This window comes from Drosophila virilis, chromosome 2 (genome assembly GCF_030788295.1).
Source record: "Drosophila virilis strain 15010-1051.87 chromosome 2, Dvir_AGI_RSII-ME, whole genome shotgun sequence".
Taxonomy (NCBI): domain Eukaryota; kingdom Metazoa; phylum Arthropoda; class Insecta; order Diptera; family Drosophilidae; genus Drosophila; species Drosophila virilis.
In genome coordinates this window covers 27,994,109-28,057,894 of record NC_091544.1, presented here as the reverse complement: position 1 = coordinate 28,057,894, position 63,786 = coordinate 27,994,109, and the positions used below count along the sequence as shown (strand labels likewise).

The window sequence follows — 63,786 nt, the reverse complement described above, 5'->3', positions numbered from 1 at the left end:
GAAATTGAAAAGCTTATGAAAATCGAAAAAGTTTGTCATTAAAATTGATGGGCAATAACACTACTCTTAATACTCCTTCGGCGTTGAAACTGGGACTCTATGCGCTGTCCATTTCGTGCAGTTTTGACGTGACACGGTGCCATCTCTGACCAAGTCCATTAAACTACATGAGCTTGTCACAAACATGCCAGTATACAGTGCAATTGCAAGTAAACAGCTATTTGAAATGGCTTCAAGTTTCGCCCCTGGCAGGGGCTTCATGTGGGCTTGGGCTGAGGCATGTGGCGGATTGGGGGATTTAATCTTTGGAGCTTGCAAACAGCTGTCTGCGGTTCAGGTAATGCTCGCTTTGCTTATGTTTCATTTGCCAAAAACTACATGTCGGTGCCGGGGCCAAGTACCTGTGCATGTTTTCATTTAATTTGAAACATTTTCTTTGCTTAAATTACAGAATCACATAACTCGTGGATTGTGGGTGTTGTTTCGTTGGGTGGCAGCTATGTCTGCTGCCTATATAAGACGCATAGCTCGTGTCACTCGCTCGGCTTATCTTTTATCGGGCCAAATGTCTTTGTTGCCTTCACTTTTCGAGCTCTTGCCGGCGGCCAAAATTGGTTGCAAAAACGTTTTATACCTGGTCAAAAAAAAAATATAAAACAGAAACGAGCGCACGCCGAAGACTAAATGCCCCTGTAAACGTATAGATTCTAGCTCGTAGGCTCTTATATTCAAGATTTTCTTACAGGCGACGTATGATATGGTAAACTGATATGATTTGCAAATTTGTTTGGTCAAGGGTAAAGATATGCCCGAAGAAGAACAGAGTTTTATTATACTGTCCCGTTACGTATTTGATACAAGGACCTAATTTCAGACTGATTTTTCGTGTGGAAGCTATATGACAGTGCTTCAATCTGGCTGCCTCCGACGCATGTTCGAACTGCAACAGAAAGAAATGAATGAACAAATGGATACACTGGCACAGCTGAATCAACTCGTGATCAAGAACAAACATCTTTTAAATCTCCTTCTGCGCGTTACACATTTCACGACAGAACTATAATATCCTTCGAAAGGGTATTCAAATTTAACAAAAACAATGCCAGACACACGGAGCGACAGTTTGTTTCACACGGGAGCTCCGAGCTAGCACTTGGTGGCGGAACTCGGACCAAGACCCGGCACCAGAGCCGCACCCGGAACGGGAGCAGGCAATTTACAGCTACGCGGCCATGTGACTTACTAAATCAACTTGGGTTGTCGCTCGCCGGCTGCTTGAAGCTGAAGTTCGTTTGTGGCAACAAAAACAAACGCTTCTAATTCTCGGCCAACGTCGACGCCGACGTCGCAAATGTCAGCTTGACAAATCGCGTGCAGAAATCTGCGAAATCTTTATACCCTGAACACATTGTAAATAGGTAATGGGGGTAAATTGGCTATGTGCAAATGTATGTAACAAGCAGAAGGGGCTTTCTCTGACCCTATTGAGTATTTAAAATCCGTCGACAATATAAGAGAGATTTGGTCCTGCTTGTGAACAACAACTTGCCTCAAAGGAGACACAACAATTTTAATGGGGACTTGTATAAAATATACACAGATCCAAATCATTTTATTATGCGAATACTCGCCTGTTTCCTAGATATTTCGCAGCTAGTACTTAGGGGCTTGGTGAATTTGTGCTTTTATGATAGTTTTTATATATGTCTGTAAGGAAGGAAGCTAAAAACAGTTAACAATAGCAGCTTTTTCCTGGCTTCAGGGTATCTTCTAGTCGAGCAGCCCTGACTAGAGCAATGTGACTTCTTTTTTTTATATGCTTTTGCTGCTCACTTTTGAATGCTTCTGAAAGCGTTGGATTTGACGTCTCCAAAGCTGCCACAAGCCGCAGCTAACAATCGGATGGGGGATGTAGCTGACGTGCCTCATGTGTCGTTGTTGTGTGCCTGTGTGTGTGGGTGTGTGTGTGTGTGTTGGCGCCTCTGCCGCAAATGCCACACGGCATGCCGACGGCGCCTCTTTGGGTAATTTGTTGTGTTTGTCTTGCCGCCGCCTTTTTCACTTCGCTGCCCCTTCCAAAACGTGGCCGTGGCAAATTTTTTGATTAATCAAAGGACATTTTCGTTTATTTTTTTTTTTTGTTTGGGTACTTTTATTTTTTTTTTTTGTTGATGCGTTAAAGAAGCCCGAATTAATGCAAAAATGATGAGTGGAAATTTGTCAAGCTTATTTACTTCCGTCATTTAATGGCCCGGCGGCACATTGACAGCAGCGACTGGACTCCAGCACAGACAGCGGAATTTATCTTTGTTTGCCTTTTGGTTGGTCTTATTTTTTGTCCTACCCAAAGCCATTTTATGCATAATTTTCGGGCCAACTCCCTGCATGACGTCCATCGTAGCTGGCTGGCTTTTATTGTCCGCCATTTTTACCTGCGGCCATTGGCCCTTGCATATTTTAGACGGATTTGTCATAATGCGTTGAATATTTTTCTCGGAAAGGCCCAAAGCTTGCACATGGCCGGCAAAGTGTTTGGGTGTTTTTTTGACGATGTTAAATCGAATTTTTCGGCTGGCGTTTTTATTTTTATTTTTTTGGGCCTTATTTTTATCAATCATAAGCAGGGTAAACGAATTAGTTGGGTAGCTCGGAAATCTATGGCATAGGCTCTTTGGTTGGGTGTTATTGGGGGTTAGGTGCATGTTTGTAAATCAACTGAAAAGAAGAATATATAATTTTGTTATCGGTTTAAAATGTGTACACAATTATTATACGCTAGATTATATTCGGAATTGATAGTATATTTTGTGAACCTATCGAAATAAGATAAAAGGGGTTTAATTTAACAGGCAGAAGGAAGCATCTCAGACCCTCACCCGAGTCGATCTAACCATGACCGTCTGTCTGTCCGTCATTGCATCCGTATGTATGAACGCAATAATCTCAGAACTTATAAGAGCTAGGCTCGCGCCACGAGCTCGTTTGCTTTGGCAGTAATACAAACAAGTAATAGGTTCTAGTCGGGAGCTCCCGACTAGGGGATACCCTGACCCTTCTTCTTTCAACATCAAATGAATATATATATTTTATTTTTGAAGCTATATGTCAAGTTTGGTGACTCTGGCTCTTATTATTTACCAAAAAACAGGATATCGATATCGATTTTTATCGATTGCTTGGAAACGGAGTAAGTTATCGATTATCGGAACAAACTTGATCTGCGCAGGCACTAGGAGCACCTACATCTAAAAGTCTCTAGCTCTTATAGGTTCTGAGATCCTTGCGTTCATACATACGGACGGACGGACGGACAGACAGATCGACTGACATGGCTAGATCGACTCGGCTATTGGTGCTGATCAAGAATATATACACTTTATGGGGTCGGAGATGCTTCCTTCTACCTGTTACATACATTTGGATTTTGCACTAATACAATATACCCTTATACCCATTTTTAATGGGTTCAGGGTATAAAAAATACTTGTTATATTAGTATATGCTATTCTAGAAGCTACATGTCAAGTTTGTTAGCTCTAGCTCTTAATACATACGAGATTTGCTCAAAAAACAGGATTCCGATATCGATTATATGGAAACGGGACAAGTTATTGATTACCGGAAACAAACTCGTACTGCGTGGGCACTAGGAGAAACTACGTTCCAAATTTTCCAAGATCTCATAGGTTGTGAGATCTTTGCGTTCATCCATAAGGGCGGACGTACAGACAGACGGCTATGAAGCTTAGGACTTAATACGAGCGAGGTTGGTTGCATGGCAAATATAAATATAAGAAAACATATTCATTTGTATCAAAATGTCACATCATATCAAATCAAATAAAAAAAAAAATATGCATAGTTAATCGGATATTGCATATTTAATCGGATATGGCAAATTAAATTCGATTAAAAAAAAGACCAAAATAAATGTTAAATATTGTGCCCGTCTTAGACAAACATTGGCTTATTAAATGTAATTCCATGTTGGCATCTATAAAAATTAAAGTTAAAACGATACAAGTTTTGCTTTGAAATTTATTTTTTATATTTCAAGTACATCATTTAATACAAATACATTAACACTTCACATTTATTAATTATGTTTACTTTTATTTGCCATTGATTGTGTTTCATTTGATTCTTTATGTTTGATTTTTTTTTGTTCTTATTTTTTTCGTGCAAATACATATACATATATATTTATTTATGCTGTACGTATGTGCAAATTGTTATTAATTAGTTATTATAATTTGTATTTTGAATAGATGTACATATGTGATTCATGACTCGTACATGATTTTTCTTCCTCAACTATATCAAATTTTATTTGTTATTCTTTTGGTTTTTTTTTTTTAAATATATATATTTTTTGTGCTTACACACATTTTGGTATTACATAAAGAAAAATCGCTAGAGCCGGGTCGAAGAACTGTTTAAGCTGATTCGATTGGGACTCTGCAATTACTTTATAGTTAATATATATATTTATATATGTGTATATGTAAATATATATACAAATTCAACAGTTGCCTTGTTAACTTTAAATTTTTCTTTCATTGGCGTAGTTGGGCGCTAAAAACATCCCATCGAATTGTCGCCTTGACTGGACTTAAAATGCTTATGTAAAATTAGGCTAAAAGTAGGGCGGCCAAAAGGGTCAGCTACTAACTTAGAGTGCAGTGCCAGCGCATCAAGGACGTCAGGCACAGCAACCAGGCGGCAAATGTGGCTGCAAAAAATAAACAAAAATATATTTTGTCCATCTGCGTAAATATTCGAATAAATAAAAGAGTGGTATGGATTCAGATAAGCCCGTTTTGAAAATATGATCAGACCGGTCGCAGTTTACTTATTTTTACTTTTTTCAGTGTTTAGAATATATCTGAAATTGGGTACGAATTATACTTGATTCTTGACTAGCACTCAATATTTTAAGAAAACTGTTTGATTTTTCTCTTCGTGCAATTTAATAACGGAAAGCTAAAAGCAACATTTCGATAATAATACACATAATAATAAATATTTAATCTATACATTAAAAATAAAGAAGTATAAATAAAATAGTTATATTAAATTAATATTAATTAAAATAAATAAAACACAAGAGGCTTAAAGAGGACGCATTAGTTAAAAGTTAAAAAAGAGATTTCTTTTAGCAAAGGTTTGACTATTGTTTGAGCAAAAAAATCAAATTGCATTTCAATTAGATCCTAAGATCATATTACGCGTATGACTTCCCACAGTAAAAGGCAAATGCAATTTAAGGGATCTACTCGCCACGTGAAAGTTAACGAGTGCAAGAAGCGTTCCCTGTCTATTATTCCCACGATTATAAGTTTTAATTATGTAAGAAAAACAAGGAGAAATAAATAGAATAAGTGCGTCATAAAGGGATGAATAAAATAGTTATATAAAGAATAAAAAAGGTAAAAAGATGTAGAATAAAAAGTTAAAGAAAGAAGAGTTATAAAGGGGAACAAAGAATAATTAATGTAATTATAAATATTGTGTATAGATGAAAAATCACTGTTTATAAATGAGAGTCTGGACGACATACCTGCTCGAGCACTGGCACAGGTGCCATTCTCAATTAGCCGCTGATTGTAGCCGCTGTCCTTAAGCGCCAGTACGGTGGTGCGCATGGAGCTCTCACGGCGCACGGCGGGCAGGCCCATGATATCCGCAACGCAGCGCAGCTCCAGCATTTCGCTCTTGCCGATGAAGCGCTTGTCGTCGAGATGGAGGCGCAGCTGCAGATTGCTGGCATATAGCGGAAAGCCTTCGACGTTGCGTGTGACTTCATTGATTTGCGGTTGCAGCTGCATCTGTGGTGCCTGCCACAAAAGAAAACCGAAACATTAACAGTCTTTAGAAGCAAACCTCGCGCAATCAGTGTCAATGCGCGCATTGGAAATTCCGGGCCACATACTGAAAGTAATTTTGCGATTTGCATTGCACATACAATCAGTAAAGACCACGGCCACAGTTATCTAATGTGACGAGAGTGCAACGGTGCGTATGTGCAACGTGCCCCAAATCTACTTACAGTTTTGTTGTTGATGTACCACGTAAGCCTCGCCGCTGGATTTGACCATTCGGAGCTGCAGTTGGCCAACAGCGTATCACGGTATTTATAGGCATGCCGCATCCCAGTGATGAATGGATCGAATTTTGGCAGCACTGTGAAGCAGAGTTAAGCCAGTTATTACAGTTTCTAAAATCGGTTTTTGCCAAAATCATAGCAAGATTTCCATTACGATGAGTTGCTGAGTTCAGAACATTTTTTTGAGAACTCGAAAATTTATTTAAATAAATATGAAGAAAAATCTGTCCCTCATATTCTTGTCATCTTCTCTGTATAGAAGGTATTATGATTTTGTCAAGAACGTGAAATTCATAGAAAGACACATCTCTGATCAAACTCAGCATTTTTATATATATCAGCAAACATATCTGTTAATGTATGTCTACACTGGTATTAAATCTTCGGCGTGCCGAAGACATCCTTTCATTCTCGTTTTGATTTCTGAATATCATAGAGCACTTATTGATAATTCTAAATAAAACATGATAAGATTTAATTTAACATAGAGTAATCATAGACTAATAAATACATAATATGTTAAAAGAAGTTATTTTTGACTAGAAACTAGTTAAGTTAAGAAAAAAAATTCCCAATAAGCCAAATCTTTTAACGGTGACAAGACGTTTGCAACTCTTGCAACTTGATAGAAAAGTCTGGAACCTTCCGGTTTCATTATCAAACCGGAAGGCTTTAAAAAAAACTTAAAGACATAGGCTACGAACCGGCCAGGTTAAGATTATCATTAAAAAGCCATTAATATCAAATTAGAGCAATATAAGAAATATACTCAATATTATCGACTATTTGCTACCAAAAAAGCAATTGCAGTTTACTGTCAAACATTTTGCAACACTTATGCAATACGATTTCATAGTTTTGGTATCTATAACGCTAATAAGAGTATTCATTCCATTGGTACCTAAGGCTTTTGTTAGTTCTGGGGCTAATTGGGATCTAACACAAACGCTGCAACTGAAACGTGAAAATGATTTGGTTGTTGGTTCAGCAGGTGTTGTTTGCAGCACCAAACCAGTTGGGTAATTATCAGGCCGCTAGCAATCTAAATATTTGTTCAAAGTGTTAATTAATCTTTACAAATAATTTCCCAGGACAAACTTTTTTGATGAAAGCAAGAATAATTTGGTTTATTGCGACGAAACACACAGACACAAGTACACACACATTTAGGAAGAAAACAAAGTATCCGTCACCAGCAACCAGAAACAACAACGACAACAACAACAACAACAACAACAACGACCAACTCGAGAACGACCACAAAACACTGGGCACAGCAACAACAACAAAAGCTGGGGAGAAAATTTAGCTTGAGCCACAGTTAAATGAATGCCGACTGGCGCAGTTGTTGCTGTTGAAAATTTGTTAAATATGCTAAGGAGCCGCTGGCGGAGGCGGCAGCGTGGGCGGAGGCGTGGCTATTCTCTGGGAATACGAGTGGGTGAGCGTACGGGGCCATCAAAAGTCAGGCAGTCAGCAGTACTATAAACTTTTTAATTGACTTAATACAAACCACTTTGGTGAAAAGTTTTCTGACCTGTTTTCACCAAGTAAAATTTGCCATGGCGTTGCCAGACTGTTTACCAGTGCTGATGATTGCGGCCATGTTGTGCCCCTTTTGAAGGGGGACGCATTTGATGGACAGGTCAATGTTGCTGGTGTGCGGGACGGTGTATGTTCAAGGTGTACCCATTGTAATGCCGTACCGGTGGGCCTTGTGGCAAACAGAGCTGTGACTGTGCAACAACACGCAGCATGCGGCAAATACGAAAATTGTACGAAAACAAAGCAATCAACTCGGATAAATAAACCAAAAATACCAAAGTACCAGTAAAACACAAAACAACAGCAGCAGAAGGAACTCAATATAAACAAAAAAACAACAAGAAAACAAATAGCAAGAGTTATCGTTGTGTTGTCGACCATTGAATACCCTTACTTATCTAAACAGAATGTCTGATATATATCTGTGCAAGGTCAGCTATACAATCAAAATTCTCAAAACAATATTCGACAGGATTTGGGTATGTATATGTGGGTATACATATACATATGTGGTATAAATATATTTCAATTAATATTATAATTATTTTCCTATTAGAGATCATAGAGGTCATTATAGTAGAGGCGATAATAATTTAAAAAAATATCACAATATAATAAGAAAATCACAATAAAATAATAATTTTAATAATAAGTAAGTATAACAAAAATAATAAGAAAAAATTATTGGAATGGTAACTTAATATTAACAAATACTTAAAATTCTGTTGATTTAACAACGCAAATTTATTTACCACATTTTGAATTCTTAAAATATTTATTTCAATGAAATATATTGAACTTGTTTGATTTTGAACTTAGTTAATATGTAATGCATTTTAAAATATTTGTTGTTGATTGGCTCAATATTGTTTAGTAGCATTTAGTTAATATGTTAATATTAAAAGCACAGACAATTCCTATGCGATGACAAATATAAAAAAATGCCGGCGATCGAATATTTTTCTTTGGAAATTATACGCAATTTTGATAGTAGTGTTTAAACAAGAAAAAAAGAACAGCTTTGCAATGTTATTTTCAAATAACTTTTTAATCGAATGACTTAGTGTATAGAAAGAGACAATTTAGGTTATTTTTGTGCCAATAAAAGATATGTAAAAAATCATTGACAGATTAGAACAATTCTATTAATCCAGATATTTAATGGGCTCGGAAAAGACATGCTCAATGCGTTACAATTTTCTTCTGAAAATTATGATACCCCCCTTGGCAAGTGTACAGAAAAGAACTAAGAAGGCCAAAGTAAAGAGAGGAAATAAACGACACTATAGGCAGTTGGGGAAATTGCTTGCTGCCAGCTTGAATGCTAAGCGAGACCAAAACCGACAACACCAATAACAACAACAACAACAACAGCAACAATGAGGAGAAGAAGCAGCAGCAGTAGCAGCATACCAAACAGGTGTAGCACTTTGGGGGCAATCCTGTGTCCTGTCGAAAACACCGCAAATGATGACCCCATATTAAAAACTCAAAAGTCAAAAGTGCTTGATGGAGTAGCACGTGTAGCAGGAAGGAACACGGGCTTGACCTTTAAAAAAACATATATATACATATATTTGGGGAATCTCTGAAGTAATTAGGTGTGTGTGTGTGTGTTGGGCCTGGCCCTTTGTGGACACAGATCACATCCTGTGCAAACTTTCCAAAACTTAATCAGTGCCAGGCAGCGACACATGGCACGCAACTAAGCGGAAAAATATTTGCAGTGCAAAGTTTTGTGCCCACAACGAGTCGCATCATCAAAGAGCAGAAGGTGATTGCCGTTGGAAAATCGAGACATGGTCCGACAAACCACTTTTGCCTGTTTTGTCAAAGTTTTTCAGGTGGATTCGATGCGCTGGGCGATGGCACTTCGGTGACAAAAATTCCCAAGTTGATTGTTGGTCTGTCAGCAGCTTTGCAGCCATTGAAACAAAAAACTGGCTACAAGCCACTGTCCAACACCACACAACACACAACACACAACACACAACACACAACACACAACACACTACACGGCACAACAGGGCTGGGGCATTAAGTCGAAACTACGTGCTGCATTGGACATGAGACACATTGGTTTATGCAGTTGGAGCAGCAGCAGGGTTAGAGAAGGAGAATGTGAGAGACAGAGTTGGGGAGAGTTACATAGCTGCCCTTAAACTTTGTCACCAGCTCGTTGATGAAGTTTGATAGCAGCGTTGCTTGGTTGGCTTTTATATTCGGTAATGTTGGCTCCTCATTTTATATATAGCCAGGATTGTCCTCTTTATGGCTTATGCTTTACACACACAAACATATATATTTGAATGGCGAATCGTAGGTGGCATATGCCAAAAATGACTTACAACATGCTGCAAATTCAGTCATTTCTTTTATATGGCGGTCAGTTTATGGGTCTCTGGTTGGTTATTTAAAAATTTTCATGTTCGTGGGGTAAACATAACAAACTTCATTGGTGATTGGTGATAAATGCACATAGAAATCCGCAAGAGCTAAGAAGCGGACATCAAATCATAGCAGTTAGCTTTGCTGCATTTAATTAATTCAATATATATGTATCCAGAAGGATGTATGTTAAATTTGTAGATACAGAAAACCTTGTTGTCTAATGAACAAAATAGTTCATCTTTTTATTTATAGTAGTAGTAAGTGCGCAGATCTGAAGAGTAAACCTGCTAAATGTGAAACACAAAAATATATTCATATAGCACTAACGACCCAATGCCACCTAGTGTCTGCAGTTAAGCGTATAATTTAAGCGTACTCATCAGGTAAAAACATTGCAATAGTTATGGCATAATAAAGTTAGAATGGCATTGGATCTAATCTAGTCATTGTTATTTGCATGTTGAACAAGTTAAGCGTGGCTTACTGGCATACCTAAGTACAATAGATAAAATTCAAATTGACATGCAAATAGCAGCAGACAACAAACAGGAGAAGGCAAGGCGTGGCCCTGGGGAGTAGGGCGAGTAAGGCAAGGAAAAGTATTCGCAAACATCTACAAAACATCCAATTAAAGGCGAAACTCAAATACGAAAATGCGAATTCAAATTTGATTGTTACGCGTAAACAAATGCTTAAGTGCGCATTATGCAAATCAATACTCTTAAAGCAGCGTCAATAAATAAAAGCCAAGCACCGCCTCATCGCTCTGCCGACACGAGTTGAAGTAGCAACAAATCGCTGAGCAGGAAAATTGCGGCAAATAAATCATTTTGAGCCGCAATCGCGTACGCGTGCAACAAAAGACATAAGCAGGCTATTTTCATTTGCGTCAAATGACATTGGGCCAGAATCAATTGATTTGAATTTCAAAGCGGAGCAGCATACTCCGTACAGGCCAGGATAAACCAGGCCAGGCCACAACCGCAGCGGCAGCGGCAGCGGCTGAGGCTGTGTCGTGTACGTTGCCAATCAAAGCGAGTGCGAGCTCCGAATGTTGGCCATCATTCCCAGCGGCGCTGAAATTAACAAACCCCGACTACAGCTACCTAGACTCAAAAAACGGAGTTGCTGTTCTTGTTGTACACTTTATATGTATGGGATTAGAGGGTTTGTTCAAATTTTGCATGTAACGGGCGATAAGAATTATTTCTATTAAGTATAACTATCTCTGATCTTCAGCAGAAGACGAAGAAGAATACATATTATTATCTTTGCATTAAGTATGCTAGGTATTAATTCCATTAAGTATCTCTATCTTTGATTTTGAGCAGAAGTGGAAGACACGTAGATATTACTTAGATTCTTAATCGATAATCAATATATTTTAGCATCTCTTAAATAAATATATATATTCAAACAAACAAACAGCATGATTGGTGTTTAAGTTAGTATGACAGAGAACACCAGTCGAAGCTGGTTACAGGGTATCAACCAGTCTCGCACACTCACTTGAGCTCACATTTTCGTGTTGTTGTTTGAGTTATTCCCGCTATCTAGTGCTGGGCTGTACGTGACAACGACGTTGCCCCCTTTTTGGGGGCAGATTATAAATTGATTCGTACAAAACTCACAATTGAGCTGAATTTGGCCGCTGGCGGGCGGCCGGGCGGGCGGTCTGGCAGGCAGGTGGGCGCCAGTGGGTGATGTGGGGATTGTGGGATAGACTGCTGGGCGCTGGGCCAGTCGTTCTAGATTTATTAACAATCATTACTCATACAAATGGCTGAAGCGTGTCACAATTTTGCAGCATTTATGCGGCGTCCTTTGAACTGTGTACGCGCCTACTGCGACTGCCGCTTGGCGATGATAAATGAAAAGGAGTTGAGCTGCCAGCCCCGCGACTCCCCCTTGCAGTAACGCTGGCGGCGAACCGTGCAGAGACCATTTATAATTTTATTAAGTGTTTGCAAAATTGCACATAATTTGTTGTCTTTGTGTGTGACGCACACACACACTGAGACACACACACACACGCACATAAATCAAACAAGTAAACAGCAAATATAACAAGGGCGAGAGAAACAGTCTGGTATATATATATATATATATATATATTTTGATGTTCGATCTTAGATTCAGAAGTTTTTTCCAAGTATTTCGAATAGCAAATACCTTAAGAAAATATCTTTAAAAAACATTCAAAAAATAAATAAAAATTATAAATGTTCTTTAAAAGAATTTCATGCCAATCTTATGAAAATTCAAATTTGTTCTTACTACAAGAAATCTTTAGAAATAAATATTGGTCTCATGTTTAGACGTTTCGTCTGGGAAATGTTTTTGAACAAAGGATTTTGAGATAAGTTTAAGAAATTTCGACATAAAAAATATTCTCAACATCATGTGTACTTAACCTGGTTGAACAGTATTTTGTTCGTTTATTTTTCTGAGTGTAGAGGGAATGTCCTGTGACAGGACACGCTGGCAACGGGCAGTTGGCAGTTGGACTGTGGTATGTTTGTTTTGCTACCTACCGCCAACGGTCATATTGGCCGCTTTATCGATCAGCTTGAATTCGGGCGCATCGCCGGACACCTCGCAGCGGTACTGGCCCGACGAGTGCACATTCAGCTTCTCCAGTTCCACGTTGCAGATGAATTGATTGCAATGCGACGAGCCGTCGGCAATGGTGACACCTTTGACGGGAAACCAATTTGTTGTCGGCGGCGTTAGCGGCGAGTATCTGCAAAAACATAGAACACGAGTGAGTGAGAGCGAGCCAGTGTGCGAGCGAGAGAACGCTAGCGCCTTGGAGTGTCGAGTGCTGCGCAAAAATCGAATCCATGAAATATTTATGAGGCATATGCAAAAAAGGTTTTTTTTTTCGGTTCCCCTGCAACTGTGCTAACGTTGCGGAATAGAAATCCATCGATTTGTAGCCGCCTTTTGCGTAGCTCTCACGATTTGCACGATATTTTTTTGTATTTTTTTTTATTATGAATAACGCGGGTATTATGCCGCTTTCAATGAATGCAGCAACTGCGGTTGTGCTTGAGGCTTAGTACTTTTGAATAGCTCCAATTTAAAAAAATATAAATGGAATTACAATCAAATTCAAATTGGGGAGCAAAAGTGTATACATTCTATTACCAGGGCTGCGCAAATTGTGCATAACTTAACCAAATGCTATTTGGACTGCGCTCTTTGATGTCTAGAATATTGCATGGTAAAGTTGCAAACAACTAAATAACAAATTAAAGCTAAATAGAATGCTATTTCTGCTGCTGCATATTTTTATTGTTTTATTTTGTATTTTTTATAAATATTTACATATGAAATGTCATTTAAATTTAGTTAAAATAATCTAGCTATTTTGTGTCCGATATTTATTTTACTTTTTATTTAATTTTTCAACATATTTTTGTATATCAATATTGATTATACGTTTGTACTTTAGTATAATTAAATATATATATATAATAAAATATACTACTTGAATTAAATCGAGTAAATCTAAGTCTTAAGTATATATTATAATATTCTTGGCCTATAACATTCCACATCGAATATGTCTGATCCCAGAAGGGTATTAATTTTGACAGATTTTAAATATATGTTAAATTTAGTTTTATTTTCAAGCTACCATAAAACATAAGCCGGAAAAACTAATTTAAAAATAAAATAATTGTTAAATTAAATTTTATGAAATTAATTCGAAACTTCGTTCTATTTCGGATGCCTTATTCTTATTTGAATTGAGGTTTGTGCATTTGGAAATATGCTTTACTAGAGAACTTTATTATATTAGCTATAAAATATATAAGTTATAGTCACCGGTCTTGCTCGTGCCAAGTGTTTTGCTTTACGTTTAGATGTCACCATTTTTTAGAAGAGAAATATAAGATGGTTTTTGAACAAAGATCTTTGTATATTCAAAACTTAAAGTTAATCGGTTGGTGAAAAATAAGGTTTCATACAATTTATTTCTGACATTTTTCAACACTGGCGGGTGGAATACCCCAAAAACAATCATAAGCATATTACAGTATAATGCTTCCCAATTTGTATACTTAGGGCTGGGCGTTCACCAAACACCGCCACCAATCAGGAATATATATATACATGCCATTCGGTTTGAATGCACATAGCTGTGGTGCTAACATGCGAATTCCTTGATGCAACCCCAGTGACAATTGCTTTGCATTAATTCAGTTATTCGCTAACGAGTGCCAGCCACATTAAATTCCATAATAATACCACAACTAATGCGCCTAAAAGCAACAGAAATGCAACCACGGCCCCCACTGACAAAATGTGTATCAAATTTGATAGCTTGACATGTGGTTAACTGAGATTTGCCGCATTAGTTTCGGAGGGCGCATGCTGCGTCGCCAATTATGAAATGTTAGCGAAAAATAAACCGTGCAGCACATGGCCTTAAAATCAATTACAAAAATCGGAGCCTAAAAAAGGAGGTGTACAGTGTGAGAATTTTGTGCTCGATTAAGCCTGACCAATGACCTACAATTAAGTCAGTTAAATAAAAAGTGCGCTTCACACATATTTGAACGTGAGCTGGCAGTGGGAGTGTGCGAGGCTGGAGGGCTATTACACTGTCGAAATGGCAACGTCACCTGAGCGCAATTGCTGGCGCCCATAAAAATCCATTTCAATTAAGCATTTAAATTAGTCGCGACACTTTCAAGCGATCGAGTGTTCAACCCCAATGTGTACCCCAATCAGCCCGCATACTTCCCCTGCCTCACATTGTTGCGGACAGTGTTGCAATTTCATGACGTTTTCAATTTACACCATAAAATCTGCATGAATGCGCCGGCACACTGGCCATTTTATTATATCGAGCCAGAACCGAAAAATATTTTTATGACTGTTTTTCTTTTTGTTTTTGTTTTATTTGTTTTACAGCCGCCGCAGCAGTTGCCAGTTGGCAGTTAGCAGTGGGCAGGGGCAGTGGGCTGTGGGCAGTGGGCAGTGGGCACTGGGCTTACCTGAAAAACTCCTGGCCATCCTTATACCATTTGACCGAGTTGAGTGTCCGATTGCCCATCTCATAGCTGCAGAACAGTTTGGCCTTTTGGGCGACATCGATAATTCGCGGGACGGAGAGGTTCGATAGATGCAGTGCCTCGATGGGCTGTACGGCTGCAATGGAAAATGCATACAGTTATTGCGGTTATTTATCAATAGAGCTGTTAATAACTGCAGTTATTTTTAAATGTATTAAATGCATATAAATGCCGTTAACAGCCCAATTAAATCTGAGCAAAAAAGCTACGAATAAAGTCAGATTGTTTCACCTTATGTGAACCTTATTATTATGCAATATCAAGAACCACCTGTGATCAATAAAAGACATTAAAAAAATTGTAAAAGTTAATTTAAAATCTGAATTTTTACACTAATCGGCCATGTGTGCGCTTTTCCAAAAACACGCTTTTATTAATTTGATTATAAATAAAACTCAAGTTCGATCGGAGACCGATCCTGAGCCAAAAAGTGTGCTATAGTTTTGACATATTTCTGTGATCATTAAACACGTTTCCAATACATTTCTACAAAATTCATTGGAATTGAGTTCACATTCAGTTAAAGAATCAAGCCAAATTGTTTCATTTGAGTAGATGTCGTGCAGTTATAAGCCTTTACTTACACGCCGAAAGGTAACTATTGCGATTCCATGTATCCCAGCCCCAAAGGCCTAAAGTCCCATTTATAACAAGTAAGAGGGGAGCTCCCGACTAGGGCAGACTCTGAACCCTCTTCTTCCAACGCCAAATGCATATATATATTCTATTTTAGAAGCTGTGTGTCAAGTTGGTGACTCTAGCTCTTTTTATTTACCAAAATTGCCCAAAAAACAGGATATCGATATCGATTTTTATCGATTGCTTGGAAACGGAGTAAGTTATCTTAAAATTCAAGTCTCTAGCTCTTTTAGGTTCTGAGATCCTTGCGTTCATACATATGGACGGACGGACGGACAAACGGACAAACAGATAGTCGGACATGGCTAGATCGATTCGGCTATTGGTGTTGATCAAGAATATATATACTTTCTGGGGTCGGAGATGCTTCTTCTGTCTGTTACATACATTTGGATGTTGTACAAATATAATATACTCTACCTATTTACCTATTTTTAATGGGTTCAGAGTATAAAAATAGGGGTAACATTTTGTCACCGGTGCTGCCTGTGTAAAGGTCGACAATCAGTCGGTTAGTCAATCAAGCCAGACGCTATTATTTATATGGATATCATATAGCATTCAAATGTTAATTTACATCACGAAATGTTAATACTGAATTGACTGTATCGTAGTTATAATGGCTTGGCCTGCTCAGTGAGGATCAATCATTCAGTCAGTCAATCAGAACAAGGCTTTATAGATATATGCGTGTTAGCTTTAATTTATGCAACAATTTTTTTGGCTACTTCTGTAAACTCAGTGCAGCTTTTCATATCTTTGACATTGTTCAAGGGTCAAAACTTTTATTTCTCGCAAATGAGGATAATTTATTTTTTTTTCGCACATTTATTATTGCATTTAAGGCAGCTGTGGAAATGCAGGCCATGAATCAAAGGACGGCCGGCGTGCTAAGCGTGGCTTTTAATTAAGTTTATTTTGTTTTTGGCCTGATAATAAAAATTACTGAAATGGGCGCGGCCAAGGGCAGAGGCGACTGAATGTGCTTGTGGTATTGTAATTATTAATGTTGCCGGTTGTACTTGTTCTTGTTGCAGCATTTTTTTATATCTGAACTATGAACTTTGCACAACCGACAAAATAATTAGCCAGCTGCTATCTCTGTCTCTCTCAACTTGTTCCTCGCTTGCCCTTTGTATGTTTGACTCTTACGCAGTAGGCGGAAGCAACAGTTTTTCATTTGTTTATGTGTCCGAGTTCCGTGGCAGAGCCGGATTTAATGACCCTGTATAGTAATGTCCAACGGCTTGAACGTTCACTAATTACAACAAACTACAGACAAAACAAAAATTAACTTATGTGCTCCATAAATTAGCACCATAATATAACTTATTCCGGTAGCCCCGCTTTAACGACATTTACTCAGGCAGAACTTTCTGATAATTTGCTCATAAAGTTTGCGGCTATAATAATATAATTGAATAATTCGAGCAGCAATAAATATAATGGACATGATTTTAGTAACATTTAATATATTGTATGTATGTTTGGAAACATTAGTTTTTAATATTTTCATCGTAATATTTATGGAAATTATTTAAATTAATTGCGGGAACTTAAACTTGGATAGCTCTAAACAATTCACCGTTTAAGCTCTATATATTAATTTTTATATTCTGTTCACAAATTCTGACTTTATCTATGTATAGTTTTTGCTTAGTTCTTGATGCAATCGTGGTTATACATAAAATAATAATATTATAGTTGAGCCTACATTAGGTATGGCTAATAATAATTGCCAGATCCCTTAAGTTGTATATAAGTATTTGTACGCAAATTATCATTTCTGACTTATTCTATGTGTAGTGAATCCTTAGTTTTTGAAGTTTTTGTGGTATTAAATATAAGGTAATATACCTTTAATAGTTACGTATAAATCATTTTCTTGGTATAAGTCTTAATAATTCAAAGATCCCTGAGATTATCATCAATAGCCGAGTCGGTATGTTTGTCTACCCGTCTGTCCATTTCTATGCGATCTAGCCTCTCAATTTGAAAGCTATCGTTTTGAAACTTTTCATAGGTCCGTTTTTTGCAAAGTTCCAACATATGGCTGCCTGTTGTCAGGTATAGTGACATCATATGGCTGCGATAGGAATGGTGAAAAAATAAGTTTTGATATAAAAAACAATTTTTTTATATTAATATAACTTGACCCAACTCGGAATTTATTAGTATGATCTTCATATATATGCAAACATATATACTTTTCTAGCTTCAATATTCTCACATATCCTCAAAAGGAAGATGTCTAAAAGAGCATTAAATAATTGGCGTGCCTTCTTATTGTTATATTAAAATACCTTCACGAAAAAAAGCGCTTAAAATCAATACTTAAATTAAAATATTTAATATGTAAATTAAGCATACATTTGGTAAATATTGTGAATGCATTTTATATTTTCCTTTTTTTTTTTTCATTTATTTATCCAAATGTTTTTTCAATTTTTTATTTGTTTACAATATTGTATTGTTTTCATGTAAAATTAAGTATGTCTGACATGTGCGATTAAGTACTTATATTGTTGTTGTTGTCGTTGCGGCTGACAAAACATTAACATGGCTTTAATATTTATGCTTTCATAAATAGCTGAAATCCTGGCTGGCTTAAAGCAATTTGCCATTTGGAAAGTTACTCGACAAATTGCTTTAGGCCAGGCCAAAACCGAAGCGCATTACTCATAATGACTAGCAAAAAATTCGATTAGCTTAGAAAGCAATTAACATGCTAAGCACACACACACATAGACACTCACACATAGCCACACACACATTGGCACACACATAGACAGCCATGCATACAACGAAATTAAAAAGGATTTGTGAAGCAAATGACAAGGGCATTTTGAGCGCTTGGCCGCAACTATGAAACATAGCTCGGCCTAAATCTGGCTCAAGTCTTTGCCGGCCACGTCGTGCGTTTGTTATACCCTGAAAGCATAGAAATTGGATGAAAGGGAGCCTATTGCTATAATGTTTATGGATGCAACAGGCAGAAGGAAATATGTTCGTCTCCATATAGCATAGGTATTGTTGATCAATATGGCAACCTGAGTATATTATATATGGCACGACTTTATCCTATCGATATACGCCCGTGAATGCCTAACCTCGATAAAAATCGATTTGGTACGAAGGTTTTTTAAGCAGAGCTCGGAAAATAAAATAGAATTCATGCCATAATAACAACAACAACACCAAGGTTATTCAAGAACGCATCTTCTTTAGTACGGGGCTAGTAATATGTATATCGCTCTGCTTAGGGTATTTGCAAGTCGCGTACTTTCGTGAAGAGCACTCTAACTTGTTTTAGCTTTTTCTTTGGCTCGCTGACGGAATGTCGGGTCAGTTAATATCACTCAGGCATGAGACTTTGTTGCCTTTAGCGACAGCCACACACTGACAGACAGATAGCTGACCATGTGTGGCGCCTGGCGATGAGTTGGCCAAAAGACCAGTTGCCCCATAAGATAATGAATGCGTTGACGTTCAAGCATTTAATGTGCCGAAACAATGATGAATTAGTGACGAGACAGAAATTTCTCAAGCGCAAAATAATGAGGCGTTTGCTTGCCACCCCCCACCCCTTGCAGCCACTATACAAATTCACTGCCAATGCCCCGCCTACTGTCTCGCAGTTACAGTAACAATCATGGCCCAAAATTCACTGTGCGGGCAATTTGCTTTGAATTTAGTTGATTGCCGGACGGAATTTGGCGCCATTTGAGCTGCCTCTCTGTTTGTGTGTGCGAGAGTGTGTGTGTGTATTGCATTAAATTCACAGCATTGTCTTGCTTGGTATTTTCGATTAAAGAATGTCACCCCAAGGAAAAAATGTTGTATTTAAATGCGAACGCCAAGTGCTTTAAGCGTTTGGTTATATCAACTTCAATATACTATATCTCTATATATATATATATATATATAGCTAGGTATCTGTGCCTGATGTTAGTCCAGAGGATCCCACATGCTGTAGCTGAGGTAAATTTGTCTTTGTCATCGCCTTTGACATTGACATGTGGTTCACTTCTTGCCCGCCCATCGACTGGCCCAGCCACAGCCACCAGGAGAATGGGGGCGTTATGTTCATTGCTTTAACTTTGTCGATAGTTGAAGTTGGAAGTTCCTGTCTATTGATGGGTCCTTGAGTCTCTAAGCACCTGTTGCTACCCTATTCAAACTTGTGCATATTCAAATGTACTTGTTAATAAACATTCAAATTATTTTATAAGCCTTTTAAGACTTTTTGCTGTTTGAATGAATATATTTCGTTAGAAATAATTTATGCAAATTGATCAATTATAATGATTCTTAAGTTATTAAATTAAAATATTTTTGTGTTCATAAGTTATTTAAATTTGACTTCATGTAATATCAAGTCATTTTTTTATGCACAAATAAATAAAATGTATCAATATATAATTCATCGAAAATTTCATATAAATATTCTTTATTAAAAATAAATATATTAAAAATAAATATGTTAAAAAAATTCCATTCAAGCGTGCTGAAATATGCTTTTAAGGCTTAACCTCTTTTGGTCTGAGTATAAAATTCTTTGTTCTCATCGAACGAAAATCTTGTAGAGCAACTTAATTATATTAAAATACGATTTTAATAAACAACAAAATTGTTCAATCAAATTCCCATTAAATAAATTTATTCTGCATGGCTGGAAGTGTATTCTGGATTCGTTCTTGTTAATATTCTTATGATTTATGCCAGCTATACATGCCAATATTCCTGACACTAGTTCCCAAACTTTAGTCGTACAAGTTATTGTAAGAAAAATGAGGCGCATTTCATCATACGAACATTTGTATACATATATGTATATCTACCCACTTTTACTTTTCTTTCGGCCCTTTGTGGGCGAATTCATCACTGTTTTTGTGGTTCGTTGCCAGCATTTTTCCCGAAACTTAAAGCCAAACTTTAAGGATAACACGAAAGTTGTTTAGGATATGTGCGTGTGAGATTTTCGCTCTCATCACAAGTTTTTGACAGTTTTATGCCACGGGAATTGAGCGTAAGTTACGTAGCATGTGCTGATGGATTGTTTTGGGCCACAGGGTTCTGGTGTGTCTTTCACTGAATGCCGCATTTGCTGCTGCAACTTAATAGGAAAACTGAAAGGCGCTTAAAGTATGAACTGCAGCGCTGCAAAATTATGTATAAATTGTAGATAAATATGTAATCAGATGAGCAACTAGCTGCAGATGCTCAACAAAATATAATACCTTAACAGATTTGCAAGGAAAAGTTGTAACGAGTCGACAGTTGATTGCATAAGGACTCTCTGCATCCGCATCCGTATCCGCATCTGGCTATGGCGATGGCTATATAATACAGCCAAGCAGACACAGCAGCGAATGGCCGACAGGCTAAAGGACGGACGAACTGAGCTTGCAAGTGGGTAATAGTTTCAGGTAAAAGCCTGTAAACGAGCAAACTGGCACAAACGAGCAGCTAGCTCAATGCGGGCTATGCGAAAGGGTACTTGGAGGACGAAGAGAGGATAGAGGTAATAGCAAGGGCAACGGTGCGGATGCTCGATATCCAAGGCATCTGTGGCAAATGTAGCTCGAGTCGTAGATATAAAGTCATTGAGTTGGAAACTGTTTGCCAGTGCCAAGCCAGCAAAAGACTCAAGTAGCAGCAGCAGTAGCAGTAACAGCAGCCGCAGTAGCAACAGCAGCAATAGCATCAGTCGCAGTCACAGTAACAGCAGCAGCGGCCGTTTTCTCTGCATCGCTTGTTTTATTTATTACATGGCGTATACGCAATATTTGCACATGGCGCAGCCCCAGTGCAAATATGCAGCAATGCATTGTTTATTTAATATGTTTTGTTCTTTTTATTTCGCTGTCTGAAAATTTTGTTTTTATACCCTGGCATAAGGTATTTTAATTTTGTCACAAAAGCGACAAGCAACAGACGACATTGAGCCCATAAAGCATACATATTCTTGATCGGCATCAACAGAAAAGTCAATAAATATCTGGAGAAATCTATCTTTATATTACAGGCCTTATCGAACGACTTTATCATATAGCTGCATTGGAAACGATCGGATGATAGATGCATTTTAGTCTGTTGAGATATCTAAGTAAGTCTTGGAATTTCCAGTTTATTTATACTTCTTACTCTTATCCACATGAGATACAACTTTTTGTAAAGTTTGTGAAGATAACTTAGCATCGCGGAGGACTCGGTATAGCTAGCTGCAACTGATCAAAAATTGTATATATTGTCATATGATTAGAAAAGCATTTAAAAGCTTTACAAGTTAAAATATAATTTGCTGAAAGGTGTTTTAATTTAGTTGCATTTACTTATTTTGTTACTATTATAATTATTAATATATGATATGCTATTCGTCTGACAGAGTATTTAAAGCTCGGCTAGCCTCAGTTAGCTGCTCTTTCCTGACTCTAGTTTAGTTTTTGTTTTATTTATTTGTTTTGGTGTTTTTTTTTTTTGTCAATTTTGTAATTGTTTCTATTGTTAAGGCGCGGGCAACTTTTTTAATCATTTTCATATATATACATTTTCGCAGTTGCAAAAAGTCGTGGTGCAAATTTTTATTTTTTTTTTGTTTTTTTTTTTTTTGTGAATAAGCAACGCCCTGTAACCTTTTCTAACGCGGCCTTAGCTTTTGCTTTTCGTTTTTCTTTAATTAAAACGAACTTTCAATACAATATGCCCGTCCGACTGGGGCTGGAGGCGTTGACTGGAGCAGAGCAGCCAGCTCCGTTCGCCTCTTTGTTTGCTGTTAATTTTTGCCAGCTTCTGTTTTTTTAATATTATTTTCATACTGTTTTTTAGCGTTGGCATTGGCGTGTCCTTTGTTAGATTTCCCATGTCTCGTCGGGACACGTTTTCGTTTTCATTGTTGTTGTTGTCGTTCTGCTTCTTGCGCTTCTTGTAGTTTCCACAGTCTCTGCAGACGCTTGCGTTTATTTATTGTGGAAAAAGTTGCAAACTAAAATTAGTAAAGTGGGGTATGCATAGTGCATGTGGCCTATAAAGAACAAAAAAAAAAAAATGAATGAAAACAAATGTATAAAGTGTGCCAATTGCAGAAGTTATTAGCTCCGGGGAGTCCTGCATTTTAAAAGGGGCAAAAGCAGCGGGCTTAAAGGCAGCGGGCTTAAAAATAAATCAGATTTTATGGAAATATCATTTTGTCGAATGGCAAGAAGTGAGAGCGCAAGGGCAAGAGAGACTAATAGGAGTATGCAATAAATGTGCATATTGAGCAATCAATTAAAATCGCTTTCTTACTAAGGAAACGGAATTTTCATCGATGATTTGATAAGTCCATATATAAGAGGGAGAGTAAGTAAGAAAAAGAGAGAGAGAGAGAGGGAGAGAGAGAGAGAGAGGGAGAGAGAGAGAGAGAGAGAGAGAGAGGGAGATAGAGGGACCGCAACAGACTGAGAAAAAGAGGCAAGAGCTTGCAAAATATGCAAAGTGATTAATTGACTTTCCTTTCCCCATTGAACTCTTCTTGTATACTTCAATGTTAGTAAGACGAGTAGATCCTTGCGATAGCCTTTTTAAACCCTGAACCCATTAAAAATGGATATAAGGTAATATTGTATTTGTGCAAAATTCATATGTATGTTACAGGCAGATGGAAGCATCTCCGACGCCATAAAGTATATATATTCTTGATCAGCACCGATAGCCGAGTCGATCTAGCCATGCCCGTCTGTCTGCCTGTCCGTCTGTCTGTATGTATGAACGCGAGGATCTCAGAACCTATAAGCGCTAGCGAAATTTTAGATGTAGGTGCTCCTAGTGCCTGTGCAGATCGAGTTTGTTTTCGATAATCGATAGCTTACTCTGTTTCCAAGCAATCGATAAAACTCGATATCGATATCTTGTTTTTTGGGCAATTTTGGTAAATAATAAGAGGTAGAGTCACCAAACTTGACATATAGCTTCTAAAATAGAATGTATACATGTATATGCATTTGATGATGGAAGAAGAGAGTTCAGGGTATCCCTTTGTCGGGAGCTCCCGACTAGCAACTCTTACTGTTCCGTGTAAAAATGGAACTGTATATGCGTACAATGAGACAAAGAAGCTTTATAGAAAACTCTTTAATTATCTTCCAATCGGAATGCAATTTAATTTGTCTGCCAATAATTTAACCATTAAACTTACGCTTGAAGCTTGAAGATTCATGTTTTCTTTTTTAGTTTAAATTATTGATTATAAGGTTATATGAATTTAAACGTAAGGTAAACTAAAACTTATTTGAGAATTACAGTGACAATTCAATAGGGGGAACAGCGACCATTGGGCAATCGTTATAGGCTCAAGGGATTGTCGATTAGGAGATTTTTCACCGTGTAAACATTTTTTATCTACATATGTATCAATTCATGTGCTTCTATAAGGTCTTTACGTATGTAAGTAAAAAATAAAACTTTATAAAGGATCATATATACATATATATATATATTGAAAGACAAATGCCATTCTGCCAAAATTTTCATTTTAGCTGTGCAGCTAAAAATATATTGAAACTCATTCGCTTTAAATGGCAGACTAAACGCTTGATAAACCAAAGTTAAACAGCTAACCAAAAGATCATTAACAGCATGGCCAAACAAAAAACGTGGTCTAGTTAGAGAGAGAAGAGTTCACCTGCGGGTGGCACAGACTTATAGAGAGAGCATGACAGACAGAGAAGGAGAGAGAGAGAGTGAGAGGGAGATAGTGTTAGTGGGAAGTGCCTGCAACACCAAACGAAAAGTGCAACAAGCACTTGAGAAACTTTTCTCATTTAACGTTGGGGCACAAACTAAAAAGCTACTCAAAATCTATTTGATTTTGGTAGGTGCGAGCGACAGAGTTGGAAAAAAAAATAAGAAAAAGGAGAAAATAAAGAACTAGAAAACATAAGAAAAACGCTGGACACTTGCGGGACAAGTAATAACAAAATATTAAGTTTAAACGAATTTAAAAGAAAAGTTTTTCGACTCGACTGCAATTGACGGCCATTAAAGTTGTACATTTTGACCGTGGTGCCTGTATTTGGCCAAGGCAAATATCAATTTAAATTTTCAATTGCCGGCAACATCAATTGCAGCCGGAAATGGCGGTGTTTAGGCCAAAGTTTGCTGCAATTTGCCATAGCCAGCAAAATCAATAAACTCAACATCAGCAAACTGTTGCCTGTTGCCACATATTTACTTATTTTTATACCCTTGCCGAGGGTATTCTAATTCATACACAAAACGTGTCACATGCATATGTTTCAGCTAAAAAATCTTTTAAAATGTTCGCAAAATATTTCTATTGCAAGGAGAACATATGCCTGTGTAGACCAGATTAGAAACCTGTTTCATTTTTTTCGAGATATTTTTAACCTATTCACTCCTTAGCCATAGCTCAAATAACTACATTAAATCGATCATATTCTTTCCATATCATATGCTTTCTATAGAAGCAATCGTTTGGAATTTGTTTAAAACCATTTATGGTCAAGCATCTGCAAGAGAATTTGAACTGTGGCCTGACTGGAATTGTGGTTTCTCTTGTTTTTTTTTTTTTTTTTTATTTATTTCTCTTGCCACACCATAGAAATTGAATTGGTCTAGGGTTCGGCTGGCTGACATGCCTTTGCCACATCCTAATGCTCTTAAAGCAGCTTCTTTGCACATGTTTGCGTTTGCAGGGAATTTTCTATATATATTTTCTTTTTACCACATCAACGCAAATGTCACGCATAATGTTTAAGGGAAAAAAAGAGAAAATAAAAATAAAAAATACGTGAAGAAAAATAAAATAAAATTGAAAATATAAAAGTCTATATATGTATTTTCATACGATGCTATGTTGCAGCGTTGTTTTTCCACATCGTCTACTTATTTTGCAAAAGTCAAATATTAGCTGAAAAGTTGAGAAAGTTTTCTCAAGCAATTTTTCGCTTACATTTTACCAGTACCGACAGCCTTGAAGCTGGGTCCTGGTATTGTTCCTGGTCCCGTTCCTGCCGCTATCGCTGCTGCTGCTGCTGCCGCTGCCGCTGCCGCTGCTGCTGCTGCTGCTCCTGGTCTATCTGTCAGCAGACGGAATGCTGTTGGCATTTTCCTCATGCTGGCAGCACTTCAGCCCGCTTCGATCCTTATCTGCTTAGTTCTCAGAGCTGCTGCCACAGTCGCTTTTCTTTTCTTATATTTTCTTTGTTTTTTTTTTCTTTGCTTCTTGGCCCAGCGTCTCTTGCCACGCGTTTCAGTTTCCCCCAAAGTGCATTAAAAAATATTGTTGCTGCATGGTCGGATACGAACAGCGCGTATCATTTTTGATAAAATTCATGGTAATTGTTTCAACTGTGAATTTATCGAAGTTTTTCATGTTACGCACAAAACTTTGCCCTGCTCTCGGCAGCCAGGCATTGCTTTTTATGGGACCAAAATGCTGGCTGAATGTGTACAGTGTTTGCCAACTGGGATTGGCGCTTGTGGATTGCGAAGCAAATGAATAAAACTAAGTCTTTAAAATACATTAAATTAGTGGTCTCAGTGCACACAACCTTTTTACAACAATAGCAGAAGTTTCTTCTTAATTTTTTTTTTTTTTTTTTTTGTGTTTTTTGTGTAATTACTAGATAGTTAAAAATGGAAAATGATTGCGTTGATTAGCAGTAACAACAACAGCTTTTCGAGCAAATCAGAAATACATAAAATATTGACAACTCAAGAAAGAAAGGTTATCTGTGGCGCGCTGGAAATTTCATACTCTTCTAAATGAGTGATTCGTAAGTTTTGTTTTGATGGGAGATATTTAATATAGTAGTTCGAACTAAACACAAAAGAACGATTATCTGCCGCGTGCCGAAATGAATTACCCTTAAGGATATGTAACCCAGAGATATTTGTCTTCGCAAGCTTTTTTCCTACCCATTATTTTGGGAGCCATAAAATATATGGTAGTCTGATTTAATAGAGTACACAAAATACTAACATGATATAAGACATGGGTTTTCTGCAGAAAGCCGAAGACCCAATACCTTTGCAGATTTGTGACTTGTGAAATAGTTTTTCTACGTAAGCGCTTTTTTCAACCTATTGTTTTTATATGAGGCATATAATATAGTCGTCCGGTTTATATGAGTTTAAATGAAACTCGTAATTGCAGCACTTTATGTATCTTGAAAAACAAATATTATTTCGTGCACAAACTCAGTTTTCAATGTATTCTTCATATACAAATGTGATGTGGTTGTTGATAATAGAATTTTGCTTAAATGGGAGCTTAATCAAACTATTAACTTCCGAGTCATGAAAGTTTTTCATTCAAGCTCTCTGGTATGCTCAATTGATTTCTTTCTTTGCTTGACGCATGCAATTCTCAACAAGTCTAAGCTTCGAAAAGGGAAGAAGTCGCTTGCAACTCCAAAGCCGATAGCAAATAATGGTTAAGATAGGAGACGTTTGTTTCTTGAAAGAGCTAATAAGACCCTCTTTACAAGGGTGTACAAAAAAGACTAAATTACATGTACACACATTCACAACGATGTCTACAAATGCTTGTATTTGGACTTGCAAAAAAAAAAATTTTGAAAAAAGTGCCCTAGCAGCATGTTACATTAATTATGTATGCATGGTAAGCCCTCCCGTGAAGCTACTTGCATGCGCATCGTACTTCATCAAAAGTTGTTGTTTTATCGAGCCAAGAAGTAGCAAGTTTTAATTTAAAAACCTCCTGCAAACTGTCTCAGTTTTGGCCAGCCACAACATTTATATTAAACTTTTGACCTTATCACAACAAAGCCAATAGAATCAATTTAGGGCCACCAATGCGCTGCCGCACAACAAAGGCTGTGGGCTGTGGTCCCCAGATGAGACAAGGCACGGAGGGTGTAGCATGGAGCATGGAGCACGCACTCATCTGGACAGCAAACATACTGCTTGGGCATGCTAAATAAGTGAGGGTATGGTTGGGTAGCTCTCAGGGTTGGTCCAAGCTTCAGTTGTCTAACTGAACATGGCAGGGCTCACATTCGTATTCGCATTTGCAGTCACAGTTCGAGCTGAGAGTATATTATTGCCAATAATACAAATGTCAAGGGTTAAAGTTTCCAGAACAAAAGCCAGATAAATGTCTGTTGTTTTAGCTGGGCAACTGTTTTGCACTTGCAGATACATTTATATCTCACATTGCACTTTGCTTATGTAACTTGGACTATTATTATCAGTTTGCAATGGTAAACTTCCAAATGGCATACTGGCATACAGCTTAAGATTTGTGGCCTTGCACACACTGTAAACTGAAGTAAAGGAGTGAACGCTTCCCAAGTTTCCTCAAATTTAACGGCGTGAAGTGTGGTAGAAGTTGCATTTAACATTATTAGATATTAGCTATATAATTTAGATTATAGGTTATTAATATTAATAATATTATTGACTAATTAAAGTTCACAGTCAAGCTTTCAAGCTTTAATTCGATTTTTATCAGCAGCTAATAATATCAAGTGCTCTTTTCATATGGGGCCCATTGCTTTCACTATCATGTTAAGCCCCCAGCTTTTAAACTCAATTTCAAGGTATTTGGAATGGCTTTATAATGATTTGCAAGGTGTGCGGAGCCTCCATGAAGGCATATTTCATGCTAATTTATTGCAAAACTACGTGTGAGACGCTGTCCCACAAATTTATAAGTAATAACAACAGTTGCGAAACTTGGGCAAATTTAAACATATTTCGTGTAGGAGTGCATGAGGGGCTGCGGGGAGGATATGGAGTCAGAGTTAGAGTCAGAGGCAGAGGCTGATTCCAACTTATGGCCGATGCTCAAGACGCAGTCACAGAATGTAAAATTTATTGTTGGATCTGGGTGAAAAACTGGCGACTGTACTGCTGGGGGCTTACTACTACTACGTGGGCCAAGTGCTGCCTGGGGGCAATACGAGATTATGATTAATTGTTGTGATATGCGCCGGCCCTATGTGGGCGTGGCACGTGTGACAAAGCGCAGCAGTCAGGGAGCATGAGCATGCAGAGGCACAGGGAGAGAGAGAGAGTCACAAGAGAGAGAAAGAGAGACAGAACTAGTAGCAGCTGCAGGCATGCCACGCTTGCCACATAAATATGAGGCAGCGTGACATTGTGAAGGCATTAAAAATTAATTTACTTGCAACATGACTAACTGCCCCGAGCCCGATCCCGAGCCCGAGCCCGAGCTGTAGCTGTAGCTGTAGCTGTATATGTAGCTGACTTTAGCTTATGCCGCAAAGTATGCGCTACTTGCTGCTAATATTTCACGCTCATTTTTGCGTAATTTAAAAACATCAAATATCCAATTAAACTTGCCACAAGCATTCATCCTCAATTTATAATAATTACAAACTAATTAACTGTGATACCCAGCGCCAAGGCAACGCAGCCCAGCCGACCGCAAGCAATGCCGAAAATGTGAAAATAATTATTAACTGAAATTAAACCAAATTACAGTAGGCCAAAATAACAGCATGAACAAAAACAACAACATTCGAAGAAAGTCAAGAAAAACCAAGCTAAAAACTCACCATAGCAATCAAATGTCTTTGGCGGAGGCGGGCAGAAACAAAAAAAAAAAGGAAAATACATAAACGACTAATTACGGCACACCGAAGATTAAATGCCCTTAAATAACTAACAGCTTTGCAGATATGATAGAAGCATAGGTAGAGAGACGAATACAGTTTGCAAAGAAACAAACAGACCGACAAACGATATATATCAAATATATATATTAACTAGGCTATTAATAGCTGATCCAAAAAATGTATATGTTAAAGAATCTGAGACATATTCTCTGATACGTTACTTATCTCGTAACAAAATTGGGGTACCCTCTACCGGAGTCTAATGATATAAAATTTAAATTTCATTTCATTAACAATTTAAGGAGAAGGAGGCGTAGCAGTAAATGTTGGTTCAAGCATGAAACTGGTCTGCGGATGACGAACCCTGCCAAAAATCTCAACAGAACTACAGCTCATTAAAGCTGGCCAGGACGCCAGGGCTCAACGCTCGAGATATTTAGTTAAAAGTGCAAAATTGTTGGGGGCAGAGAAGAAGCTTCAAAAAGCCTGCGCAAGTCAATTTGCGAAGTCCGCAGCCTGTTGGGAAGCGGGATGGGCGGTCTGGGCGGTTTTTGGCCAATGCATTGTGGCCGAAAACTTGTGGGAGCTACACACAAAAACGTGGCAACAGCCAACAAAAAGGACCTTCGGCAGCATTTCCACACGCATGTGCGTTTCGTTAATGGAATTAGAAAAGTTTTTAAGCAAAAAAACCAGGCCAGATATATATACTAACAATATATACTAATATGCTCATACACATAGGACATATACATGTGTGTATATGAGTATGGATTTGTTAAAAAATATGCGTGTGCAGTGTGTGTGTGATCCAGAACTATGAGCATGACATAAGCAAAACGCCGAAAATTGCGTAATGAAAAAGTTTTGCGTCTTGCCCGACGCATTAAATAAGGCAAATGCCACACAGTCGCACATCCTGGATGTATCCTTAAGACGCGCTTTGGCTGATGTAAAAGTTTTACTTTTCTTGACAAGCGCAAATCATGGTCAATGTTAGTGTTAACCTTAATGCCAGCGTTAAATTATAAATTAACAGCTATTGGCATTTACATCAAGTTTACATGGCAACTGTCTCAATTTGATGACCTTTTTTATAGGGTGAGTTTATGAAGCTTTTATGAAAGGTTTCAGTTGCATTTAGCGAATGCTTAAACATTTACATTTACAGGCAACAAGCATAAACATACTTAATTTAGCAAAAAAGTCGAATTAAAATTAATGTTCTTTTAATATTAAATGATTTTCAATGACGAATTTATTGTTTTGGTTTAAGCTACTTTTAAAGAAAATTTGAAATTTGAAGCGAAATTTAATGTTTCGCTGCAGCTTAGCTTTTCTCTACATTTATCTATTTAAATTTGTTGTACTGTTGTACACTTTGAACAATAGACAAATTTTGGTTGTCATTTGTAGTGGAAAACGTCTTATATTTAAAAAAGAATTTTTTCTTTGACTTTGTGTTGTGAATTGTATTTCTAAAGAAATCTTTTAAATAGCTCAAAATCTTCAATGCAACTCATTAAATTATTAATATAGATAACAAGCTCTTAACTCTTTTCTTCGTATTGATATTTCCGAATATTTCACATCTAGAAATTTATTATAATCCGAATTATTTTAAAGTGCTCTAAATCTAATCCTAATGCAAATCACATTCACATTAAGAATAAATGTTGACGGACAAGAACTTGTTAATATATTTTACAGATAAAGTTAACAAAAGCTTGATTGAATAGCGAATTCCAAAATTCATCTCATATTATATGGTTTTTGGTTTTTTTATTATATAAATAACGGATACGGAAAAACTTTTCAAAGTTTTTATGTAGAAAATGCGAATGTTGTTAAAGTGTTTGGCGCACATATCAAAAGCCAATATAAAAATCAAATTTAAATTTATGGCCTATAGAGGGCCAGCGCCAACTGAGCCATGGCAGAAGGCAAAGGCCAACGAAACTTTGCCGATTTGTCGACTGGCATTATAATTTCAAATGCCTGGACTGCTAATAAGAAAACGATTCCATTCGGAAGCCAAGTTCAAACCAAGTCCAGACCAACAACAGCTACATCTGTGCCTTTGTGCCTGCTGTCCATCCGCTTGTCTGCGTGTAAAATTATGCGAATTGTCTGTCCGGGGGCTATTAAGGCGGCATTCGATTTCGTTTAGACGCGAGTAAATCACCCTGGCAACACTTACAAGTTTCGACAGTTTTAGCAGCCAGATAGACGCGGCGGCAGTGGAACTGACACCAGAGGGTTCAACCAGTGCGGGCACAAGGACCAGTCATCGATTGTGCTGCCGGCCACATAAATCATATTACAAATGGCGCGTGGGCGAGCTGCTGTTTATTATTGATATGCATTAAATGGATAAACGGCAGCTATGGCTTTAAATCCAAACAATAAATTAATGTGAACAGGAAAATTCAACAGATTTGATATGAATTAAAACCAGTGGATCCTATATATGTTAAAAACTATATATAATCCCAAAATTTAATAACTATTATCTATTAACATTTTTACAATTTTAATATATTTAAAAAAAATTAAATTTGAAAGCAAGTTAGGCTGAAAAACTACCAATTATATGTTTAAAGCAATCGATAAATTTCACCTTTCCACAAAATATTTATCATATAATACATTTTATATTGTTGTTATATTATTTAGATACAGTAAAAAGTTAATTGTAACTGAGTAAAACAGTTAACATAATAATCGATAGTTATCGATAATGAAAAAAGCGATAAATAGTGATGTGCAAACACATGGAATCCATAGCAACGATAAATTAGTCAAAAGTTGACCGGATTTGTGAAGTTCGATTTGATTATTTTTTCTTTGGTACTGGTTTTTTCCGCATTTCCACAAACACGATTGTATTCTTTACGTCGCTTGTCAAATGAATATCCTTAATTATCCCTTTAAATACACATTTAAGCCATGGCATTAATTTTAATTTCCGTTGACACTGCTCACCCTATTTAATTTAATATTTGATGTCCTGCAACAATTTGGACAATTTCAATGCTCAACTAATTGTTTATGAATCAATTTGCGGCAGTTGGCTCGTTAAATTTGGGGTTATATATTTTACGGCTCTGTCGGCCATTAACATTTGGCTATTGTGCAGTTTATGAGGCCCCCCCAAACAACAAAATATTTATGCTTTTTTTTTTGCTCGCTGTTTTTGCCGTTTTCTCTATGCATTTGACGATACAATATTACGAAAATGGCGGCATTAACAGCTGGGTTTTTATGTAGCCCGTTTAAACTATTGTCAAATGATATTCTTGATATTATTATGATGATTATTATTGCGATAACCGTTGTTTTTATGCACAAAGTTTCTGCTTAAGTGCCCTGTCAATGGCTCCTTGTAACTGAATATAATTATGCCGCACCCGATGCCAATCAGTCGGAATATGCCCAATTGTTTGTCTCATGTGTTGTGGCGGCAACAGCTGCCGGTCATATATATTTATGTTAATAAATATATGCATATACATATACATATTTGTGTATGCCTGTTTACTTATGGGCCGCTTCAGTCGGCCTGCAAATTAGGCTGAGTAAAAATAATTACGTGCGCTGTTTAGCTGGGCAACGGGTCGTATGAGTAACAGGTGCATGTGAATTACTTGTAAGTGGCTCTCGGCCACAAAGTCAGCAATGGAATGCCTACGGCCAGGCACCACCTTGGCATTGTTGACAGCCACAGTCACTCTCGCAATAACAACAACCAAGAGTTGTTGACTTTTATGCCGGCAAATGTCACTTGCCAGCCAGCCGCAAGGCATAGCGTTGGCGTATGTATGTTCGTATGTATGTGTGTGGGTGAGTGTATGTATGTGGCTGGGGGGCTTGTTTTGTATGTGTGCGTGTTTCTGTGAATAAAAGTGCCGTCACAAAGCTTAACATAATTCAAAGGCCTACAGCACTGACGTACACATCCGGCATAAAAATAAAATTGCAGCCACATCCAGAGAAAGTGCAGCAATGTACAGACGTACACACACATACACAAATATATGCAGTTAAGTGAGAGTTTTCTGTGTGGCGCATAAATAAGAAAATTTGTTTATTATGCAAGATATGTCAACAGCGGAAGTAATGCATGCAAAGTCTCATGAGCTGGCGAAATTAAAAAATCGATATCAGCAAAAGGTCAGTTTCTTAAATTCGATATATATATAAATATGTTTCTATAATTTATTCAAATGACAAATATATATTTAGTTAAATTAATTAAATAGTGTGTCCCTCGGGAGTATGCATAATATATTATTAATTATGCATGCTTCATTATTTCGTTAACTCTTTAAACATTTTTAATTAATGTCTTAATTGAAATATTCATTAAATTCCAGTACACTTCGCGCACTTATGAACAGATTTATTTCTGGCTACTATTTGATGTGAATTTATGAGGCCCACTTTGCTGGAATTTTTCATATTTCCGGTCCCGGCATGCGAAAATATTTTAATTAAGTAGGGCTATAAAGAATTCGAGACAGATATTAAAGTGTTAACGGAATGCAAGCACAGGGAATGCAAGAATATTTAATTCAATATTTAATTAGTAAATTAATAAATTTATACCAATCAATTTAAATTTACAATTTTATTATATAAAGACAATAAAGAATTTGAGACAGTTAAGGGAATGCATTAATATATAATATAATTATTATTTTTTATACCCAAGACCTATAAAAATGTGTAGAAAGGGTATAGTGTATTTATGCAAATGTTTGTTTGTGTTTGAGTTGATCTAGCCATGTCCGTCTGTCTTTCCGTCCGTCCGTTCATATGTATGAACGCAAGGACCTCAGGAAGATGTAGAAAAAGCTTGCGTTCTTTAGCGTTTGGAAGCCCACTCTAAGGATTCAGAGCTTTTTATGAAATTGTATGATGTACTTAATGATATATTCTCCAATTTTCCACATTGACCTTTCCGTTATTATAAGGCCTTGGTAGAGTTTTCATTTCTTATCTACGTGCAATAGTCGTTTTTATATAGACTGTTTTGTTGGGGCAGAGAATATAGAGAAATACATGACATATTTACTATAGAAATAATATATTCAATCATACATACATATCACAAACTCCAAGATAATATTTAATGAAGATTTACCAGACAGTTAACATTTAATTTATTTTTAATGATAAGGCTTCAATTCAAATTAAATTGAATAGAAAAACTAACTGCTCACAGTCTAATCGTATATTAGACCTATGTCAAGTATCTGCCAATTGATTGTCGGCAGTTAAATAATCCGGTAATTAACTAAAAGCATGTGGTTACATTTCAACAACAAAAGAGCCAACAAAATATAAGCGGCAAGTTGCAGCTGCAACACTTGCAACAGCACCAATAGCCGTTGCAGCCAGAGCTGGCAGCAATTTGTACGGTCATTATTCATGGTACATATTGAGGCATTCGGCCGGGCAGAGCCAAATGACCAGCAAAAGTGGCAAATCTTTGTTCACACCTACGAAGAGCACAAGGAAAGGCAAGGGTAGAGGACGGTGTCTCAAAGCTGGTCCAGACTAAACCAGCTACTGGTCGCATGTGTTTCTGAGCGATTTTTATGGTCTCGGATTGCTGCGTATGGTCGTTCGGTGAACCTAAGAAGCGTTTTTCCTCTACATAAATTTGCTATAAAAACCATTTAAACGGAAACGTTGAAACATTCAAAAGGCAAAGACCCAGTCTCGGTCATTGCCAAAACTAGTCAGCAAACCCAAACCCAAACCCCAGCACCAGTTTCAGCGCAAGCCCAAACTCAAACTGTAATCCAAACAAGAGAATGACCCAGAAGAGCTTGCTCGTCGTGCGTATACCCTTCATTCAGCTCTGACTTGTCTTAATATGCATGCTTGCTCATTTATGGTCCTCTCTCTAGACTTTACTTTATGATTAATGAAATCTTAAGGCTTTTTCACATCTTTTTGAAATATAATATCTTGAAAGCTGATAGCTAAATAGTTAAATATACCTATGCGCATGAGAAAAGCACAAACAGCTCAACTAATTTTTAAAGATATATCTGTGTATATCTAATCACAACAAAGAATATATATACTAAATAGAGTTGAAGATGGTATATCTGTTTATCGCATACCTTCGAAATTATATGCCCTCTTATAAATATTTTCAAAGGGTATTAACAGACAGGCACACACATAGCCCGCTCTAGTTGTCGTTTGACTTGTGGTCCGAGCTTCTGACCGGTCCGCTGCCCAAATCTAAACTGCTTCAATAAAGCAAATTATCGTTAAAATGCTGCTGCACATAAGAAGATTTACGATTGCTCAGCTCAGTGCTTGGCCCCCGGTTTTTGGCAGCATGGCAACCTTGGCCAATGATTCCGCTGGCTTGTACGTTGTTGTTATACTCCTGCGGTTCCCCGTGCTAAGGCTAGCCCCTCCGCTATCACCTCTTTGCCGCTGTTCTTTGTTTGTTTGTTGTGCTGCTCTGGGGCCGGCGCTTGCGCTTGATTTTTGCGTACTTTTCGATCCCGATTCCGATTTGTCCTGTCCAAGGATACGTTTGGAAAACCTTTTGAGTTTGCCTTTTCTATTTTTTTCTCTTTTTTTCGGGTTTATTTTCCTATTGCTGGTCCCGCATTCGATTTGCCTGGGAAAAGCCAAATGAGCGTATGACCAAAACAAATAGCCCACAAAGTGAGTTGTTCTATGGGTATACCACATGCATGCTGTTCTTTGCGTGTGTGTGTGTGTGTGTGTGCGTGTGTGGAATGTGGTGTGCTGCTGTATGTGTGTGTGTGTGTTGATTTGCAACGCCATGAACGCTTCAACGCTTTGGCTCTTGCCGGGCACAGCTGGTGTACAAATCTCACACAGTTGGTTATTTGACAATTGATGATAGCATCAAGTTGGGTCGCCAAAATGGTTTACACACATGCACACGCTCACACGCACACGTACACACACTGGCCCACATTGACCTATGCTGTGTTAGCTAGAGATGGACATGTGCTTGCACAAAGAGAAAGCGGGAGAGACGGGACATGTCATGATGAGCTCACGTTTTGTCAATTAGCTTTTCAGTTTTTACGTGATATTTTGTTCGGCTTATTATATTTAAAATATTGTTTACATTTTATTTATGTTTTAAATATCTAGTTTTAAAGTGCAATGCCTAAAATTGCACACACTTATTGAAAAGTGTAGGATATATATATTCACATAGTTTATATCTAGAAACGCTTCTCGCTTCTTATTTCTTGAGATTCTCTCTTTTGCTGACATTCTCCGAATATTCGGTTTTTTCTCAAAATATGTATTTCTAAAATTAATTGCTTGTTTGGCCCTTCTTTTGCTTCCGCTAGCTTGGACAACAATTTAGTTAGGAAATGGATTTTCCAAAATCTGATTGTAAAATAAGGTTTCGTTTAGCCTCATGTCTTTCATAATTAGTTGAATGTCGATAGGTAAAAGAATATTAATAAATATGTATCAACTATTTGACTGCCTATTTTCGACTCAGGTAGCTAACTTAGTTAACTTAGTCTGAGCGTCGCACTAATAGGCGAGAGGTCCACGGATCAAACTCAGCAGAGACTGTTGGCAAATTAAGAGGCTTTTTATGTGTGCCTGAAGCTGTTGGAAATTATACAAATTATTTTTGTACCATTTTATTTAATTTTATTTTATTTATTTTATTTTTTATTTTATGTAAAATATTTACTAATATACTGGTAGTTGCGTTCAATTTGCCTGTGTAACTAATCGGATTATTATAATGTGGCCATCTCTAATGGACTCGCTGGCGTTCGATTCCCTCAATTGTGCGGTCCTCGCATTAACCTTTGTCATTTGGCTTTACTTATTTCAGCTTGGGACAGGACTTAAAAGCTTTTGTGGCACAGTATCCTTAATTTGAAGCAGCATTTGATTGCACTTTAATTTTGATGCTGTTGTCTCTTCTATGCTTTGGACTCCATTTGTGCTCGGTGAATTATTAATGAGTCGGCAGGAGCGAAGCGCTCCGTGTTTATGCTGCCATGTGACATGGAAATCAGCTGCGACTTCCGTCTTGCTTGCAGGCGGAATGTGACACAGTCGTTTAGCTGCAGCTTCTGCTTCTGCCTATCTGCGTGGTCATTTGGGCCACGAATGCTTCCGTTTCCGATCAGCGCTAATGAACATTTAGTTGACGATTGTCCGAGCCGCTTTTGGCCTCCTTTTTATTTTTATTTGTTGCTGTCATCCTTCGGTTCTTATCAATGTTAATGCATGCGTTTTCTTTTTCTCTTTTATCGCTGTTTCCTGTCATTACTTCAGCTATCGCCGCATTACGTTCGCCAGGCTCAGGTCCAGTTCAGTTCCTGTGCCTGTCCCAGCTCTGAGATTATAGCCTCCCTGCCATTCCCCTTCAACTCCCCCCTGTCATTGCTTAATTTCGTTGGCAATTATTTATTTAAAATGGGAATTCATTGGGAACAGGGCGCTGAGCAGCGCTTAATTGTTTGACTTGGCATCTGAAACTATGCCCCGGTGCCGGAACTCTGACAACTCGTTGACCGTAAATTTTCAAGTTTCTCATTAGGCTGCTGCCAATGGCAGATTCCCGTAGTCCCTCCTCATTCCCTCATTTCCACTTTCCCACTTTCAGTCCCAGGCGACAATGTGCGGCCGCTTTCTAATCAACTTGGACCGCAGTTTGTCGCGCTCCGTGAAAACTTTTGTCCAAGCCTTGGCCAGGTTTTAAATAGAAGCGTTTTCACTGCGATTTCATTTCATTTAGGCTTCCATTTTGTCACTCGGCCTGCTTCATTCATTATGCGCGGTTCAGATTTGTAATTTACACCTCGGGCAACAAACAGGTGAACAACGTGGCCCAATTAAACTCTGTCGCGGGGCTGCCATAATGGGCCAGGATCTGCGATAACGGATTACGAAACATGGATTTGACATTTATATGTTAGTAAAGGCTTACATAGAGCTAGGGTTTTTAAATAAGTACAACAATACAACAATATTTTCCTTGACAGTGACTAACTGTGACTTGAATGTCATTTAATTATTACTGCTCTATAGGAATAATTGGTGGAAATTATAGTAAAGCGCCAGAGAAATGTGTTCAACCTTTTCTCAAGATTATATTATTTAAATATTTTTGTGAACAAATGCGACCGCTTTAAGTGCGAGTATGATAAAAGTTTCTTTTACAGAAGAAGAATTTGACAACGCCGTAAAGGCGCACAGCACACTACCTAGCCCGCTGGCCCTCGCCCCTCGCCCCTTGCCTCATAATCTAGCTAGTTGGCTTTCTAGCTGGCTAAACTGGAAAATGGCTGGCTGGCAATTACGGGCCTGGCGCAGTTTCCTGCAACAACTGCAAGCTGTAAAATGTTTATGAAGCTTTTATAGTAGCCGCTGATGGGCGGAAAACAGAAGGGAGTGGGACTCTGGCTGGTTGGGGGGGGTTGAAGGGTGCCTGCTTGGCAGGCTGCAAGGAATTAACAATATAAATTATATAAAAGGCAGCGGCGAACAAAACTGAGTGCTAAATGGCTTATTACGACGAATATTTTCATTTATAATTGTGCTTTGTGTTTTGTTTCCTGTTACTACTTGCTTCATTGTGTGGCAAGGACCTGTGACATGGCGCACATTGCCAGCTAACACGACTCTAAGCAAAGGTTTGCCTGTCAAGATTAAACAACTAACCGGCAGTGTATTTTGGTTTATTCAACTTTATTTTATTCTCCTGTGACGTTGCAAAGTAGTCATATTTATCATACGCCACGTGGCCCGCACATTAAAATTTCAAAAGCCATGCTTTTTTGCCCCGTTGCTTCGTTTTTTTTTTTTCACTTGTGCATAATCTTTAATTTAAACAAATGCCCAAAGCCAAAAATAAAGCCGAAGATGACGCAAAGGCGAGAGCCCATCCCAAAAATCTACACCGAGCTGAACTGAACTAAAAATGAAACGTGCCGTGCGAGCAAATCAGCTTAAAAATAATCAGAAAAGCAACAGAAAAAAATATTTTCTGTAACATATACTATATAAAATAAAGTAAAATGCCCGCAAAAATATCAGAGCAATGCAGGAGACCAAACAAGAGCTGTCATAGATAAAAATAGCATTTGCTATGATTCCCTATACCCTACATCAATTGCACTTAAAAGTTCGGTTCGGTTGTGATTGTTTGCAGATAGTGTTTTCCCTTAAGTGTACAAAAATATTATATATATTTAGCATGTACTTAATACCAGGGACTTTTGAATATTTAAAAGTCTTTATACAAAGTCCTACCAAAAGATATGTATCTCTAAGGGTACATGTATTTTTAGGAAATATTACTTAATATTGTAAAAATAAATGTAAAATACTGGAAGTAATAATAATTATTGTTATAATAGCAACAAAGTTAGTAACAATAATGATCAAATTAAAAATAATAAAAGCAATAATAATTATTAAAAAAATATTATTTTTAATATATATATAGACAGCTACTTTTTGATTGTAAAAGTAGTTAAGTTGTTTGCGATTATAGTGTATATTTTTAGTCGTTTACAATTTATGTTTAACTTGTTTCTCCTCCTATTTTGCTGTTGTTCTTTTATAAAATGCCATCAAAGCCGCTGCGGCTTGGACATAGATGCCAGGTCGGCAGCTGGCAGCCACGACTTTGCCAGTGGATTTTTGTTGTTGCAGCAGTGGCATGGCGCAGCTGACATTGTGTGTGTGTGTTGGTGAAATAGCTGCTGATGCTACGACACTCAAGGACATATCTCAAATACGCGTGACCAGGAAATTTGCGGCACGCGCTCAAATCGCCTGAGACTTAACCAGAACGTCTTAAAGCGGGCGAAATTCTGGGACATTCTGTAAATTCAGCTTTAAGTAAGAGTGAAAGGGAGAGAGAGAGTGAGTGGAGGAAAAGGAGAGTGAGTAAAGTGCGGTTTGTTTCGCTTAATATGAGTTCTTGACCTAGACTAGACTCAAGCTTAAGCATTATTTAGCCCGCGGCAATATTTTCTTTTTGTTTATTGTTATTTTTTACAGTTGCGGCTTTTGACTTTAGGCGCAGTCAAACTGCGGCCTTATGCCATGTGCCTGGCATATTTTGTGCGGGCTGTTTTTTTGTTGTTGTTTATTTATATCATAATTTTCCTTTTTTTTTTTTAGAAATTTATTTATCAACGCTTTTTGTATTTCCGTTGCCGTTGCTGTTGTTCAGCGGGTCGTTTGTTTTTGTTAAATTTCATATACTTCCTCATTTTTAATTTATGACAATGGCCTGGCTATTGTTGTCGGCCAGCCACGCCCACCATCGCGCGCAGTGTTATTGTAACTGATGCTCTTATAAATGGCCCCGCCAAAACGCTATGGCCCGCCCAACGTCCACCAACCGCCTCCCAGCCATCCCACAATATTTCGTTTCGGCGTTTTTATCGCAACGGTGCGACAGACAGCTACCGGGCGGGGATTGGCGGCGGGTGGGGTAGTGAGGTCACCGGGCCTGTACGGAACACGTACACTTTGTATTTCCGCTGGCCGCCATTGTCCTTGACTGTTTCATTATGACAGCTGTGCGCTGCTGGCGCTGTCTGCTTGCCCTCTTCCCGTTCCCGTTCCCGTTCCCGTCCAGTTCCCATTCCCGTTCCCGTTTTCGTTGATTTTGGTTTTGTTTAGTGGCGCATTTATGCTATTTAAGTGTCATATTTTCGTTGTTGCTCTCCCTCTCTCTCTCGCTCAGTTTCTCCCATTGTTGTTGCTCTGCGGTGACTAAAACAAAAGCCAAGTGTTGGCATTATTATTATCAACGCGCTTCCTTTTCCGCAGCCGGAGAACAAAAGCAAACGCGACGAGATAAAACGCTGCCATTCATGCTCTTGAGTGATTTTAACTGAAATTTCATTTGATTCCTTTCCAACATTCTCTCTATCTCTACCATCTCACTGTCTGCCATGCCTTAACATGCACATATATTGGTTTCAAGCGCAAAACTTTAATTCTCTTTGTTCCTGGCGAAAGGATTTGCGTTCGGAATGAGGCAATCGATTGAGTGCCCAAAAGCAAATGTCAATCAATCTACACAATTGACGGTAATTAAGTTGCTTTGAACAAACCACAAAAATAAGCAACATAGATGAGTTTCTGTTAAGCCAAAGCATACCAAAAATAACTGTGTGAACTCAAAACTAGCTGATTATTAAATCTTGATTTATATTTATCGTATATTATTAATATAGCTTGTTCAATAGTAATGTATATCTCATATGAATTCTGGCTAGACTTATCTATTTCGACTATAAACTTGAAATTGTCAATCTTGACATATAAAGCTTAAAATGAGAACAGACAGAACTAAATCTGAAGCCAGTACGGATATTTTTTGACTGCTCTCTCAGTTTCTCATATATATACCTTAGAACCAACATTTATTCACTTAGAAAATATAAAATATTTAACTCTGAATAAGATATAGAGGTTAAGTTTACATTTTTTTCGGTTCAAAGTATATTAAAACTCGTTAAGCTTAATTTGCAACAATAACAATTGGCATTGCCTAACAGTTTCTGTTATATGACATAACATTTAACTTAATTTGAAATTGCGAATATACCAAATTGGTGAAAAATAGCTGACTAATAATAGAATATGCATGAAAATGAATGAGTCGTGTAAAGTGCTATCAGCTTAATCTATAGTTTCAAATAACAAATCGCATAAGCTAATATAATTGAGTAATGCTCGACATGCATAACGAATCGAAAAATCCTGAATAATGTATTTATTTAATTGAAATTAATTTTTATTGGCATGAAATGCTGACACTGCGCAATACACATTTATTTGCAGCAAATCTTTAGCAAAATGTTTGCACATTTGCTGCGATTATTAAAAGTCGCATCAATGCAAATTTATATTTCCGACATTGCGGCAACAACAGCAGCTCGCACTGTGGGCCAGCAGCCGTCTGGGCGGAGCTTCTACGATTGCCCATATAAATATGCAATTATTTTGCATTTGCCAGCTTCTCGGTCTGCGCTATGCTCTGGGCTTCTATTTACTTGGCACTCATACGCCATGTGGGCCATGTTTATGACACTCGCGACTTTTGGGCGACAGCAAAGTGTAAATTGACTTTAACGCACACGAAGATGCGCTTTGGCATGTGGCAGCCGGGTCGAGGGTGCAACCCCATATCATTTCAAGCTACATATATTTATTTGCTGACACACACGCATTTATACATTTATTTATATTTATGCTCATAACTCGCATTTGACATATTTTTATGCTGCCCACAAAGCAAATACATACAAATCAAAATGTTCCCTTCAAATGTACAAACCCTCCAGAAAGGGTTGATAATAATCAAAATAAAACTTGAATTTATATCAACAAATGAATTTGCTTTTGCAAAAATTGATGCAGAGTGCGTACGCAATGCAACAAGGGAATTTTTAAAAAAGTTCTTCGAAACGCTTTTATAAAATTCGCAAACATTTAGATGCATATTTTCGATTTGTATCATTTGTTGTTAGTGCAATATATTTTTCATTTTATCACTTTAAGCTTGCTTGCCTTCCATTTCTTTAATTAAGAGCATGCAACAATAAAATTTTAATCAAATATGCAAGGCAACAAATTTACAGCAATTATTTTTAAAAATGCATTGCTAAATAATATATATTGCCTCTCTATGCGATTTTTATGCGAATCAATTTTAGTGATATGTCTGTTTAAAATCGATATACAAAACGTTTTATTGTTGCTCTGAATAATTATACTAATAATTGTGGTATATTGACGATACGTATTTGCGAAACTGGAAACTGATATGAAACAATGGTGCGATTATTATGAGCATAAGAACGTGTATTTTACATACCCTATTGAGCGCAATATTGATTGTAAATGTGTTTTTGTATGCACATCGTAGCTCGACGTCTGTGTGTGTGTGTGTGTGTGTGTGTATGTGTCTGACTGTTTGTGTGTGTGTATAGCAGTAAGTATTTATTATGCATTCTGATTCTGTATTCAGTTTGTCTTTAATGTATTACAAATTGAAATGCATTGTCAAATTTGAACCACGTTCTCACCAACTACAAGCATTTATTGTTATTGTTGATACATTTGTTGTTGCCGCCTTTTGTGGCAACGATAAGTTTTTTGCATAACCATATCGCATTTTATTTGCCCGGCTAGCAGGCAGCAGCATCAGCAGCAAGAAAATATTTGTTCATTTAAGATAAATTTATGACTGTTGTCGATGCAAATTGTTGCATTTATTGAATTGTTGCTGATGCTGCTGCTGCTGTTGCCATTGGCAATGCCCGTAAATAGTTCAGCAAATAATTTGCTCGCGAAAATAAATCGCGGCTCATATGATAGGTGTGTTCAACTGACATATATAAAGCGTCCCTTCATACAAATTTTACTCTTAATCATGTGCATAAATATTTGAAAATTGAACTTTAACCCCCTCCCCCTACCCCCCTCATAACTGAATTCCCTCTCTACTTACCATTCAGTATGCTGAGGATCAGCAGCTGCGCGCCGAGCAGACGCAGCAGCAGCTGCGGCGTTGGCGTCGGCAGCGCCGCTGACTGTGTCTCTGGTGGGTGGCTCATTTCCAAATCCTTGCGAAATTCGTATGTAATCCTGCTGTTACTGCTACTGCTACTGCTGCTGTTACTGCTGACGTTGTCCTTTGCGCGCATTAAGCGGAAACGCTTTTACATTGCCGCGATAACAAACGGAAATGCGCGCCTGCCACAAAAGGAGGCGCAGGATGCGCAGCAGTTGGCTGCCAGTTTGCCTACTGCTAAATGCGCCGGTTGCCCTGCTGCTACTGTCTCTTCTTTTTCTTCTTCTTTTTTTTAATGTTTTTTAATGATTTTTTTATGATTTTTTTCTATTGGAAGCGCTTTGGGTTGTCAACTTTCCGCCGCTGATAATATTTATGGCTCGTTTCGTCTTGGTTCACGAGCAGTTGCTGTGTTTGGTAAATTTTCTTTAAGAATTTTGCTTACAGGAATTCGCCCAAATTACTTGCTAATTGTATTAAAGGTCTATCAAATTAAATTTCTGGCCCAAAAGGTGGCTTTTTGCCAGCTTACTGTCAAAATCCATGTTAAAGATTTATCGCTGGCTGCCACTGTTGCTGCTGCTGCTGCTTTTATCTCTCTGAGAATTTATATCCGTCTCGTCGACTTACAGACATTGGCAAAGACCCGCTTTAGCATTGGCTTAAAGTTCAGACAGACATGCACGATCTGGCAAGCGGGTGGTGGAAGATTGGGTGATGGGGTTGGCAGCTATAAGCGCCGGAAAGCACGCAGCTGATTGTTGCACTCGCAGCCCCCGGGGCGTATACGTCATGTGGCTTGTCGGCATGTTATGTAGTATACTCTGCCCCTGACAGCAAGACAGAAGACACAATACATTGTAAAATTCTACCTAATGCACTCGCAGAGCCAAAAGTACATCAGTCTAAGCTTTTAGTCGGGTAAGAAAGAGAATGAAAGATAAACATATATTGTATGCAACTTCTTATATAGAAGTACTTATCCAATAATGTTAAGCAATTTAATAAAAGCAATTAAAGTTTATAATCTTGTGCATACATCAATAAATATAATTTATAGCATTATTATCTTTTTTGATTTCTAATAATTATTATGAATTATGCCGCATGAAAGGTTAACAAGTTGTCTGATTTCGTGTTTTTTTTACCAAGGCTGCAAGCTGTTCCGCTTTAGACTTCGAATTCCAACTTTGTTTTAGTTAATAGGTTAACAAAAAAACACTTTTAATTTTATTCTAATTAAAAAAAAAAAAGAAACATAAAGCTGCATTCGAACCTGTTAACTGAACCTAAAGGTATGTCGTTGGCTCAAATAGTAATTCGAACCCGCGTACATCTCTTTTGATTTGCAGATGAATTTGTTTATTAAAATGAGAAAAGAATGATTAAATCAAATGTGATAGAACGGCAAAATATAAGTTATACACACACAGGTATTTAGGACAAAACCTTTCAATTTTCAAGTCTACAAATAGGATTTATATAGATATTTGAAATAAGCAAGGCATAAAGTCGAGCTTTTTAAAGTAAAGTGAGATATTAGTTATACTATGAGTATTGTTTGTGTTGTATTTGCCTTTGGAATCTCTCTCACATGTACAGCATACAGCTTGCCCCATTCATAGTGAATCCTAGCTAAGAATCTCTTAAGCCCATCCGCACCGTCACGCACCTCTATTGAGCAAAAAAACACATCAACTCAAACTGATATTCAAGCTTTGCATAGTCTCAGTTCTTGAGCTGTGTTGCCGAGTGTTGATGCGCACTCGCATTTATCTGTCTAAATGCCAATGCGAATGTTAGTCTCGTAACATTGCAGGAGAAAAACGAAAACCCAAAAGCCATTCGATGCTTAAAACCCTACGCCAGTATCGGTGTGTGAGCCATCCAAAATCGACAGTTGGGCAAGGGACAGTGCCTATAGGCAGGCAGTGTACACCGATTGACTGCTGGGTGCTTTGGCACGCCTTCGCTTGAGCTTGTGGATGCAGCACAAATCAAATTGGCCGCCAAATGCTGGCTGGCTTGCGTCAAAAGCCATCCATCAAGGACGACAGCTTTAGGCGGACGCAACTTTCCATGAAATTGGCTGTAAGCACAGCGAAGCTGGCCAACTACACGAGACTGGGTATCGCCACTTGAGACTTAATAAACTGCACACAAAAACAAAAAAAGAAAGAGAGAAATAAAAAAAATGACAGCAGGATAAACAGAAAAAATGTGCATGTAAATAAATAAATGCTTAACCCTTTCAAAGCCAAGTTCGTCGGGCCACAAAAAAAAAAAAAAAAGAAGAAACTCAAAGGCCACATATAACGAGTATTTGCCACAAGCCCCGGCGGCATTAACATCAATTCATCATCACAGTGTAGCGCAGCAGTATTCGCCCAGTCCCAGTTTGTTTAATTTTTGGCAACACAAAAAGTGCGGTATATAAAGGGCCCGCAAGCAAAACATATAACAAGCAAAAGTGCTCTAGACGGAAGAGTGCACGGCTGGCAGATGCCTTGTACCCAGCTGTACGCGAGCTGTCCTTTAGCCCTAAACAAAATGGTATACATCCTGAAAAAACTTTGATGCTTATGGTTATTATTTGAATATTGTCGATATCTTGTAAACAGATTGAGCTATCGATAATTTGAAATAAACTTGATCTGCGCGAGCTATGGAAGACTTTTAGCTGATAGTTTCAAGTCTTCTGCTTTTACGATACGATACGATTTGTGCTGATCAAGTATATACTCTTATATATACTACTTTATATACTCTTACATAGACTCTTATATATACTGTTATATATGCTCTTTTAATTAGGATTATCCACCCGTACATCTGGCAAAAGCCTTGATACACTTCTATTGACCCGTTTTTAATAGGTATACAATTTGTTATGTGCTGCCTGCTGCCCGTTGATGTATGCGTCGTGTACATCAAGTCAACCAGTTGGGCTTAAGCCCACATTCAGCGACGCTATTGCAGTCTTAACCCTTGCCCAGTCCACGTCATCAACATGACCACAGCGCATGTTGTTGTTTTTGTAATTTTTGTTGCTGTTGCGGGCTGCTCATATGCACAAGCCGCGCTCTGTGTTTGCTTTAAATAATGTTTGTGTGTTTTTTTGCGGGCTGTATATGTGTGCTGTGTATGTTTGCGTGTGTGTGTGTGTGTGCACTGCTGGCCTCAGGCAGTTTTTTGTTGTTGCTGTTGCGGCTGGCGCTTTCTAAACAACCCGGCAAAACGCCATGAGTCAAATAAATTACCCCAGCATTGTTGTTGGCAAATTTTTGATGGTTTAATTTTGTGGAAAATAAGTTGAGCCGCTGCTGCTGCTGTGGCCATATACAACACACAGACACACGCACACAGCAGCATACACACATGAGCAAATAAGTCACATGGCGCGGGGCAATTCTGGTGCCTACTTTTTGGGGCTGTATCACAACGCGTATACGCAATAAAATAAACGCGCCGCAGTTACATTTTTGCGCGTCGTTCTCGTCGCTTCCCGGCACATTTTATGCCGCATTGCCATTTTTATTTATTTATTTTTATTTACCAGCGCCCTGCGCCCTTTATTCATGCATTTATAAATTATTGTTGCGTCGTACCCATGCAACAGCACCCTGCCACCACCCTCCAAGCTCCACTAAGCACATATTTATGTATTTATATTTTATTTTGTCTGTGTGTGTGTGTCTGTGTGTGTGTCACTTGAAGTGCTTTGCATTTTCAATTTCCTGCCACAACTCCAAAAAAAAAAAAAAAAAAATAAAAAAAAACACAAATAGCATATTTGTCTTAAAAATTTATGATTTAATGAGGTCTTGCCCTCAAGCTGCTTGTCAAATAAATTAACTGGATGCTTAGAAATTTACAAGCCGCTTTTAAATGTATTTAGTCGCAAGTCAAGTGCTTGCCTGCCCTGGTAATGTACTTAAATGAAGCATTGTACTCGAGTTGTCATTACCCTCCATTAAAGACTGCTTGATTTCAAAGAAACTGAAACCGAGTTCGCCCGTTCCTTGATTTTCCCCATTTACTTTATGCTTGAGTTCATCTCGCTGCTATTTTGGGACTTGTCATTTATTTTCTTCTGCTACTTATCTTTTACTCTTCCAATAATGTTATGCCTTTAAAAAATATTTGCTGCTTGCTAACTTATATATGTGGCTGCGTTGAATTTAGCGACATCAGCATCATCATCATCATCATCATAATAATCGTCATGATGATCACGCATAACCATCAGCACCATCAACTTGATGCTCCCCCCGTGACATTGTCAAAAGGGTTTAAGTGCCTGCTCTTGAACCAGAGTAGCGGCAGCCGAAGCAAAAGCAGGAGAAGCAGGAGTTGCAGCAGCAGCTGACAGCCATCCCTTTATTGCTAGACAAATATTCAGGCAGGGGGCTTGCTGCGAGCGATGAGAAAACGTGACAAGCAACTTATACGCCAAGCCGTATAATCTTTAAGTAATGATACGCCCTGCTTTAAGAACTGCTGTAATTTAACATATGCTAATTTTCTATTGATTTGTGTACCCATAGAAAACTAAACTAGCTGAGTAAAGCTGACAACTAAATCACGGAGCTATATAGATAAATTTGAAATAAACGTCATGTTATCAAGAATAATAATTTAATTTGGAAAAGATTTGTATTAATTGTATGCAAATTACAAATTACAAATTGATTTTAATTTGATATTGACATTCACATGCTTGAAAAGTCTCACAGATCTCATTAAACACAACAAAACTAATTTATTAATAAACATTAAAAATTAATAAATTTATTAAATTTTGTACTTAATAATAATTGGGAAACATCTTTACTAAAGTTACGGATTTGATTTGTGTTTCTTTAGTTTGACACAGATATTTAATAATTAATAATTATAATAACAATATTAGTAACAAAAACGTTAATAATATATAATAATAATTTTTGAAATACCCAGTTAAAGTTAATAAAAATAAGTAAACGCAAAAAGAATTATATTATTTAGAATTTTTTAGTTCATGTACTTCCGTATCAAGATATTTTAAAGACTTATATAAGATAGTTGTTAATTTATTGGCAATACGTTTTCAATTTGTTAATCTATATTTTTAATAACGCCAAGGAATTTGTACTGCAGTTTACGCATTTTTTTTATTTTAACATTAACATGCTCTCACACTAATTACTACTCCCCGGGCTATTATTATGCTATGACAACCGCGACGATTTACACTTCACGCTTAATTATGGTGCCCTTCGTCTGTGATGCGAAAGGGCGTTAGCCACGCCCAGTCTGAACACCTTTTGTCGACTTTAATGACGCAACAAGCATTGCAAATGCCTTCACGTTCGACACGGCTTAAAATCGCTTACAATAAACAATTAATTACGTGGCCAGTCGAACCCTTCGACACATCAAGGGTCTAATTAAAAACTTGTAAATGCTGCGCAAATCAAGGAAGAAAAAAATTGAACAATAACAACAACAACAACAATATCGTATTTGGTAGCTGTTTAATGCTGCAGGAGTTGTTTTAGCTGGGGGCAGGGGCAACCCTTAAAAAACACGCAATTCACCTTCGTCATTGTCATGTTAATTAATTTGGTAGCACTCGAGAAGTCAAGCTGAACACGCTGTTTGGCAATTTCGGCTGCTTAACCTTTGACCTCTTGCCAAAACGTCAGCTGCAAATGTCAAAAACATGCGTAGCAACAATAACAAAGACTTCGGACTTGGGACCAGTCCAGAGCCTTTCGCACTTGTTAAGACTTTTCAATGGCCATCAATTTTTAATAGCCCCCACAATAACTGAGGTCGCAGCAGCAGCAGCAGCAGCAAAAGATCCCTGCCAAGTCTCTGTCCAAGTCCAGGTCCATGTCCAGTCATGTCGTGCCACAGTTCAATGCTTTAGCATGGTTCGTTGGGCAGCTGGCAGCTGCCCGGCAGCACCTGAACGCAAGCAAGGATTAACACGCCGGCCAGACTAAGGCACGGATTCAGAGACGCAGACACATTCGTTCAGCACTCACTTCACGTGGCCTTCTTTTACGTCTTATTTCGTTTTGGTTGTCGGCGCACGTTGCGTATACGACGTGTGTGGCACGCGTTAACCTCTGCACGCACAGAAGACTTTTCGAGACTGATGCTGCGGCCAAGTGCTCAGCGCGCACAGCGTGTGGCCAAAGCGGGCAGCGACGCCAGCGCCGGCAGAGCTAGCTTTTTCGTCGCCCTAGTCAGCGTCGTCCTTTCAAAGTTCTTTTTTTCGACAGCTCTTCGTTCAAATCATGAGACGAAGACAGAGCAGTAGTACTCCTGCTGCGGCTGCTTCTGCTGCTGCTGTTGTCTTTGGCTGCTGTCGCTGGACCATCAAGCGGCCATCCAGCCAGGACATTAGCAGCAGCGCTCAGTGCTAACATATTGTCGTATCAAGGACGAAGTTAAACACTTCGTCACCTGCCTCAACAATGAACCACGCTCGGCTCTTCTTTTGGATCCCCCTCAATTGCATTTTGTCTCTTTTGTCGCTTTGTCGCCACGCTCACACTCGCACTCTCTTAGACTCTTAAATTCGCACGCTTCTGGGTCAGTTATTTGGACTGCCGGCTTGCAAATGTTATAACTGTTAACTAACAAATAAATAACAGTTGAGCTATAAAATTAAAATTATAAAAAAATATAAATCTGCTAGCAATCAATTAAATTTGGCTCGACAGATAATATTATTAAAATTTGATTAGATTTTATACTGCCTAACAGTATTTATTTCATGTACAGCCTGTTAAGCTAACATTATGGTAATTCACTGCTAAAAAGTCTCCACAATGTAAGCGCGCCGTTAACCCACTTCTGTTAGCGCTGTTAACGCTAATAACAGCCCAGCGCTCTTAACATAAAATGTTGCAGCTAAAGGATTTTGATTACAAGCGCCAAATTGCTTTACCATGCTTCTAAGTACTGAATTTCAGACAGAATTTCAGACATCCAGCAATTACATTGCCCCAGACAACGGGCATGGAAATCGTGCTCTTAACATTTTTTTGACGGGCCGCAATAAAAGCGCCCAGCTCCATGTACCGGGCGACTAGGCGGAACTAGCGGCCTAGACGAGCCAGCTTTTTGGCCACTTCACGTAGCCAAGGAAATGTCGCCCCATGAAGATTCGTTTGGATATTTAATGGCATTTGCGCTCGTAAAATTTTGAGTGTATATCTCTTGTTTTTTTTATTTCTTTTTTTTCGAGTGGCGGCTAAGAACGACAATGTAGTCCGGCAGCAATTATCTTTGACTTGCTTTTGCTATTAGCTGACTGACCAAGTCCTGCGATTCCATTCCCCCTCTGCCTATTTGCCTATCTCAACTATTTGCGCGTATATTTTACGCATATTTTATGTGCCAAATTGTTGGCCGGACTTTTATGGCCTCAAAGTTAAGCGGAACAAGTAAGTGTAACAGACTAGAACATAGACCCGAATCGAGTTCAATGTAATTTATACATGTGCATATACAATTTCTTGTTGTCTTTGGATCTAGCTAGTCTCAGACTCTGTTATTAATGTCTTTCTATGTACTTGTGGATTCTTGATAATTTAGCATATACACACTTAAATTGGTTTTGTTAATTTGATTTTTCATTGAAAGTTTTTATGAAAGCGTTTCTTACAAATGAGTTTAGAATTATTATTATTATTACTACATGGAAAAATATAATTGTCAAATAAATCTAGCGGAAAACCCACAAATCAAATGGTCATACAATTTTAAAAACTCTTTAACTCTGTCAAAATTTTGTCAGATGGACTCTGGGAAACTTTATAAGACATTTTTGTCATTTTTAAAGGCTTTGTCTTATAGAAAAATTTAAGCCCACAAAATTTTTTAGGAATGCTATTTTATGTTTATTCCATTCCGAACATATAACAGCTAAATTTAGTTTTAAGTTTAATTTCTCAAAATTAAGGAAATTTAAAGCCAAATGAATCTCGAAGTCGAATCATGAATCATTATCCAGCATGAGATTGTGGTTTGGGAGGATCAATTACTGGGAAAATTACTTCCTTAAATTTGTACCATATTCTGGAATTTAGATCCCCTCCCATGCCAGGGGGTGACTAAACGTTTGAGATTCCACAAAATAAAACGGATCGAATCTTGGGTTTCAAAAACAATATATAGTTTCCAGAATACGCAAAATGAAATTAATAACATATAACTGATGTAGTTTTTGACATAGTTATAGAAGTTTGAATTGTGGTTGGGGCATGGGGCTTAGCATGGATTTTTTAGGCTGGTAAGCTATAATATATACCTGTTGGGTTCTTTAGACACGCGTCTGTTGTATACGCTTAACTTAAATACATGATATGTAACTTTCATTGACAAACAAAACCGAGTGGCCATAACAAATAGTTATAGTTACAGCTACAAAAACAACAACACCAATGTCAAAAACAATTTGGAAGCTGGACAAAAACTTTACGCATTGCATGTGTTTTTGTCCTCGGAGCGCGCTAATTTCCGTGGATAATAGTTCCATCAGACACATCCTTGAGTAAGAAAGCCCCCAGTATCTGGCGCATCCTTCTCTTGTGTGACTGGCTGACATGTTGAATTTGTCGTCGTACGCCTTGATCGCGTTTTTTTTTTGAGTTGCGTGTGAAAAACTCGACACAAGTCCGCAGCTCGAAGCGGCTTTAAGTTTCCAGCTAACAGGCAAATTGATATACCCATCGAATCCTTAGCTTTGGCCGACTCGCGTGAAATTGTTTGCTTCCATCCCTTGGGCATGTTTTATGGCCAGCTCATGTCATAGTCAAATTGACCAGAGCCCGGCACAAGCACAAGCAAAAAATGTCACAGCCACTGACCCAGAGACATCATCAGCAGCAACAACAACTGAGAGCAGAAAAGCAAAAAGCAAACTGAACTCGTCGAGACAATTGCAGCTACGAATTCGGCGTATCCTAGCCGGGTGCCAAATCCTTGGGGATGAGTTGCATTGTTTGGATTGTTTATGGCTTGTTGATTCGTGCATGCGATAAAGCATTTATTTTTGTCGTACAACTGGCGAGAAAAACTAGAAATAAGCCAAAGAAACTTCTCACCAAGACAGGAAAATAGAGTTATCCTTGGGTTGCTGTGGCTGCAAATACCCTTGCAGAAAAAGTATTAACATTTAAAGGCCATTTAATAGAGTAGCTCGACGCTGGTGAGATAAGATAAGAAGCATGGCTGCCAGCTTAACAAAAATTTCACTGGGCTTAGTGCGAACTAATGCCTCAGCTGAGAATTCAATCCGTAAACATGGTTGTACATATCATAAAGTTAAGATTTTGGACTTAGATAATAGAGGTAGAAAATCGGTACGCCAAATACAACATAAAATCGGTGACGGCTCATTTTACATCTTAAACTAAAACCCTGTCTTTATTTTCAGTAATTTTTATAACTGATTTTCATATATACATTTTTTTAATTGTATTGTAATTTTGTTGCTTAGATTCTGATGGTCATAAAGGTCTCCTGTCAGTTAATACCAATCAAGAATATATAGACCCTTAGAGCTATCTACCTCAGTGAATAACACATTTCGTGACTAAATCATAATACATCATGCTTGGATTGAAAAAAAAAATAAGTTTTAGTAGCATGAAATCGAAATTTGGGTTACGACTTGAAACAAAATATAAATAAAATATAGCAAAATGAGTTTGGGGCAAGGTTTTCAGAGAATTTCATTAGGCCAGCACATGCCATGTTTATATACATATTTATATGTATATAGATATAAAGGCTTAGGCTACTTTGAAAAATGATACATAACAAATGATCAACACTCGAAACTGTTGCGTTTAATCTTGGACCTGAGCCAATGCCCAAGGGCTATTAATCATTTTGGCCATCAAGCATGAAAGCGATTACTCATACATAGATGACGCGTAGCTCCCCGCCGCCCCACTAACTCCGAAAATTCCAATTCTTATGGCAAACATTGCCTAATAGCTAGCCAAATGGACAAAACAAAGACCAGCGGCTCCGCAGGCTTGTAGTGAAACAAGGCCCTTTTGGAATATTTGCTTAAGTGTTATTTCTGTCAGCTTAGTTTGGCCCCAAAAATTATGCTACAATATATCGTTATTATTTATCGCATTTGATTGCGCGTATTAACCGAGAAATTAATAAGATAACTTTACGATGGAGTCAGGCAGAGAAAGAGGGAGAGAAGCGAGAGGAATTGACTAGGCCTGAGACAGCGGCTTTGGCCTGTCGACATGGCCAGCAAAAGTTGTTTGCCTAACAGTTTGGCCTAATTTGTTTTTATGGCTGAGCCCATATGAGGCTTTATTTCTCTGTAAATCAGCAGATTTATAGATTCTCGGCTTGCTGGCTGCTAATTTGATTTTGAGCAGAGGCAACACACACATTAATATATATATAGCATTTAAATAGAGTCAAAGTTGGGGCAGTTAATTACTCGGCGGCAACAGCATGAGGCGAAGGCGAACTGCGGAGTGCGGGGCTTAGACTTGTGCAAAAGAATAACAAATTGTTTCAAGGCCTCGGCACAAATTCAATTGCTTAGTGAAATGCCATTTGCCAATTGTTTATTTTAAGTGGGCACAACGAACGTGACCTATGTCCGTGTGTCTCTCACTATGTGTGTGTGTGTGTGTGTATGTGAGCGTTTATTGCGGCTAATTAAAAACAAACAATGGCTGTATAAAGTAGGTTGCCACAACAATGGCTGCAACAACAGAACGACAGCCAATCAAGTCAAAGCCATACAACACATTACATTACGAGTATTCCTGAACCACCCACATGGGAGCCACACGGCAACCACAGTGACAGCCAGTGCAACTGCAGCTGCTGCTCGCCTCCTGGCATTTCTTTCGTTCTTTCGACAATTTCTTTTGCCGCTCCACTTGACGTGGCCCGGGCTTTTGTTAATGCGGCGACATAATGAAACAATTAGAGGCACAAAATTAGGTTACACTCGCAGTTGCAGTAGCAACAGCGGCGGGGTTGCATGCAAATGTTGCAAGTGCGAGTAAACAAGCGCTGAATGCATTGGGCATAACTGTTGCAAATAAAGAACGATGGCAAAAGAGGACATGACAGGAAGGCAGGCGTTGACAAAGCCACAAAGACGACACAGACACAGACGATGCAGCAGGCCAGCTGCCACAGCATGTGGCAGGCGGGGCAGCAGCCTTTGTCCATTTAATGCGCCAGACGATGTGTTATCAGTGTCAAGTGCTGCGCTGCAAAGTATGCTATAGAAATTGTATTGTTGCCATGTGGCGAGTACACAACTAACTGGGTTAAGAAGCGTTTTCGGGCGGCTTTGCTAAGCATTGCGTAAGAATGAAATGGAGCTTGCCCCATTTACGAGTCTGTATGCTACCGTTCGGCTAAGCGGAGGGGCGCATTGTTAAAAGATTTAGCACGAATTGCTTTTGCTTTTAAATAATCAATTCGACGATTTGATTTTATTGTTATTCACGAGAAATGGAAGAGATTGTTGTTGTAAGTCCTGCAAGAAGAACAAAAATACTTGACAAATGCATCATTTTATTTACAATACATTTACTTAAAGTGAGTACAAAAAAGCGTCTAATAATTAACAACTTGTTCTTTTTTCTTTAAATTAAACTTACAATAAACTCATACAACTTATTCTACAGATAAGTCTGATTATAACAACCGATCTGCGAGATCGATTGCATAAGAGCTCCATACTGGGATTACTCTACTTATACGTTTCTTTAGAAGATGCCTCAAATGAGATGATTTCCACGCCAAATGATTAGCTAAAGGTAATGTAAACTTTATAATATAAACTATGTAAAAACAAAATGTTTGGTTTCTTAATTTTGTCGTTGGAAAATTTGTATAGCCCTATGTAATATAGTTCGATATACATGAGCTGTTTCTTATTCTTCTCTTCTCTTGTTTTCGAGACACTTAGAATTTTAAATGTGGTTTACTTTATACTTTTCGATACATAAAAAGCAATAATTGAAAAACAAATCTTCCTTTATTAAGCTGAAATGAATTTAATATGAATGAGATTCAGCTAAAATGTGAATTGTATTTTAAAGGAATCGTTTATATATATATTTTATAGAAAGCATTTGATTGAAATACGCTCTCAATTAGCATGCAAAATAAACTTTAATATATTTCGAGATAATATTTTACAGCACATTTTCAATTGAATACCATGTGCGAGACTCGTATTTGTTGATTGTTTTTGATGACGACCCTTGCGATAACAGAAATAATTTCAGTACAGAACTTTTTGTTTATTTATCTATTTGGCGACTCGGCTGCGTTTTGTTTGTGTTCAGTTTGGTCGGTTGTTGCATGCAGCAGAGCGAATGTTTTCATTAGACGTTTTGTCAACACAAGAGACCAGTTGCCATGATACTCTCTGCCATGGCTTATTTTCGCCTATATTCATATGGTAAGCGCTGTAACTGTGGCATTCTGCACACATTGGCCAGCTAACTAACTGGCTAGCTGGGCTAACACCTACCGGCTAGCTGGTTTGTTGACGTTGATTGTAATGCTTGCTGCTGGTGTTGGTGTTGATTTTGCATTTTATGCTCTCATGTATCATCGGGCGTGCGAGCTAAACCAAATCATGAAAAGAAAAAAAACAGGACAGTCATAAAATTACGGCAAACGCCACGCACGGCCGGACAGCACTTGGTGCAGGCTTAACGGTTTTCAATTAAAGGGAAAGCTTTTTTCCATTTTTATGCCAAGTGGTCGCATATTTTATTATATTTTGTTACATTTAATTAAGCAAATGTATTCAATGTTAATACAGCAACTTAACTGATTTATTTGCCATGCTGATGGCCCTCTCTCTCTCTCTGTCTCTATCTCACTCTCGCCGTTTTAACATTCGCAATTTGGCCAAATTAATTTGGTAAGAAATCACGTAGATACGCAATTAACATTGCGTTGACGCCCCAGTTGGAACTCGACTGGGCACGGTCGACTCGGCTAAGTCATTGAAAATGGTTGATAATGGGTATGATGATCTTGTGCATATGTATGCAACAGGCAAAAGAAACAAAATGCGGTCCCATAAGTTATATTTGTATAGCCAATCTGTTTAAAGCTGGAGACGATGCAGAATTTGCTTATTGCTATCATTTCCCATTTTCGATGAAATTAATTTTGATGTATGTGGAATACTCGGATTGATACATATATTCAAAAGCTGAGTCTTATCATTTGGTATACATAGTTTTTGACTCTAAGACCGAAAGTTAATAGAGAATGCAAACTTAATTTATAGTGTGGGGCAAAGAGATTGTAACTGCAATTCGGCCCTGAGTATAGGGAATCTTCTAGTCGGGCACCCCTCTTAGCTGTTTTATGTATCATTTCAGTTGCAGGCCACGTACGTGGTGTCCATCTATTGTTAAAGAGCATTAAATACGCTGACAGCTTTCAAATGCAAACGCAACCATTACAGATAAACAACTCCATGGATACATTTGTATGTACGGACACAAGCACACACACATGCACACATTTACAACTAGTTACATATTGTTATGAGTGTCCAACATGGCGTATGAAATGCGTGTCTTCTTTGATTTGAGCTGAAACCGGAGATATAAGCAATGTCGGAAAAAGGTTTTTGAGTTAGTTCCTGCAACTTTAAATATACATATATCTCTATTTATAAAACTGTTTGTCTTAACTGACTAACTGACTGACTGATTGGTGAGAGCTGGGAAGCAGAAATTTTTACCCGCAAGTATGAAAAAATCGCAAAAAACGTTTGTATGAAATTTGTTTCCTATCCGATCGGCCTTTATCGCACTTTTAAAGATCTTTTTTCAAATTCAATTGAGGGGTGTTTCACACTTGTCAAAAATCCATTCCTCCTTGGTCGAAATGAGGGTCAAAAATTTAGTGTGTGAAGTTTCGCACTCAAATTAATTTTCAAGCATCTTAACGAAAAATCATTTGAGACGTGTTTCACATTTTTCGTAGAGTCCAAGCGTCTTTGGTAGAAATGCGCTTCAAAGATGATTTGAGGTTGGTTTTAAGTTTTGTTCCAATTGGCTACAAACTTTTTGTTTTAGCGATTTGGCAAATTCCACCCGCAACAGTGGTTAATTGGCGGAAAGTGTTTGTATGCAAGCAGATCACTGTCTTAATCATTTTTGTCACGGACCATTCCCGGTAGCTTATTACATAATATATATATATATATATATATAATATATAATATAATAATAATAATATATATATATATATAATATATAATATAATAATATATATATATATAATATATATAGTGACATATCCATAGTCGCACCCACCCTTTAACATAACTTAGCACATAAGCATAAGCACAATTATAAACATTTCTAATATTGTAAACAAAGAGCCTGGTGATAACATCGACATTGGTCAAGATCAAACTGTCCCCCTTTGGTAGACATAAACAATTCACCCTAAATATCACGCCACTGTCAATGTTCCCATCAGAGTACTATCCCACGCATAATTGCTGACGCAGCTCAAACTTCACTCAATTTTGACTCAAACTCTCTCAAAGCGAAGTTTGCTAAGCGACCGCAACAGTTAGATAAATCAGTTCATATTCGGGAAGCAAATCTGAATGTACTCAACAAAAGTAGCCGTTAAGTGAAAATAATAAATTGAAATATATTTTTTTATAGTAACCTAACGTGCAAAACTTAATTGGCGCAGCCGGTAGGATACGTCGGGAAAAATTAAAGATCGCTAAAGGATAATTAATTCCCAGATCTAACGCACAATCGCGACCGAAAGTGTTGTCGGAGTGTAATAAAAATTTTCTCGAATACGTATCCGCACAAGAACCTTCGGGTCATTAGTAGCTTAATAATATTGACCCTTTGGGCAATAAAGCTACTACAGTTAATAACGACTGGCTTTGCATATCGTTTGATCCCTGCAATACGTTATTACTGAGTCTTTTTAAGACACACACACAAAAAAAAAAAAAAACATTTACACAATAATCCATCACAAACTTTAACTTAAAATAAAAGTGCAAAATCAAAGAACAATAAAGTTCAAACCTACAAACTCAAAACTATTCAAAAAAAAGTGTATTACACCAAGATGACAATGGAATTATCAGAACAACACCTCAACCAGGCCCTTTCACAACTTAGACAGGTGCCAAGCTTTGACGGATCAACGGATCAACTAAACGCCTTCATTAAAAGGATAGATTACATCCTACACCTGTATCCAACCCGAGATGTTAGACAACATAGCATCTTATACGGAGCCATCGAATTGCAAGTCACAGGAGATGCTCAGAGAATATCACAAAGGACAGCAGCCAACACTTGGCAGGAGCTGAGAAACGCATTGATTGAAGAATACAAAGTGCAGACACCATTTGAAGAACTCCTTCGACGCTTATACAACACGAATTACCAAGGAAACGTCCGTAAGTTCATCGAGGAGCTCGAGAATAAATCTTTTGTTATTTTAAATAAGTTAGCACTAGAAAATATACCTAGCAATACAACCCTTTATACAAATGCTATGAATAACACAATCAAAGATGTTATTACAAAAAAATTACCAGATAGGCTTTTCATGATGTTAGCCAGACACGACATTACGTCGACACAAAAACTAAAGCAAGTAGCTCAAAGAGAGGGATTATATGAAAATAGCGTTACTGAAAAACCTAAAAATAATAATGTTCAGGGAAATCCAAATAACAATCGTAGGAACATGGGAAATTATCAGCAAAATGCTAACCCAACCACCATTTCAAGTGGCTATTCCAACACGAATCAGAGTTATCACGCACAAAATAAACAGCATAATAAGTCCGAAGACAATCAGAAAGCTCACCACGAGTTCCAACAGAAATTAAGTCAAGGTAGATACCAAAATCCCTTAAACTACCAAAATCAGTCCCATTCACGCTTGAATGCACCAAACCCTCCGACTAAACGTCAAAGAGATAGTAACAGTGGGCAGATGAAAATGGATACATCCGAAAATTTTCATCAGCAAGCCTCGGAACAAACAGAAGAAATCCATTCATAAAATTGATTATGAATGACGAAGTTCTAAAATGTGTCATCGACACAGGTTCAACCATAAATCTAATGAAAACAAACCGCTTAAATTTTCCAGTTTACAACGAAACATTAAAGGTTCACACCATAAATGGTGTTATTGAATTAAAACAAAGTATACGATTAGGAGCAAGCAAAATTTGTCCGAGCAAACAAAAATTCTATATTCACGACTTCTCAGAGCATTATGATGTTCTGATTGGGAGAGAATACCTTGAGGCATGTCAAGCAAAAATAGACTATGCACAAGGATCCGTAACCTTAGGAGAATTTAACTTTTGTTTTAGATATAATGACGAAGAGGTCGAAGAGGACATGACCGCACAAGAGTGCCTTGATCCACCCTCAACAGAGGACAGACCATTTAACTTCGCTATTAATAATGAATTAATAGAAAACAATGAGTTTAGGCTAGAGCACCTAAACTCAGAAGAAAAAGAAAAAATAAAAAAAGTTTTACATGAATTTCGTGATATCCAGTACCATGAAGGTGACAATTTGACTTTCACTAGTACAATTAAACACAAAATTCTAACGAAACATGAGGACCCAATTTACAAGCGTCCATACAAATATCCTCAAATATACGATGAGGAAGTAAATAAACAAATAAGCGATATGATAAAACAAAATATCATACGTAAATCCAAATCCCCTTACTGCTCACCAGTAATAATCGTTCCAAAGAAAAACGATGCATCTGGAAAGCAAAAATTCCGGTTAGTCATAGATTACCGCAATCTCAATGAACTAACTATTAATGATAAATACCCTATCCCGATCATGGATGAAATATTAGACAAACTTGGAAAATGTCAATATTTCACAACCATTGATCTAGCCAAAGGCTTCCACCAAATCCAAATGGATCCTGGTTCAATACCCAAGACCGCATTTTCGACTAAACATGGCCATTACGAGTACACTCGCATGCCATTTGGTCTTAAGAATGCACCTGCAACGTTCCAACGTTGTATGAACAATCTCTTAGAAGATTTAATTTTTAAAGATTGTCTGGTCTACTTAGACGACATTATTATTTTTTCCACTTCATTGGAGGAACACATTTTGTCGCTACAAAAGGTATTTAAGAAGCTTAGAGAAGCTAACTTAAAACTACAGTTGGATAAATGCGAGTTTATGAGAAAAGAAACTGAATTTCTCGGTCACATCATCACAACTGAGGGTATAAAACCAAATCCCAACAAGATACAAGCAATTGTCAAATTCCCAATTCCAAAAACCCCAAAAGAAATTAAATCATTTCTAGGATTATGTGGTTTCTATAGGAAATTTATACCAAATTTCGCTAATATAGTAAAACCATTAACACTTAAATTAAAAAAGGGAGCAAAAATCAATATAAAAGACAGAGACTACGAGCTAGCGTTTGAAAAGCTAAAAGTACTCATAACATCCGACCCAATTTTAATATACCCTAACTTCGAAAAACCATTTTCATTAACTACAGACGCGAGTAATATGGCAATAGGGGCCGTCCTTTCGCAAGAGCATAAGCCTATATGCTATGCAAGTAGAACTCTCAACGAGCATGAGTTAAATTATTCAACGATTGAAAAAGAATTATTAGCAATCGTTTGGGCCACTAAATACTTTAGGTCCTATCTCTTTGGTCGACAATTTCAAATCCTTAGTGATCACAGACCACTCGTCTGGTTAAATAATATGAAAGAACCTAACATGAAATTACAAAGGTGGAAGATCAAGCTAAATGAGTTTGATTTCCAAATTAAATACGTCCCAGGAAAAGAAAATTATGTGGCAGATGCTCTGTCCAGAATTCAATTAAACGAAAACTTCTTAGGCGAAGATACAATTAGCACAAGAGCAACAATACATAGTGCTCAAGAAGACAACAGTAACCATTTACAAATCACAGAAAGACCACTTAATTATTATAATCGACAAATAGAATTTGAAAAAGGAACCGAGAACGAAACAAAAGTTACGAATTACTTTCACAAAACCAACATAAAAATTACGTACAAAGACATGACTAATACGCATGCCAAAGAATTAATAAAAGAATACTTATGCACAAAGAAAAGTGTGCTATACTTCCACAACGAAGCAGATTTTCCAATTTTTCAAGAAGCCTACTTAGAAATAATAAGTCCGAATAATTCAACAAAGGCAATGAAAACTAGTACAAAATTAATAGACCTTCAAACATACGCAGAATTCAAAGAATTAATATTAAAAAAGCACAAAGAATTATTACATCCAGGAATTGAAAAAACTATCAATTGGTTCAAAGAAACCCACTATTTCCCAGATTATCAAAATCTAATTCAAAATCTAATAAATGAATGTGAGATTTGCAACATCGCAAAAACAGAACACAGAGATACAAAATTAACTTTCGAAATAACTCCGGAAATCGCTAATATCCGAGAAAAATATGTAATGGATTTTTACATAGTAGGAGATAAACAATTTTTATCTTGCATTGATATCTATTCAAAATTTGCATCATTAATAGAAATAAAAAGTAGAGACTGGCTAGAAACCAAACGAGCTATATTACAAGTGTTCAACCAAATGGGTAAACCCATCGAAATAAAGGCAGACAAAGACTCAGCTTTTATGTGCACAGCTTTACAATTATGGCTAAAATCAGAAGCAGTAAATATTAATATAACCACTAGTAAAAACGGTATATCCGACGTAGAACGATTTCATAAGACAGTTAACGAAAAACTAAGAATCATTAACAGCGACTCAGACGTCGAAAATAAACTTACAAAATTTGAAACTATACTCTACACGTACAATCATAAAACAAAGCACAAAACGACTAACAGAACACCAGCGGACATATTCATATATGCAGGTACACCAGAGTATGACACTCAAGCTAATAAAGAAAAACTAATAAATAACCTCAACAAAAACCGAAGAAACTTTTAACAATTTAATTGAACAAAGTAAAGAATTCAATAACCTTATACAAATCGAATACCTAGTAGAAAAATTAAACAGAGAAATAAACGGCTTAAAAATAGCCAAACGCAGCAAAAGAGGTTTAGTTAACATAGTAGGAACAGCATATAAATACTTATTTGGAACATTAGATCAAGAAGACAAAGCAGAAATTGAACAAAAAATAAGCAACTTAGCAGAAAACAGCGTTCAGGTTAACGAATTAAATTACATAATAGAAGCTATAAACAAAGGAATAGAAATCATGAACGAACTAGATCAAGAGAAACAAAAAGGAAAGAAATTAGATATCCTTATATTTAACTTACAACACTTTACAGAATATATAGAAGACATTGAGATGGGAATGCAGCTCACAAGATTAGGAATTTTTAACCCAAAATTACTAAAACATGACTATTTGTTGCATGTTAATTCTGAGAAATTGTTGAATACAAAAACTTCCACTTGGTTTAAATCAGATACAAACGAAATACTGATAATATCCCATATTCCTCGAGAAATAATAAAAAGCCCGGTATTCGAAATAATTCCATACCCGGATGAAAATAATAATATTTTGACAGAAATAGCTCATGAAAAATATTTTACCCAAGATAAAAAAGTTTATAGCAGAGAAACAAAAAAATTAATTAATAATGAATGTTTAACAGGAATTTTAAACCAAATAACATCAGAATGTAGTTATACTAAAATTTTGCAAAATTTTCAAATCAACTACATAGAA

At 37.5% G+C, this 63,786-nt stretch overlaps 1 protein-coding gene across 2 annotated transcripts; it reads right to left on the bottom strand.

Annotated features, from left to right (window-relative positions):
• Nucleotides 1-4,122: 4,122 nt before the first annotated feature.
• beat-Vc (beaten path Vc) lies at nucleotides 4,123-50,113 on the bottom strand. 2 transcript variants are annotated; one of them, XM_002056180.4, is made up of 6 exons: nucleotides 43,906-44,134; nucleotides 15,052-15,205; nucleotides 12,577-12,785; nucleotides 6,050-6,183; nucleotides 5,561-5,837; nucleotides 4,123-4,732 (listed from the first exon to the last, which is right to left on the bottom strand). In XM_002056180.4, the coding sequence occupies exons 1-6, from the start codon at nucleotides 44,099-44,101 to the stop codon at nucleotides 4,668-4,670; spliced, it is 1,035 nt and encodes a 344-aa protein (XP_002056216.1). In that variant the 5' UTR covers nucleotides 44,102-44,134; the 3' UTR covers nucleotides 4,123-4,667. The 2 variants fall into 2 exon arrangements, with proteins under 2 accessions (XP_002056216.1, XP_032289575.1); XM_032433684.2 differs by lacking the exons at nucleotides 4,123-4,732; nucleotides 5,561-5,837; nucleotides 6,050-6,183 and adding an exon at nucleotides 50,001-50,113 and having other exon boundaries at nucleotides 12,354-12,785; nucleotides 43,906-44,376.
• Nucleotides 50,114-63,786: the final 13,673 nt, after the last annotated feature.

Bases quoted from the DNA above. Each gene is read 5' to 3' on its own strand.
- beat-Vc (XM_002056180.4), bottom strand. From the start codon at position 44,101: ATGCGCGCAAAGGACAACGTCAGCAGTAACAGCAGCAGTAGCAGTAGC. The intron at 15,206-43,905 runs GTAAGTAGAGAG...TTTCCATTGCAG, and splicing joins GATCCTCAGCATACTGAATG to CCGTACAGCCCATCGAGGCA. The intron at 5,838-6,049 runs GTAAGTAGATTT...CTTTTGTGGCAG, and splicing joins GGTACATCAACAACAAAACT to GCACCACAGATGCAGCTGCA.